Here is a 72,089-nt window from a genome sequence, read left to right as displayed (position 1 = left end):
AGAAAATGAGATCTCTGCCATAGGCCCACAATTCAGCTAGGGATACACCACCAGGAAGCAAGTCCCCACCCTGTCCCCCTACACCTGGGCCATGGCTGCAGAAAGCAAGCCAACACAGGGTTGCTTGGTTTGGGATTTCCAGCTGTGAAACACACTTCAAAGACACCAACTTTTTTTTTTCCGGTGAGCTTTCTAAGGTTTATAGTGTGACTGCTGATTTGGGAGATACAGAAAGCTGCTCCACTTCCAAAAGGAACTGTGGGACGCCAGGCTGGAAACGGGTGGATATACAGTAATGCAATAGACAATGACAGTAATCACATATTGATTGCTTCTGTGCATCGTGCATTGATTGCTGGGGCCTTCTGAGGCTGCAGAGGGAGGTTTCACAAGCAGCAGGGGGACACGCTTTGCATTTGAGAGGTCTCTGCTTTATGGAGGAACAAATCTAGAGATCCAGCTACACACTCAGAGCAACTGTAATGGCACAAAGCAGACAGTTAAGCTGGGTCTCGGGGCTATATTGAATTCCCGGAAAGCTGCGCAGCAATCAGAGCACACAGGGGACTCTGGCCACTATTATTTTATGCCAGTGTTTCCCTGACTGATGTGCTCATTGCTTTTCGTAGAACCTTTCCTTGCTTAAAATCAGTAAGACAGCAAGATGTACTCAGAACAGCAGTTACATAAATGTAGAGATGTATGCATACATAGATACATAAACTATATACGTAGGTATATAATCTATTTCTTTCCTTACAGAGGAATACAAGAAGAGGCCAGGGATTTTAAAAAAACATTGATTAAAATGTGGAAAAACTCCATTTCTGTGTATGACATGGAGAGATTTGTAGCTTCACTAATGAGAACTGTGAGAAGAAAGTATGTTCTCAGTTCTGTACCTGCTTGACTACAAAGACACAGTGGTGCCAGCAGCCTGAGGATCTCACTGTCACAGCACAGCAATGTGTTCATAGGCTGGGTCAGATTGATGTGCACTATTTGGAGCCACGGGGTATTCTCTAGAATTAGTTGTTGCTGCTTCAAATTAGCACACTTCTCACTTTAATGGAGAGCTGTTGCCATCAGCTGAGGTTTGAGCTGCAAAGGTTCCTGTGGGCATAGTAACACCAGGACTAACAGGCTCTGGTTTCACAACACAAAGCCACCAGTAGCAATACTGGCTCAGGCAATTAACACAGTCCTCCCTTCTCATCCTCTGTGCCATTCCCTTGCACTACATAGCACCACAGTCTGAAGGGCTCAGTTTTGAACTGGCTTAGGCAACGGACTCAGCAGATAAATAATTAGAAAGACATGACACCTTTGGGTTTGATCCAGCTGAGGTGTCCCGCCTACCTGACAGCACTGGCCAAAAGTAGATGTGCAGCACAATGGAGGGAAAGTGAGCCCCAGCACAAAGTAGAGACTGAGAGCTGAGGGCATCAATTGCTGAAGACACAGCTGTGTGAATGCCCGGCCTTGCTGAGCAACCCTGGACCTACAGGCACAGGGCAACTCTATACGCAACTGCTTCTGCTGCCTGCCCTTCCAGCCCTCAACCACTTGCATTTCAGGGATTTCCTGAGACGCATGTGAGCTCTACAACATTTCTGGTGATGCTTAAGTGGATTTTTCACCACAGACTTGTTCAACTTCCTCCTGGATCTGCATAAGCTTCCTTGCCATCAACAGTACCAAAAGGGAGACGACTGCTCCACTGCAAGGGCATGGGATGGAGGAGAAGCACAGTCAGGGAGCGTGTGCATCCTGGCAGTATGGTATAGAGCGTGTGGGTCAGGCTGGCCCCTTGCATCAGACATAATGGTAGGGGTGAGTTATGGGGCAGGAGGGACACCTTAGTGCCTTGTCTCACCAAAACTTGGGGTAGCAGTGAAGGAAAGTGTGGCAAAGGTGAACAACTCATGCTTCAGAACAGAGATTAGAGTAAACAAGAAGCTGAAGAAGAAGTGTTCCTCATTCTCCTAGAGAAATGTACCTATTCCTTGGATCTTCAGCATTTATCTTGAGCCCACTGGGTGGTATTCACAGCTAGAGAGAGGGTTCTGGCTTAAGGGTTGTCATTTTGTCTGATACAGCTACCTCCTGCTCTGTTTGTACTAAAGTGGAAATGACCTGTCTGCAGAAGATGCCATTCTTGCTGTTTCTTCAGTGCTGATTGAGTGTCTGGATTACCAGTGACGTGAGTTACAGCAGTGTGTCGTGTTGTAGGCTCCCAGAAGGCTCCCAGCATCTTGCACCTGCCACTCAGACACAAGTCCTGGCACTTCACATTTCCACCGGACCAAAGACATCAAATCCTACCACATGACAAAACTGTCAGCATTTCTATATTCACTTTGTTTTGTCTCTCTTTATTTCAAATTGCATCCACACTCTAACGCAGCTGAAACATTGGGTGTACAAATCAATTGAAATTGAGTCACTGGGCTTGACAGAAGCAAACAGACGTCATCATAAAAAGAGCAGAGCCCTGCTTCAAGCCCCTGCCACTCTGTCGAGTTACAAGATCAATAGGAGAAACATATAAAATTGTAATTAATTAAATAACCATTAAACATTTTGCTAATACCCAGAGAAGCCTGTCCAAAAAGAAAAACGATCTAACAGACTAACATTTACATTGTAAAACGTAAATCCACAGTGTTAACTTTCTCCAGAATGAACAAGCAAATATTTTAAGCAAGCAAAAAAAAAAAAAGGTACATACTTTCAGTAAACGTCATCTTCTTACACTGGGGAAATTCTTGTCATGCTTAACCCAAGTTTGACACAATGTCTTGCAGTAGTTATCCATTACTGAAGTTTATCTGGGCTTCCTAATAGCTTGGCATTCCTGGAGCACATACAGGATAGTGCATTTAACCTCATCTAATCTGGACACCACTTATTTAATCCACCCACTGTTTGAGAATGTTCAGCTTCCTGTATGCACAAAATTCCTTCAGCACAAACCAAGGAACACTTGGGTGCTCTGAATGACTTACCTGGGGCTCTGCTCAGTCTTTGGAGAGCTGACAAAGCTATCACTTCAGTCAGATGCCCGAAATGGGAGACTATTTACTAAAGAGCCATCTCAAAAGCTGAGGGCTCCTGATGTTGTTCCAGCAGTGGCAATGGCGAGTGGCTTCCCCTCATCACACCATGTGCCAAAGGCACCCCACAGGGCAGAGTTTATGGGGACACAGAAAGGCAGATGTCTTACTATCCTCTTGCCTCTGCTCATTTTGTTCCCATCCTAATCCCTAGAAAAATGAATATCTATGTATCTTGCTACTGATTCTAACAATCCAATGGTATGTCTGGCCATGAGTTCAAGGTTGCCTCCACAAGCAAAATACTGGCAGACTAGGAACTGAGTTTCATCCATTCAGTAACTATCAACAGAACAGACAAATGAGAAACGTTTCACCCGTTTCTGCCTCAGGTTACAGCTTAGTGGGCCAGTGGGTTTTCTACTGTTGTGGAAAATGGATAACCTCACTCAACACAATTCCTTCTATTGGGAACAGTAGCTAAAAAGCAGCATTTATCCTAAGAACAAAACACAGTTACCAGCACTCAGCTGCAGGAGAACCTGAAGTCTTCGCCTTGAGCCTGGGTTTGCAGTCCAGGAATTTAAAGGTATGGGTGAATGAATCAAACAGACACATGCATGGCAAACAATGAGGAGAAAGGGAATAAAGACAAGCAACCACATTATACTCTTCACTGCCATCAGATCCACATTTTCTAGGCACAGAATGTAATTTTCATGCTGGCTCTAGACATAAGGATAAATGCTCTTTAGGAGCTACTTTGTTAAACAAATATGACATTTGCACATTGTTTTCTCACAGTATTTATTTGATATGTCCTGAACTAATGACCTTAAAAATTGTTCTCTCTGATGGCATTAGTGTGAGACGATTTCCAAAAAGCATGAAATTGCAATAAACTGTCAAGTTTGCACAGGTGCATTAGAGATTAAGAGATCAGCCACAAAGCCATTAAGATCTATGGCAAAATGCCCAGTGGGACCGAGATCAAACTTTGAGAGTAGTTTTTTAAAATGTCATCATCAGTAGAGAGATTCCTTGCGTGGCAATCCCAGGAGCTCAACACAATGCTGGATTTAACCATATCCTTCTGCAGTACTCCTCAGAGATGGCAGCTGCTGGAATTTCTTGTTCATCTCAAAACAGATGAAGCAAATATTAGTTCTGCTGGAGCAAAGATGAGTGTTGGTGTATGCCAGATGTTCTGAACGCTACACCAGCTTTTCCAGTTTTTGAATTCTTTCTACCTTGCAAGAAGAGGCTTTTATCTTTTTACAGGTGCAAGAAGCCCATTTCCACTCTTTGGACAAGGATGTGTTTTTACATACTATGAAAAATTCTAAGGAGCCAGCTGTTGTGAACTTGGGACATCACAAGCTGGCTTTACGAACATTAACTGCATTCTTGGCAGCTACATGAGTTTTGTTCTTACTCCTCCAGCTTTCCATATGGAAGGACTCTGGCCTGGGAAGCTTTGCTAGCACAGATCTACCTGCCTTCACAGAGAAACTGGGGAAGGATATCAGTCAAGTGTTGAAAGTGTCCCACTGATATTTACTTCAAAGGAAGTAAAAGTTCCCTTTTAACTGCTGAGGAAAGAGCACCTCAACCCAAAGAGCCATCAGATATGCTCCAAACATACATGAACAAATGTAGAGATACAGGTACTGCAGGAACACAGGCAGAGATCTGCCTAGGAATGCTCACACATGGGTCTGACTCCATGTACCTAGTGGACAAGGAGTAGAGCATTTACACAGCTGAAAAATAATATCTGAAAAATAATATCATTAACACTGAGGTTATGTTTTGCATCAGACTCCCATTTCTGTCCTTTTGTACTGTTGCTTTTGCTCCATATCATGAGTCTTACTCCACAAAGGCAAAGAAAGAAAAAAAAAAAGAAATCTAATCCAATTTTTTTTCAAACTTGCCACACTGCTTTTCCCAAGAGAAGTACTCAGATGTTCATAGAAACCCATACCCTGTATTATACTGCCAGGCACACACTTTCATTTAGTTCTTTGAATATTTTTGTAAGATAGAAAAGCTGGGAGGGATGAGGGAAATGACTGGATCTGAGGGAATACATGCATAGCGAGCTGTGTCACCCATGAATTCAGCCAGCTGCCCGCAGACAGCTCCTCTGCCACTCCACTACAGATCAGTTCTGGCCTTATGAAGAAAATCTGCTAAACAAAACATAAATGCTGCTAGTTCAGTAACATCTCATTGTACTGATCTTTTCCTCATCTCCTCCCACTGTGGCACAGGCACCGAAGGCCTGATATTGATAGCATTATCTGCATGACAGTGAAGGTGTTTTCTTCATGCCTTTTGCTGTTGTCCCCATCAAACAAGCATCAGGTCTAGCACTGCTGACAACAGATACATTCTAGAGGCTACAGCAGTTTCCAGCTTTCTCTCAATACAAAGGCCTGTATGTTTTTTTAGTGCTTAATCCCTGGAAGGGCAGAACAGAAGAATGTGCCTGTTTTTGTGGAAAGAAGTGAATAGGGTAAAGAATGAAAACAGATCCTCATCTTTAGTCACAGACACCCCAGGAGACCTTTTGCCCTGTCCTTGTTGCGTTTTAGGCCATTCTGATTTCAAGGATAATAACATTTTCAGAGTAACAAACAAACAAACAAAACATCCTTCCCAGGGCAGAGGAAGGAAGGGAATCACAGAGAGTCCTTAGGGAGGGTCAGGGCAAACAGAAAGTCATGGCACCTACCTGCCCACCTTCCTTCCTCTCTGCAGGATATGGCCATGCAGCAGACAGAGGACATCAGCCCGCCCTGGGCAGCTCCTGGTGACATCCTGCAGCACTCCAGATACTGCTGCTGCTGTTTTCCTCTCTGTTCTGCTGTATCCTCTGCAGCAATCCAGGGCTCATTGCAGATGCAGAGAAGCAGAAGTGCCAGGCAGCTTGGTTAAGGCAGGATTCGTAGCCCCACGGGGACAGCCTTGCTGTAGCTAACCTGCCGTCAGCTCATTAGGTACACTGCCCAGAGCCACCAGCAGGCTCTGTGGTGTGGGGAAGCTGCTCTGAGGCCTTCTGAAATGAAGGAAGATATTTCTTTGAAAGCTCACAGGGAGAAGAGAGCTGTTGGGGCCAAGCTGGGCTTGGGAGAAGTCCTGATCCACAGGCAGAACGATGCTATTGATCTGGTTGGCTTCTCTGGGCTTCCACTAGCAGCAGAAACAAGGCATGTGGAATGCATTCCAATGCTCAGGTCACACATTTCCTGATCATATATTTTACTTTCCAAAGAAGCAGAGTCCTTCAGAAATGAATGGTTTAGATATTCAACCCTAGTACCCCCATGGGAGGGAAGGGAGCCAGGCCGGGCCCACGCAGGCCTCTTCGCGGCCTGGCCACCAGCAGCAGGCCGTGCTGCAGCCTGTGCACCACAGATGGTGGCTTCTGCATCTGGAAGGCAATAGGCCTCTTTGCCCTGTGGGCAGGCAGGAGCAGCAAAACCAGGGCTTTATTTCACCAACGATTCCTCTGTAACCTGGCAGGAGCAACATCTGGCTGGAAAGGACTCTGAGGAACAGAGTCAGAGTTCAGCAGAACACTTGAACAGAAACGCTTGGTTTGCGTAACAGTATTTTATTTTCCAGTCTCTTCTGTGCTTCTCTCATGACAGCCTTATCAGTGAGCAGGTTTCCAGTGGGCCACAGCATGCTGTAGACAGCTTGTACAGCAGAAACTATCTATCACTACAGAACACTCCATTATAATTAAAAATTAATGGCCAATGAACTTTCTCCATTTCTTTGTCTTGAGTAATGTGAATCATCCTGGGATAAAAAGCTTCTGGGATATCAAGCCTTTTTCATTATGGGCTCAGTACACGACTCCAAAGATGCTCTTCTGTGGCAACTCACACATCAGTTCCACTGTGCCCTCATGCTCACAATCTGCCCTTAAAGCCTCTTCTCTCCCAGGCCTCTTCTAGCAGCACTATTGTTTTCAGCAGCTCAGCTGACTTCACAATCCCCTGAGGCAGTCTCTAATTCTTCAGACTGCATGCCAGGTTGCCACTGGTGCTCAAGAAATGACTCCTGTGCCTTTCAGTCTCTTCCATAGCCAAGAGGGTGCCTCCATTCCCTTGGCTTCCTCACCCAAAATCTGCCTTCTGCTTGATTAGCTGCCTGGCTACTGGACACATTGGCTGCGCCTGACAAGCAATCTCTGAAGGTTTTCGGGGCAGTATTACATGCTGTCAACACTGTTCGGGCTGAAGAGCTCAGAGGCTGGACAGGGCTGCGCAGGACATCATTGCTAGAGAGGCTTCCTGAAGGGGCTTCCTTACTGGAAGGAGAGGGTGACTCACTGCTTGCTCAGCTGCTCTTGTTCAGAGAGATTAAGTTTCTGCTGCAACAGGGTAGTAATGATGTTCACGAAAATCACTCTACAGGAATAAACTGTTACCGGAATAAAAAGAAGAGAAACTGTATGTTCAGGAAGAGAAGCGATGGCTATCAGTAGCTTCTTGTTGCTGAGCAATTTCCAGGCACATGGAGAGTTCTGTGCATGCATCCACAGCATGAAGCATCCACTGCAGCTTCCAAAGCACAGCTGTGATCAGCCAAGCTGCAAAACGCAAAAAGCATTCACAAGAGTGCGTGTATTTCTGCATATGTTTACTGGAGCAAGCGCTGTGGCATGCCCACACACACACATTGGAGGTAATGTCCGTTAAGTGCAGGCTTGCAGGCAATGAGAGCTCCTCCACGCAGCCCCAGTTCACAATGTATCTGAGTTTAAAATTGTCTCAGTCAAAATGGAGCAAGCTTTTCTGGAGACACTCTTAAGCGAGTTTTAAACAGGCTTCTTGCCTCGTTCCTCACAAGCTGAAGGAAACTTGCTGTGAGGATGATCACAAATGGATGTGCCCTGAGGGATGCAGGCACCAAAGGGGCAAGGGCTGAGCCAGCCTCAAGGGAAGCCAGTTTGCCCCTCCTGTGCTCACCAACATCATCTCATGGAGCAAAGCCAGGTACTGTGAGCAACTCTGCCCGCACACCTCCAGTGGCAGCAAGGTAGCAGACTGCTGGCGGCAAGCTCGGCAGGCAGAGGAGCCTTTTCTCACTGCCCCATCCTTCACACCAGGTTTGTTCATCAGTAAAAGCATCTCGCACAATGGTAGTGCCACTTCCTGGCACCAGTTTGGACCTGGTGCTTTTGGCCATTCTCTCCCTGCAGACAAATCTCATGCAGCTTGAGCTGAGCAGCATGGAGCGCCTGCTCACATGTCTGTCCCTCACCTTGTGCTGCTGCCCTGCCCTGCTTGCAGCTGCTGCCGTCAGAGCCTTCGCTGCCTTTATCACTTGCTCTGGGCCTGCTTCCAAGCAGCAAGTTGCCCTCTTTCCCTTGGCTTTGTATTGCAGCAGGAGTCTCTCTCGCTTTGTGCTGCAGACCTCACTAAGCTCTGCTGGGCCGATTAAGCCTCCTCTTACGATCTTCCGCAGACGTCTGTGCTGCAGAGGCAAGGGATGCTTGGCCTGAAATACTGCAGGCTGCTTGCCCGACTGTTAAGCTGTCCTTTTGATAGAAAGCTGCCCCACTGTTTCCTCCAAGTGCTGTCAACAGCTTCCTGGGACCTTCACAAAAAAACATCTCTTTTGCAACATCTCCTACATCCCCTCTGCCAGACCGATCAAGCCCTGCTGGGAACACTGTCAACAGAACCAGCATTGCCTTACAGTGCCTGCAGTCTCCTGCCACCAGCTTTTCCCTTAGCACCCCAGTGCTTTGCTTCCCTCTTCAGTGTGAAGACCCTTCCTCCGTTTTTGTTCCATAGCTATCATTGTGGTTTCACCCCATAGATATTTCACTTCTAATTAAATGTTCTAGCATACATCTGATCTGGACCTACAGCATCCAGACTCCCATCACAGTGATCTCTTAGTATCTAAAGGAGAGCTCTAGAGAAGGAAAGGGTTAGACTTTTCAGCAGGGTCTGCTGTGACAGGACAAGGGTAAATGGTTTCAAACTAGAAGAGGGAAGATTCAGGCTGGACATGAGAAGTTTCTACTGCTAAGGTGGTGAGGCACTGGCACAGGTTGCCCAGAGAAATGGTGGATGCCCTATCCCTGGAGACATCCAAGATCATGCTGGATGGGGCTCTGAGCAAGCTGATGTAGCTGTAGGTGCCCCTGTTCACTGCAGGGGTGTTGGACCGGATGGCCTTTACACGTCCCTTCCAACTCAAAACGATCATGAGTCCGTGACCCAGAGCTGACAGTCCTTGGTCTTTGAACTCACCACCCCACTCCTCATTTCAGCGGTTCCTGGAAACACACAGGCTGAGCAAACGGAAGAAACTCTCTTGAAGACCTATCCTTGTGCTGCACTAAAGGTCCCAAAGAGCTCCTGCCCCTCTCCAGCCCTCAGCCATTGCTGTCTCTTACAGCTGCAGCCAAACAGCACAGAAAATGAAAAGCACACACATTCAAAGAGATTGAGCACCTGGCATCAGAAGTGCTTTAACTGCAGTCACGCCCATAGTAAAAAGTATAGTCCTATAAATTACATGTGGAACTATAACATGGCCAAGGTCTTTTTGAAGTTTCCGACCTAGCAAGTTATACGTTGTAAAGGTCATCATAAAGCACTGGGGAAGTTAAAATCCCTATGATCTCAAGAGTTTTCTGATGACTTTTACCAGTGGTGTCTTGTAACATAACATGCATAAGAAATCAGCAGTTGCACAAGGTCTTGCATATGTATCAGGAGAATTGCCTATGGAACAACGTACACGTGGCCAGATGCAGCTGCACATTTGATGCTGTGTATGGAAGGAGCGCAGCCCATAGCTGGCAGCATGCAAATGCAGAGGAAATGGAGGTTTCTTACTCCCCAGTTAAACTCCCTTCTCACCTTCAGAATCCTTCCAGACTGAAGCAGCAGAAGAGGGATGATTCATACAGCCTTTGCAAGATTTGTAAAATCTTATCCATTCTGAAGTCCAATTTGTGCTAATCAGGACATATCACAAGTGCAAATGTTAACCCAAAGGAGCAGCTAAATGAGTGGTGCAATGAGATGAAATTTAATCATCTGAAAGTTCACTGGTGGCCATATGAACAAATCACCACCCTCTTCCATTTGTCCTACCGCTTACTTCCCACTCTTAAGCAATCGTAACAAGATGATGTGACTTGAACCCTAATCCACCACCTGTGTCATAAACACCTGTGAGCAGGCCAATGTCAGCATGCAACCACACACCCATTTCCCTTAGGAACTGGGCAGTTAGCTGCCATTCTCATCCAAGATCACAGTCCCCCCTTGAGAGATACCGGGACACTTGTACAATCACATCTGCCATTCAGCACAGGGCACAGAGTCTCAGGGAAAGCCAGAGATCTGCTTTCAGATTGGTTCTCACTTTCTTCTACTGAGGATTTCCAGCTCCTTTTCAGCCCCACTGAAAAGCTACCTAAAAACCTCCACAAACCTCCTAAAAACCTCCACAGCCGAATTTCTGAAGTTGCAGGCAGTGTGTTTAGGGGATCCTCATCTATTTCTCCTTTGCGTCAATCATCAGCATCAAATATGAAAAGTGAGCATTTCCCAGGAGTGCCAGTGAACTGACGCAATTACAGCTTTGTACGCAGTATATGAAACTCAAAGGAGTAAAGTTCAATTTTAATTGTGCAGCTGATATCGTGCAGTAAACAGGCGTTTTCTTCTAAAGACTTTTAAAACAGATTTTTAATCTTTTGGGACAGCTTAGTGTAAGAGCCAAATTCTACTTTCAGCTATAAATCTATAACTCGCTATAAATCTAGAGTAACTCTGATAGTCTTCTCAATCCAACTCCAAACTCACATTTTCTTCTTCGCTGAAACTGAGGTTGTGCAATGGAGGAAATGCTCGATGGAATAACTCCAGACTTTGAACAGGGCTACAGACACTGCTGCTTTGACTGTCTGAATTGCCTTTTCTCCTGCAAACTGGTATTAAGCCTGATTAGTTAATATTCAGAAGAATCCCATTTTTTTTTTCTTTCAGTTGGATGCAGAAAAAGCAACATTCTAAAACAACCATTTCCAAATCATACACTGAACTCCGGTTTTAAACCAGTAAAACTTACTGGTCTCTCAGTTTCAGGTTGAAACTTTACAGCAAAATAGAACCTGAGATGTATAATGCTTATGTTAACCAGTCTTGGACCATACCAGTGTCATACTGCGCTCCATGTTCAACTTGGAAATGTTCCACAGATGGGGTGAATCTTTCTCATTCATCCATTTTGCATAAAATCCTCAGGACAGAAAAAAAAAGGACTTTCTAAGGGTAGGTGGATCACTGATGGCTTGATTCTGAAGAAACAGTCCTGGTGAGCTGTGCCTGAAAAACAATCAAAAACTTGTCATCAGATCTGAGCAGCCTGCTGGGCAGAACTGTAGTGCCTATTTTAACTTGGATATTAAGAGGTGAGCACAGCTGAGGTTTTCAGTGAACACACAACTAATGAACAGTCCTGCTCATTTTATTTTCTTGTTTTCATAGGGAAATGAGGTGCAACTGCATTGCCAGTCTCTCCTAACTTTTAAATATGTCAGTCATCTCCTAGCAAACCTGATAGAGATGACTTCTCAAAGAAGCTCCTCGAACTCCATGAAGTTAGGGTAACAGCAGTAGAGACTTCCATAAAAACTTCCTGAGGGCAAAGCCAGCAGATACAGGTCCATCCACCTGGGCAGCAGCCTGACAGCCCATTGCCACAGGTTACTAACCTGACCACCTGCATCCATGTCACCCTCACCTAGTACACTCCATGCAGCCCCTTGGGGGAATGTGGTTTCATACTGGAAGGGCTGGAAAGGGCAGGAAAGTGTTCAAGAAAAGTCTCAAATCTGCAGAACACAAGGCTTCACCAGTTCTGCTCACTGAGCAGGTTTTCTTCTTTTTAATGTTATTAACTGGCTTCCAAAAGTTTGATGAAAGAGTTACATGAACAGATACCCATTAAAAGTGGACGCCCCTTAGTGTTTCTTAAAACCGAACACTTTGATGAATTGATATTCCGGGAATTTACAAGTTATCACTCTGACACTTTTAGGATTAAACTCCAGGAGATACAGCTAGGATACCAAGATAAGAAAACAAATCCAAAGAAAGCACACTTTAAAGAAGACTTAAAGTCTTCCAAAAATTGGCCCCTGGTTAAGTTCAATGTATTCTTGAATCAGACACTGCAGAACCCCATGCAACCCTCATGCATGAGATCTGTATCTTTGTGTGACAGACTCAAATCAGACAGCTACTATACCTGAGCCATTTATTTCCAGTAATTTTAAACTGATATATGACATTTCTAACTGTGAACATTTATCATTCTGCAAAAAGCCTAATGGGAAATGCTTTCACACCTATACTTAGGCAGTATTTAAATCCAATATGTTTTCTGTACAGTTGGATTAAAAGATGCCCACTCTGTGTTTTGTTGGTATGTCAGATCCACAAGCTGAGTGCCATAACTTCAGTATGGAAAATTTTGCTACCACAGCTCTGCATTTCTCATTTGCTACTCCTTCAAGATTGCTTCACCTAACTGCCTGTGTTTTTAATCTTCAAAGAAATGGACAATATCTTTTACTAAAATACCCGTGCAGATTCTACTAGTACAAAGCACACCAATGTCTATATGTACCACTGAGGTAAGCAAGTGATACAAAGCAGCTCTAACAGCAAACGCAGTTTTGAGAGAATGCAATGCTGCTCATGACAGAGAAGCTGTTAATTCATCTTCTGCACACTGGGTGCCACAAACAACAGTAATTAATTTCCTCTTTGCAGTGCTTTTGAAAAAAAAAAAACAATGGCTCAATTTCTAGTATGCTTGGCAGCCACAAAACAGGTTGACTTGCAGCTCCAGTGAGTCCGAATGCAAATCTTGAGAACAGAATCCATTACGTGATAAAGAAATTGAGATTTATTTTATTAAAATGCAAAAAGAGAGCAGAAATAACAATAAAACCAGAATTTAGGATGCATTCTGACACAGAACTACAAAAAGCAACGAAGTTTTCCTCCAGTACAATAATTCCCAAGGATGGACCAAAATGATTACTCACTACTCCAATAAAAACATGTGTTGTCGATGGATGAAGTGACCACTTTACTCCCTGTATGTGATAAATAGACAACGTAACCTGTATCACCTTGGAAATTCATCAACAAAACTCTGCTCCAAGAAATGAACTCCTTCCCACCTCTACTAGATTGCCTATTTGGACAGTTATAACCCAACCTGTTTTCCTCAGCATTACTGTACCAGGATTACCTAATTTCAAAAAGAAATTTTGTCAGAGAAACTTAGGTAGAGAAATTTTCAGTCAAGACAATTTCTAATAACTCCAGCAGCAGAGAAATATAGGAAAGACACAAGCAGCTGGTGTCATAGAGCTCTCCTATGCTTCATACTCAAGTATTTTAAGATCTTCAAGTAGTTCTTTTGCAAGTGCTTGCAGTTCCACATTGTGGCTCTTTGACAGCGTAATGATGCGTTGAAATGGCAAAGTATCACGCATCTCACAGGCTGACTTGGCTAATACTTCTGGCTCCAGAATCACAGACTGGAGGAGCCGCAGAACGTGAAGACAAACTTCTGTATCCGGGTCTAGAAGTGGGAGAGAAAATAATGCAGTGCTTATTAGAAGTGAGTCCAAAAAAATAGTATACTGCCATTTCTCACGACTCACCACACAGGCAGGGAATAACCACATGTCATAACTGCAGATGCCATTTGGCTCTGCCATGTTGGCTCCAGAAAGAACCTGAAACAACAACTCTGCCCTCCTCAGCAGCTTTTATTCAGTAGAGTTTGGGAAGAACAGACAACCAGAAGCCTCTCTTACCTTTCAGATGTCAAAAAGGCTGCAACAAATAAGGGAATTTATCAGCTCAAATCTACTCAGTCAGTAGTTAAGAAATACTTTTGGATGCAATCCAATTTAAGAGCACAACAAGCTTTAGTCCATGACAAACCAGACTTAAAAAAACAAACAGATTAACAAGGCTTTCCTTTATGTTTTTACATAAGCCTTCAGATTCTTTCAAAGCTCAATAAAACATTAATCTTTACAAAACTTTCTTGGTAATGACACATCAACTTTTCAGTTTCAATCAGTCTACACAAAAGTGTAATGGGTACTGAACATCGGCACTGTTGCATCAGAGAAATTTACCCAGGAAGACCTTTGAATGGCTTAAGCTAAGAAGACATAATTCTACCGTTGAGAACACAAGATGCATTTTTAATTATTCAAACATCAGGAGCATCATATTTTCATTGTTCACAACAGTGCATTTGCACTTAGTTGCCTATAACTTTACCAAAGGCACCTCTCCTAGAAAGCACCATATTTGCAATCCTCTATCCTGCATATTCCAAATGAAAGCGTAGAATATAGTTTTATGGCTGAAGAAGTTACTTGTTCCATTTGCCATACATCATTTATGTGCTCGTTGCTAGCATGCCCAATCTTCAGCCTGTCTTCAATAAAGCCACGTGCCAGAATTTGGGGAAAAATAAGTTCAGATCACATTGCACATGAAATGACCACAGAGATCAAATTCTCACTGGAGGAGCAAAAATATGGTGCAGCAACAAATCGTGCTGTGTTGAGTCAGAAGTAAAAAACATTTGGTGGGATGAGACAAATTCTTTCATTTGCTGGCTTATAATGACATCTATAACCCAGAAGAGGGGTAAGGACCAAAAGCTTTTTCCTTTCTATCTTCATCTTCGTGGTTGCCAGTCTTTTTTTTTTTTTAATTCTTAATGTTATTTATGTATTTATTGCCAGGTATAAACTGCAATCATCATCTGCCCCCTTTATTTGTACTTAAATTATTCTGCATTTCTCCACTGCAAATAGCAGTAATAAAACACACCCAAATGGGCTGAAAGAAGCTTTTGGGTCTGAAATCTATGTAGCTCATTACAATCTTCCTCTGTGTGAGATTATCCCTCCATGTAATAAAGACATTAATACTTGTAGTGACTTGCGATACTGCTGGAAAGCTTCACGTATGTAAGAGCTTATAAACCCCAGGATAAATAGTGCTTCATTATTAGTGCTGCTACATGCATCTACTTTACTATTATCTGCAAGAGTCTAAAAGCTGTACAGAGTAAAGAATTAAGAAACAAGGGATAGATCCTGATTTTATCACCTCCCCAGCTATAGGAGATTGGGAAATGATCTCCAGCTTGACTAGCAACAGCATTTTCCAATAGGAGCAAGGAGGTTCTAGGAAGAATCTTCAACAGCAGCCAGAGCAGCCCGGCCGCTTGACTCACTCTAACAAGGAAGGAAATGATTCTGCACCAGATGATGACATAATAAGCATTTAACCTCCAATTTCCATTGTTATGCATGTGTCCTGAGTTGCCTTGAATTAAATAAATACATATGCCTTAGAATATACTTCCTTAAGATTACACATGATTTTGAGAATAGTACTTACTACAGACAACCACGTTCTCTAAGAGGATTTTTTAAAACAACCCTAGAAATCTTACTCTTCCCTCTTCAACATCTTTGGAGTTTTTTTCCCTAAACTCCCATCCAGAGAATAGTTACAAGAAATGTGAGGAATCTTCATTATTCAGCACTGTGTGTTTCAATAGCATCCAGATTTAGTCATTTCTGCACTAGCTGAGTAACATCTTGTTTGTACAAGATAAAAAAAAAATAAAAAACCTTCAGCTGCAATCAAATCCCTGCATCATATCCTCCCAGCAACTAGCACACACATCTCCTGCTCTGAAACTTCAAAACTACAGTCATTACTTCTGGGCAATAGGGTAAGAAATCAAGCTGCTTGCCTCAGTCGGGGATCACACGTGGAGCGTAAGCCTACCGCCATCGCAAAGCGCTGATGCAATTTTAACAAGGTATTGAAGCTGCTGGAGTTTGCTGACGTTCTGTGAGCTGCCAGCACCACTGTTTGATGTCACTGGCTTTCAGTCACTGACAAAAGCAACTGATAACGTGGACAGACTTTAGTCACATCTGTCATTAGCACCATGCTCTCAGATGAACCGTTCCCTACAGCGGGATTTAAGTAATTGCATTACATCAATGCTAAACAGCTTATCTACAATTGGCTCTGAGCTGCATGAGCTCCATTTACACATGCCCGTACCATTCCCCGGCCACCTGAGTGTAAGATTTATTACCAGCAAGCAGTTTACAGCTATGCCTTTGTACGAGAGCAATATTTCAAAAGCTTCCCATTACTGCTGCTAATGCAATTCAATTCAATCACTGTCTGATTGTAGCATAAAGGGACAACCTCTCTCTTTTCTTTTATGAACCTGTCACACAGACTGTGTTCACAGTGGGTCTAATAGAGAGAGATAGGGCCACAGCTAGTCCCATGTAAGCTCTTTCCACAGTGCTAATGCTGGTGGAGCAGAGCCAATATCTGCAGCAGTGCAGAGTTTTCCGGACACTTTCATAATGCTGATCAGTCTGAGAGCCAAGAGGTGTTGCAACACAGACACGAGGAAGGAGCAGGGCAAACACCACGGCAGTAAAAAGACCGGCTCTGCTGTTGCAACTCCTATGGAGTATATATGCAAATGTGTTTTCTTTCTGCAACACCTTCCCCTCCAACTCCTGCAGAACAGCTGGATTTGTTTCAGTCTGCTCCCTGGACAAACAACTGCTCTCACGGTTACACATGGTGTTCAGCTCAGCAGAATTTCCTAGTCCCCTACGAACGCATGCTTGTCATACTTTTACCAGGGAAATCCTCGAGGGAGACTCCCAGAGTCAGACCTTAGCAGTAAATGCAGTCCCAGTTTACCAGTATGTTCCATAAGGAGCTGAGTGTGAAAAGGAGCTCACACAGATGCGGCCCTGCAGCTGACAGGCTCCTCAGTGAGCTGTTAGGTGCGTTCCCCAGCTCCAATCAATCCTAATTTGGGCATCTGAGAACTCCCAAAATAGCTACTGAACAACAGGAGACCAAACTAATGCTTTACAGTGACAGATGCAGTCACCAGAGTTAAGGTTCCTTATGTATATTCACAAAAGGAAAAACACTGCTAGTCAGGAAAATACCAATTTGAACAACTCTGATATTAAGAAGAAGGAGGATCTAGTCAAGAAACTCCTCCTCAGATGGTAAGGACGGCCTCTTGGGGCTTAGCCAGAGCTCCATTTAGACAAACAGCATCTGCTGCTTAAAGAAGAGCAGGGGAAAAGGGCAAGCATTCAATGAGACCTCCTCTAGCCACTCTCCCAGCCTCTCATCTAGCAGTCGTTCAGAGACTTTCTGTGTCAGAGCTGACATCTTTCCACTTAAGAAAATGGATGTGTTCTTTAAGGACAAGAAAGGTAATCCTCTTATTAAGACAGCTCAAAGAGTATGAAACTGCTGAGAGCTTGAAAACCTGGTAACTGAGGTTTTGATATACGAACCAAAATTTGTTTTAATACAGACACCGATCCATAAATAGCAGAGTTCTGTTTGTCCAGATGTCTTTTAAATAACATGCTGCCATGCATTTAACCTGAATTTCCAAAATTCTGACAGCTATAACCAATCCAAAAAGAAAAGAAAGGCTTTAAAAGCCTTCAGGGTTAGTCATGAAAAGCAAATATTGAAGGTTGCAAGCAGCAAAATGAGAGTATGCTTCATGCAGACATTTATAACAGAGACCATCATTTGCAAAGAATTTGGATAAACAAGGTTAGATTTCCATATGGAACTGTGGTGAAGGAAACTGAAGGGAGAGATCTAAGATTAGTCATACATCTCTTGTCTTTTGTTTAATGAAGTACCTGGAGTAATTTCCCACTATGGGTGGGAAATGTCATTGACATAGTCTCTCCGAATTCCACCTTTCTCATGTGCCCAACAAGAACAAGAACTGCAACGAACAGAAAATAATAAATGAGATTGATTTTAAACTAATTTTCTTCAGCACTCATTTGTTTGTAGATGCTCCATGTGATTAAAAATGAAAAACAAACCTAGACTTTACCCAGTAACACCTGAGCTGACTTCAGCTTCTTCAAAAGATCCTAAAGCAGGGAGAAGTCTCAGTCTACCTCTTCGAAAATTGCAGACTGAAAGTCTTATTGCATCCACAGAAGTAAAGCACCAGCAAAAAATACTGCCAAATCTCTAGAGGATTTCTATCCCAGTTATATAACTTCTATTTCTACTGCTGAGGACAGAGCTTCCTGAAATCTGAAAGTTACATAAAACCTTTAGCCAAGATATCAACACAGGGACAGCAGATGGAGATGGAGAAAACTAAAGCTGCCTATATCCTCCAAGACAGTAACAGCTGCTCTACACATAAATGGTGCTCCACAAGAAGAGAACCTGACTACTTCCACAAGCTGCTTCACAGACAGAAATGTGAGACATCATCCACATACCCCACACTGGCACCAGGTCGGGAAGACATAGGTAGGAATAGGTGATAGCTACGCAAGAATACAACAGCTACATAGCTATGGGACTATTTTCTTCAAATATCACTGTTGCTTATTAAAGGATGTCCCACCTTTGAAGCAGTACTTAAAAAGGCAGGGGAGGGGTGGAAAGAGGAAAAGAATAGCCTATGTCATACAACGCTAAGGCCACACAATTCTGCACTACCTTCAAAAAGCGTGTCAAGCATTTGCTTTTCTCCTGTTCTCAGTATAGCCTCCAGCAGAAGGTGCTATTAAGAATTTTAGTGCATGTGAAGATGTACTGCACCATCCAAACTTTTTGAAGACAGTAGAATAGACAAAACCCCTTTGTTGTTAACAATAGGAATCATTATCAGGTTTGCCTCCTTTCTCTTACCATCCATGTGCCCAATGTCATGACGTATTTAAAAAAAGTCTACCAGACAATCTGAATCAAACCACTCTTTGCTTTAGATATAGCAAGAGAGAATAAAGAGAATGAAGTTATCATGTGTGTTTGCCCTCTTTTTCACTTAATGAGAAGGACATTTTTCCTTGGGAGACAGGAAGATTGGGAAGTGGTTGAAAATTCTGAGAAAGGACTTGAGGGATTTATCAGCTCTATACAAACAAATGGAAGAAAAATGGCCTTGATGTATAGTCTGAGATCATGGACACTTGTAGTTTGGTGACAGAAAACAGGATGATTCTCTGAAAATTAAAAAAAAAAGTCAGAGGATGCTTTCAGAGGACTCTCTTAGTGAGAGTACTGATAAAAACCTAGAGAACTGTGGAAAGCTGAATCATCTCTCAGGCCTTAGCCAAAACAATCTTTGAAGAAGCTTCCTGTAGGACAGCAGCATATATGGGACACCCTGACACCAGACTGTATTTGTTCAATTCTCTTGCATGGAAAAAAATTGACTTGATGATGCAGCAACTCCAGATGTTTATAATCCAATCAAGGACAGCAGAAGGTGAAAATCCTGGCTGCAGAAACAGTAGAGAAGCAAGTGTGTGAGAAAGCTTCTGACTTCTGGAAACATTCAAATGATTGAATGGGAAGAAGACGACAGAGATCTCATACAAAATGACTAGAATAAGACTGGATCTTGGATCCAACCTCTCACCCGATATACAAACTAGTCAGCCACCTCCCTTGACAGTAAGCAGACTTCCTCTGAAGTAAAAAATCTGAACCAGCAAATGTGGGTTATCAGAGCATCTTCCTCCTTTGCTGTAGCTGGAGAAATTTATTATCAAAACAAAGGAATTATTCATGCCCATCTTTTCCATCCACAACCCAGCCACACAAGACTAACACTTTCAAAATGTAAAGTAGCCTTTCCATTTCTTATTGCCACTACTCGTAACTGTGCCCTGTTTCATCCTCTTGCATCACCTAGGAGCCTCCTTCAAACAAAAGACCACATCAAACAAGATTAGCTTCTTTCTCTTATCACGACAGTTAGAAAGGCACACTAGGGAACTCACAATTAGACAAGGCTTTTGAGGGTTTTGGTTGGTTTCTTTTTTGTTGTTTGCTTGTTTTACTAGAGCAAAGCTTATGTGTATTAGCCAAACATGAAGAAAATGAAAATCTAAACTAGCATCTGTTCAACTTCTACATACAGCAGAACGAAGGATGATATGCACTGAGTACTCTCTGAGAACATAATTTTTCTCAAGTGACATTAAAAACCTGTAAAATCAGGCAGGTGTTTTTCAACAGCATTACAAGGATTGCTTCATTTTCTGAGATCACAGAGGAGCCTACGGAAGCGAAAAGCTTTAAGTTCCTCAGTGAAAAGCACGACTACCTAAATTTCCCTTAAAATAGTTGAGGGAACTCTGGGAAATGCAATAGATTTCCAGTTTACAAGCCGATGTCAAAGCTTTTCAAAAACTTTAGTGTGAATTTAGTTCCTTGAAAAAGCAGATGCAACCTCTGCCACTTCAGCCACCTTTTGTATTTACTTCTTGTATTGCAGCAGGGTTTTGCACAGCAGTGCAGAGTGCCAAGACAACTAACCTCCCTGATACTATGACATGAACACCAGCATGTTCGCACGGACAAGCCACAATAACCTCAGAAACCCAAGACAGAGCAAACTCCAGCAGCAGTTCATATGCAGGACAGTGTCATGGCTCTGTAGTTATTGCAGTCCTTACTGTCCCTTACAAGCAGTGCTCACAGCTGCAAGCCAAGTTCCAATGTAACATCAGTCTCAGCTGGCTCCTACGCAGGGATCTGAGGCCCCTCAAAGAGCATTTCTCTCAAATGTCTCAGAACACTGTTACATCTTCTCTTGTTATATTTCAGTGATCTTAGTTTCACTCAGGTTTTAAAGCTGGTATATAAAAATACAGGTGGCTTTTCTAATGCACTTCACAACATTTCACCATTCTTTGTTTTTAATATCACCTGTAAATTTTTGTATTCATGGAGTATTACATGCAGTACCAGAAATGTTGTGGGAAATGCATACCTCCTCCCTTTACTTGTCTTTGTTGTTTACTTTTAATCTGACAAAAGCTTTACACAATCAGGTTATGCATATACTTGTCTATTTTGTATTTGTAATATTCCCAATCTACAGTTCCCAAAGCCACAATTTACAAGGTTCTTTGAGCAACTTACCATTCAAGAGCCACCAAAGCAAAGGAATAAAACCTGGACTTTCACTGATGTACTTCAAGCCTTTCAAGTTGATACTCACATTGTAAAGTGACATTAGCATTAGCCTAAAATTGAAAGAAAAATAAGTGATATTGTGATAACAAGTCTTATGAGGAGCGGCTGAGGGAGCTGGGATTGTTTAGTCTGGAGAAGAGGAGGCTCAGAGGAGACCTTATTGCACTCTACCACTTCCTGAAGGGGGGTTGTGGTGAGGAGGGGGTAGGCCTCTTCTCCCTGATAAGTAATGACAGGACGAGAGGGAATGGCCACAAGTTGCGCCAGGGAAGATTTAGATTAGACCTCAGGAAGCATTTCTTTTCTGAAAGAGTGGTCAGGCACTGGAATGGCCTGCCTAGGGAGGTGGTTGAGGCACCATCCCTAGCGCTGTTCAAGAAGCGTTTAGATGAGGTGCTAAAGGACTTAATTTAGTAGTTGGGTAGAGATAGTGATAGGAGGATGGTTGGACTAGATGATCTTATAGGTCCTTTCCAACCTTATGAACTTATGAACTTATGAACTTATGAACTTATGATTTTTTTTAAATTTCTTTTGCATCTTTTGTTATCTCTTGCTACTTAGGCTTGTTACGTATTGATGCTAAAGCATCACCTCATCATTTATACTTTGATAACAAAAACAAGTGTCAAATGCTATATAAACAGTGCAGTTCAAAACCTTGTTTCTACAGTAGGATCACATATTTCACTCCTGTAGAAATATACATAGAAAAATGAACCTTTCAGAAGGCTCATCAAACTCCACGAGATGCCTTATATGAAACACACAAAAGCAAGATCTGGCTTTACACACTCATATAACCATACAATAGGTTTATAGTGACAATCTGCGCTGGGCACAACATAATTTGAGATCAGCTGCTTGCTCTGACAAGTAAAAGGGCCATCAGGAAACAGAAAAAAGAAGGGCCATAGGCTGAGTACTAGAAACAACGTCAAAGGATGTGCTCCACTGGTTGTGCAACGCAGGCCTTGTGTACACTGATCCTTCAGCCAGCTGAAACACAGACACACAGCTCATGCCATCCTCTTTGAAGTATCCTATTTCTACAGAAGATGAGAACAGATGCAATACATGGCTAATGCACAGTAAGAACCAATGCATTCTCTCTCCTTTTATTGGGAAGTGACTACACCTACAGAAGCACTTACAAAAAGGGAAGGATAAGTAGTCACAACGCAGCTTAGCATGCTTCCTCCCAGGCTGGACTGCTGCCTTCTGCCACAGGTAAAGGGCAGCGTGATCACACACAGAATCACAGAACAGCTTGGGTTGGAAAGGACTCCAAAGATCATCCAACCTCCCCCCTGCTGTAGACAGGGTTACCAACCACTAGATCAGGTAGCACAAGGCCTCATCCAACCGGATGTTGCTGGCCTGAAAATGGAGACCCTGCTGTGAAAAAACAAGACTGCTCATCTCTTAAAATGTCATCACAGGCTTTTCTATTTATTCTGCCTTCAGTAATCCTGATTGATTAGGTCCAATTCACCAGTGGAAAGACATCTGGCTTCTTTTTTTTGTTTGTTTGCTTTAAGTCAACAGCATCAGACTTCAATTTGGCCATAAACTGTGCTCTTAGCATAAATCAACACAGGAAAGCAGAGACCAAATGCTACTCTCACCCACACCTCTTCAAAACTTGTTCCAAATGACATTTGGACAACCTCAAAGCCTTTTTTCCTTTATCCTAGAAGGTGATTTCTTTTCGTCTTTTATTATGGTCATTCAGGTTGACAAAGGACAGAACCCATATACTGTCTTCTGTGTAACAAAGACCGCCTACAGTCTTGCAGCTAAAAGGAATTTACTTAATTGGGAACTGAAAAACATCTAACGTGACACCTGGCAAACTGAAACCAAGACTGCTGTTCTTCACAGTCACACTGCACTTCAGTGTGTAAACCACATAATAAAAATACACACCGTTCATTTCAGCTATGTTTTCAGAAGGTTCTAAAAACTGTTTTTATTTATCAGTTCCCTAATTAATGATGTACACTAGTCATCTTTTGGGGCTGCATAGAAAACGAGTTGCACATTAAACTACTCTCAACTTCTCTACGGAGAAAACCAAATTTGTCAGACCAAATCTCTGTATGTGAAAAGGATGACTCCAGCCTGCTGATCCCATAAGTTTCTCTCAAGATGGCTCCCAGTTAAGTTACTGCAAACATGAGAAGCTTCAGTATGATCAGGAACTTGAAAGATCTGAAAATCATCAGGAAAGGTGAGACTGACTACAGGTACCCACCACCCCAGCCTCAGCTACATCAATGCTGATGTGATGCTGTAAGACACAGAACACCCCCCCTGCCATGGACAGGGACACCATGCACCAGCTCAGGCTGCCCAGGGCCCCATCCAACCTGGCCTTGAGTGCCTCCAGGGATGGGGCACCACAGCTTCCCCAGGCAGCTGTGCCAGTGCATCACTGCCTTCTCAGTGAAGAATAATGCTCAGCCACTTTCAAAATCAGACCACTGCTGAACTACTGTCTTCCAGACAAAATGACCCTGATGTGCCTGTAAAAACTCTGTAGTCAGAAGTTGTTTTACATATCCTTTCACCCTTCCAGCAATGTTCTTCTATCCTATCTTTTGTGCACAACATCTTAAAAGCTGCGCAGTGACTGGAGTGCACTTTTAGACATGTTATGGTGGATACTATTAATTCCTATTTATTTTTCAAAGATGACAACATGTAAGCCAATGTTCTGGACAATGAAAAGAGAAGATGAATGAACACAGCTCCTGTAACATTTACAGAACACATCACAATACCCACACTCAGAACATCATACTGAGTTTCACATAAAACAATTACAGAGAAACAGCAGCAGGTTGGAATTCTCTGCTCCATTCTGGGGTCAGCTTGGCTGCTGCTATCTCTCATGACTGTGACAAAGCTTCCTGTTATCCTACTGGCACCATTCCCAAATAAGAGGGAAATAACGTTACTCCTAACAGCCTTCACATCTCACATCCCATTCTTAAAAGAACATGGCTTAAGTTAGTCTGCCATCATCAGAATTTCCTACAGTCTCCATGCACATCTTCATATAGCAGGAAAGGAAAGCAACATAACTGAGCCTAGTCTGCAAAGAAGAGGTGTAAGCTACATTAACTGCTGCACTGCTATGAGTTTGATCGCTTAGGTGCTTAAGTAATTAGAAACAAGAGCAATAGATTATTAAATCTACTGCATCACTGGTCATCGGTAAGCACTGAGAGGTGCTGTGGAATTGAATTTGCAGCTGTAAAGCCCACATGCTCCTTTTCATATGGCTCCTGCAGCTCTTAATGCATTCCAGAATCCAAGCCCCGACACAGGATCACAGTCCTAATTACACATAATCAGCCAGAATTAAAATGATCAAAAAACAATACCTTACAATGGAAAGTGCTAATACGTCTTGACAATTTCTTTTCATCATTAATCTCTTTGACATTTACAGTTGGTATCTCTTCACGTCAATTTGTTTCTGCTATCTTTGTATTTTTCTTTTACTTGTTTGCTATGTGCAGACAAAAGAGACTGAGTGGTGGTGGTGATCCAGGAAAGTATTGTGGTTTGCAGTGTCACAACAGGACCTAGCCCATCCCACAAACCAGTGGTAAAGGCCTAATCCCATAGCAGCATATTATGACTAATTAAACATACTCACATGAGCACAACACAAACTTTTCCAGACCCTTCATACCAGTTTCATCACTAGTACTCGCTCATTCTAGTAAGTACTTTTTGTAATCCGTATTCTTATTGAAGGAAACCTGACACACAGCATGACATTATAGACAGTATTTTCTGCTTTTTGACAGTGTGAAAAGTTTTTTTTGTTTTTTTTTTTTTTTACATATGCACCTTATAGGCAATTCCAAGATAATTAACATTGTGTATTACTATTGTGTCTGTCAGTGCTTTAAAATCTACAGCTAAAAGCACTGCTAAAGTCCCTTTCCTTTTGCTTAAGGTGGGATTAGTACATAAAGTGAAGTACCATTAGAGGCTGCTTTCAAGTGCTACATGAGCAAAGCTGAAGATTACTAACAATTTACTCATAGCAATAAACAATTGTGTAAACGTTTACTGACAATTTTACTATAATTTACTATGTTAATTGACAATTTTAAAATGATAAGTTTACACCTAATAATCACTAATGTTGATCGAAGTCAATAGGAATGTCATCTAAAATCTTTCACACCACTGCTATTTCAGAAAGGCAAAGAAGGTCATGAGATTTTAGTCCCAGGGCTCACACAGAAGTTTTAGTTCTACAGACAGGGTAGTATTGCCAGAATAATTGTAAACTTCTCCTGTAAATGTTTTATTTATATGTTGCTACTCACAGGAAACTAAAAGAGAGAGAGAAAAGAACTCCTCCATCCAGTTTACTTAGCATTCAGTACTGCTGCGTGCAGAATTAAGACACAGACTCCCTTGATTTGTCCCACAGTAAAGAAAAATATTTTTGAAAACAAAAGCTAAAGAGATGAATGTTAAAGCAACAAAACTGAGCAAAGGACAAACACACCCTTGAAAACACGAAGCCACATTTTGGTTTTTATTGCCTAAACGTTAAGTCGATTATTTCTTTCCATGTAATATAGTGTGACATTTTGAGAGAAATACACTGCCTTTCCAAAGTGATGGACATTTTCATTTATGAGATAGAGCTGAAAAAAGTCTGTATGTCTATATAGAGTGTGTGTGTATTAATGTAATTTATGACGATTCCATAGTTTGCCTATACATAACTTTTGAAATTCACAATGATTTTTGTTAATATATCTATCTCATGACTGCATTTCATTTTGTACTGCCTTCTGTTCCTTATGACAGGGAGTTCTTCCAACTGTCTGCCTGAGAAAATGTTGATTATCTGAGATGAGGAAATCTTACACGCAGAGAACAATTTAAAAATGGAGACGACCTCCAAAACTTTAACAACAGAGAGACAACCTCCAAAAATAATTTCTTTGCCAGGCTGAGAGAGTAGAAAATCCCCAGAAGGGAGGATGAAGAGGTCAAGTTTAAGGAACTGAACACCAATAAGACACGGAGGGGCGTTGCAGACAAAAAGGAAACCTGACCAGGGATGCTGAACCCTAACATGGAGAAACACTTTGTACTACAACATTTGAGCATATTAGGATCCCTCAACTCCATAAGGCCATAAGAAAAATCTCATTTCTGGCATTTGCTCTAATATCATAATACTGCATTCATTTATTTATTTAATCAAGAGAAATAAGTATTGCTAGCTCTGTAGAACATCAACAATCATAGCATCAGACTCAAACTAACATGACATATTCTTAAAATTTCTCTTTAAATTGTAGAACTGTAAAATCACCATGGTTGGAAAAGACCTCCAAGATCACCCAGTCCAATCATCCACCTACCACCACCATTTCCCCACTAGACTATGTCCCTCAGCACATCTAAATGTTTCTTTGCAAGCTCTTTTTTAGGCTTCACTCTATTTATTATCCCAAGAGGCTGTCCCTATTGAACCCCTAACTGCTTCGTGGGATTGATTACTTGCATTTTATTTGTATTTCATGTGTATTGTATTTGTACTGCTGTATGGCCACTATGTTCACAGCATCACATGCAATTCTTCTGGCAGACTTTGAAATATAATTAAGACAAAACATCATTTTGAAAGGAGGGCCTTCAAATCCAATTGCATTACCAAACTACATTAATACAACCTGAAATGTACAAAAATCACATCTTGCACCATAGCTGCTCATTTGCTTAAAATCTTGAGTATGTTTAGGAACACTTTCCCTCCTCCCCATAAAAGAAAATCCTTTATTTTTTCAACTGCTGAGGTCCTCTCTTAGTATCTTTTTCCCTAAATACACAAAGGCACAAACTACGTTTTCTTTCTTATGTTGAATCTTTTAGTTGGAGCCTTACAGAAAAACAGTGCTGCAAGTGCTAACTAGCTTGTTTTGTGGCTGACCTTCAAAGCCAATGCTTGGGAAACACAGGAAATAACTGACCCCTAAGTATCTAACTACTACATACAGCACAGGCTGTTCAGCTTGCTCTTCACTACCCTGCAGGTAAAGGCAAGCATCCTCAGAGGGCAGCTCATTCTCTCCCATCACAGGCTGAATCTTAGAGCCCTGTCTCTTTCCATTGAAGGTGGGAAGAAGCACAGAAAGCCACCAGATACTTGACCACCAGGCTTCAGATAGCTGAGGTTAAGCAAGATAAAACCTATCCAAATTTAAGACCAAGCCTGATTTCATACTCATAATGTACAAGCTGCTTAAGTGCGTGCATAGAAATACAATCAGGTTATTGTGGCTGACAAGGTTGCTGTTTGTGAGCTGAGCTGTGATAGCTAACTTGTGTGTCATGCACTCCCTATCCAGCCAGAAAAACAAAACCACACACATTAGCTTAAACCATCTTAAAGAAAAAACTAACCAGATGTATCAGGCTACTACCCACTGCATAGTAAAAGAATAAGTACATGATAAACCACGGCAATTTGCTTGCTAAGGTCATATATTCCCAGCTTGTAAAAGGTGTGAGAAAGACAGCTAACAACTTCTTTAGTTTCTCCACCACCTGATAAGTACAACTTTTCCTATGGCTGAAGGGTGTAACATGGGCTTTTCTTTCAAGTCTTTGTCATGAAATTCCTTTTACAATTCCTATTACAAGCACAATTGCACAGTGCCTCTGGCTACTAAGGTGGCATTAAATAATCTAAGTTTTGCTCTTAGCAGAGCACTTTTTTCACTTAAGCATGTAATACTTTGCAGAAGGTGTTCTTCACAGTGGAAGAGAAAAAAATGTGAATCCATAAATCCATACTTCCCACTCTTACCTCTATTTTAAAGCTTGGCCTCACACCTTCCTTATCTGACCCTCAAACCATGAGCCCCTCCTCAGGTAGATGAGCAGTATTACAATGCTTAAGAGACTTTAAAAGGACACAAAACCTGGATAAAGCCAGCCTTGCAGCCAAGCCTAGTCTATCTGCAAGGAACACTTCTGTGAAAAGTCTTCCAACCCTTGCCTTGCCTCCAGAAAAGGAGTGGCACGCTGCTGTAATCACTGATCTACATTGAAATGTAATGTACTTCATGTGAAAGAAAAAAAAAAGTCATCATACACTTTAAACTTTGTACAGAGTCCGGGCTTCATCTCTCCCAGGAGGTGCATCATTGTGTCCAATAAGTCACGACTTGAACTAACCAAGAACTCACGGCCACATGCCAGTGCAGCCACATCTGTGAGAAAACACAAAATATCACCATAAAATTCACATTTCAAGCAAAAGTTTTTGTTAATTACGAGTATGAGTAAACAAAAATGTCAGCTGTGATGAATGAACTATTGAATTGTAAACTGAAAACTATATCCATCTACAGATAAAATACTGAAGCAGCAAATGATACTGATTGAACTCCCTCACAATTCTACTTCGATAATTCCAGTGTTTATTGAGAGTGGCCCACATCCTAGGAGTAACACAATCATGAAACAAAAGGTTGGATTCAAGCACCTCTAACCTGACATCTGCAAGTAACATGGGAATGAATCAAAGCCGATCATCACAGGTTCTGATTTGCACTAACAGGATTGCAGATTGTTTTACAGACACTCACTCCAATACGCCTGGCACATTACACAGCTGAAATACACATAAAAGTCTACTCGAAGTTCCGTTCCTAGTTCTCTGCAGGCACTGCATTATTCATGCACAAACCAAATGGCAAAAACATTTCCAATGACTACTGCTCTAAAACAGATTTTCCTCAAATATTTTCCCTTATGCTAGTCTCAGGAAATCCTTATGTGCAAGACATCTACCAGCAACCTGGACTTTCAAGCCCCCTCCGTATGAGTGACGTACCATGAGTGTAATGAGTGGCAGAACTCAGATCCCTGGCCTCCCACTCAAGGCAAATTTTGGGACGTGCTGCATGACAAAGTTCCTCCATGTACCTTCAGTTTCCCTCTGCCATGAATGTCCGTTTTATTCAATTTAAAAGACCTTTAAAGCTCAGAATTAAGCAGATGTTCAATGGACATGGCACATAATTAAGGATTGCTACCACAATGTGTAGTCATGCCAAGCTGGGTTAAGACTGCACTGAGAACTTCTGTTGTTCTCTGACATCTGAATACTTAGCACTTTGTGATCCAGCTATCCTTCTGCAATGTAGTACTAGAAGGATTACACTTGTACCTTCTACATCGTTTGTATGTCTGCATCCTTTGTTATACTCAATGTTTCAGCAGCCCCTTTCCTAAATTATGAAGTCAAAAATCTTGGCATTACTTAATTCACTGGAAAAGATCAGCTTCAGTGAGGTAAGATTCCATTCCACCATGCTGATTCCTCTGCAGGCAGAACACTGTCATCCTCCCCCACATAGGCCATTAAACACTTTATTTCTTCTGACTTCACTTTTGCTATGCTTCTAGAATTTGATCCCACCTTTAGTTGGTACAGCGGTACAACGTGCCACATACACTTCTTATTTCTTTAATGGCACACCATCACCTAAAATCACACGTTCAGAGAAGCCACTAATGTAAGATTCACTTACTGTACAAACAGCCATTGTTTCAGCTGCTTTGCATCACATCATTGTGACACTGACAGCCATTTTGACAGCTGCACTGCTTCAGTTGACATATCTTCATTTCTAATAGCCTTCCAAGTCAAGGGCAGCCATACTGTGGCTCCCTTCAGTTCTGTGACTTCTACCTATTCTCTACCTCTAAAAATAAATATTTAGTGTGGAAGTAATGTTTATTAACTTCTCTTAGGACCATGGAATTGGGGATCTAGCAGATGGCAAAGACAGAATCCATCTAATAACAAAATTCTTACACAACTTCAAAATGCTGAACACGTACCTTAAGATGGTTGCATCATCTGCAGCTAGAACATCTCAAAGACATGAGCATTATCTGTGATTCAGACAGTACACTGCTTGACATTTACAAAGCAAAGTGAATGCAGATGACCAGTAAAAAGAGTACTTGCTTTACTTCAAATTGACCAGAAGTATTAAGAAATCTCAGAACGGAATGGATTTTACACATCACTTACTTAACTGTGTTACACAGAAAGTTCAATTCCTCACAGAGTTGACAATTAAAAAAAACCTGCTAGAACTTTATAAGATTAGAAGTCACCCAAGATACCAACACTGACTAAATACTTGACTTCAAAAAGCTGCAACTGTGGCAGTACATACAGGGCAATAAAGAAATTCCCAATAAATGTGGAATGCTATTTTAAGAGATAACATTAACTTACTTGTTACAATTCCTGCCAACGCTAACACAAACTGATTTTCATCAGAATCCAAATCCTGCTGTTTCACATCTTCACTTAATGACTTCACAAAGCTCTCCATAGTCTGTGCAGTGATAGCAAAAAATCTTGCTGCTTTTCTCTGCAAGCGTGAAGGAAAAAAAAAAAGATTATCCACACTAAAGCAATTATGATTATTAGATGCTACAATAGAACTGGACAAACTGCAAACTTATTAAAGCATCCAGTCACCTCATAAAACAGCCTAAAGTAACAGGTAAACACTAAGCAGTAATTCTCTAACATTTTGAACCGTCATCGCAGGAGAACACAGGTAATGACTCAATACTACATTTATAAAACTATTATTGTATAATTACCTCCTAAAATCTAAATAATATGTATCAAGCAATATGCTTATTCTCAAAACTGAGGTCATTATCTCTTTGCTTTGCAGCAGCTGCAAGGCATTTCATATTCACCTCAACTACAGCCACTTTTGCCAAAAAAGTGACGACAGCTGCCTATCTTAGTGACTTGACATGAATTTCCTAAGAAAATCAAAGAAATGCTCACAGAGAAGTAGGATCTGATTGGATACTAATAAAAGGATTAATGTACTGCTCAGTATAAGATGAAGGACAACTTGCTGGGTAGCTCTTTAGAAAAGGAAATAAAGGTCTCCTGTGGGTCACAGGTCGAATTTAAGCCAATGTCACATAGGAAAGACAATCACTCCAGAATGAGCAAACAGGAGCACAGCTCATAATCATGTTATGCAATTTCCTCTATGCAGCACAAGATCTCAGCTGGAATACCACTCCATTTTGGGGGTGTCTCAGTTGAAGAACAAACCATCCAGTACAAAGCTCAGAGCAGATCAAAGAGCATGGTCAGAGGTGCAGGCAGAACCCACAGAGAGCAACTGAAAGAACGGTTTCTTCTTATTAATAAATGCTGACCTGTAAAACATTGCTGAAGCACTATTTCCCATGGAGGATTCTGTTCTTTCGATCAAAATAGCATAACAGAAAGTGCAGGTTTCCTGGTGTGCTTAATAATTCTACAAGTCATTTCATGAGAACTGAAACCTTGTTGCTTCCTGCAGCAACTCAGTAAAAAAGCCAAACAGTTCAAGAAAGCGCCTACAACTCCCATGGCTTTGTGAAATTGCTCAACTTTGACTCATTTTGCAAAGTGACTGAAAAATTCAGTATTTTATCAAAACTACTGTCCTCACAATACTTAAGATCTACCAATATCATTCATTCCTTTCTCCGCTGCTGCACATGGACCACATCAAAGATGCATTTTGTGAGGAATGCAGCACAGTTCCTGTGGGATGACTCTAACAGTGAAGTTTAGAAGACAGGGTAAGCAAGTGCTCTCTTTCTTCACAAACGAAACTGCAGTCCCAGAATAACAGAAATGAAGGTGTTATGGGGAAAGAGAAGGGGAAAAAAGTACACTCCCTGCTTGCACTGCATGTCCCTTATATACTTGTATGGACAATGTTTCTCAGAGATGGTCATTTTAACATAAGCAGTGACTATAGCTTAAGCAACAAAGGATACAAGAGAAAATGAAGGAAGAAAACTTATTATTGCAGACTAGTGTAAGCTAGTATAAAAGAGCGTATTCATACAAGAACATTATGGAAGAGTAGTAGTAAAAGAGCACTGAGGAAATCAGAAACCAGGCATAATAATTTGCCAGTCCCTTGAGGTGCCACTGGTGTCCTCAGTGCTGAGCCTTCTTTCTCAACACTACTTCACTAGTGGCGAGGTCCCAGATGAGGAAGCAGAGATCAGTCAGGTTTATAAATAGGGAGCGTGATATACTCTGCACAGCCTCTAATTAGCTTGACAGTGTTTTTACAGAACTGAAGAATCTCTCACCCACAGACACTGAGATAAGGACAGGTCTGAGAGCAGCCATTAACGTGCTTGAGCTCAAATGGTGCAGGAAGGTCTTTGCATTCCATGTAACCTCTCAATGAGAAGTTCATCAGTTAACACACAGAAGTGCTGCCATAAAATACAACGCCATTTTTCACCCCTGCAGATAACTGGAGTAGCAGATGACTTTGTGGCATCCAAAATTTCTTACATTGAAGTAAACCTTGATGTTATTCTGAAAGTAAACGTTATGTTTCTGTTTCCACATTAAAGCCCTGTGCTGCAAATATCCATCTGAAGCTTTTTGAAAGACATCTCAAACAACCTCAAGGAAGTTAATTTACTTTGTCCTTGGCACATGCAGGTAGGTGTACTTGAACACTGTCTCCCATGCTGCTGCTCTGGATGTTTCTTTAGGTTCTTTCTGGGAACATTAAGCATCAGCAGAAACACAAGGCATTTCTCCCCCACCACCATGCAAGCTATTCATATTTCACTTGAATTTTGCTGCTCGAGTCTTGACTTGCCCAACCCGCATCAACATGAGTGCTTTATTAGTCACAAATATCATATCAGTCAATCTACATTACAGAGCTGTATAAAAGAGCTCCTTCTATATCTGTGCAGTGATTGAAAAAGCTGAGCATTGTTCCCTAAGGCATGAAGTTATTTTGAATTGATGCCACCCTTCCCCACACACTTAAATATGAGCAATAGTTTGAAAGTGCTCTTCATGTTCTTATACATTTTTGTAGTTCATAGCATCCTCCCCTGAGAAGGTGCTACGAGCAGCACAGCTTGTCCAAAAATAACCCAAACCAACAACTCTGTATGACAATTCTCCATCGTCTTTTAATTACCTGACTCACTGCCAGTTGTAATCTGTGGTTGATACAATGCCATGCAATCTATTCATGTATTTCACAGTAATCTTACTGCAAATCCAGTCACCTTTCTTATCGTTTTACATGCACCACTTAAAGAAAATTATGCTCAAACATGTTCCTTTGACCCTCACCAGAAATGCAGCAGTTCAGTGGGCTCTAATGACTGCTAGGAATTACTACAGCAGAAATACTCTGAATTTCAAATAAACTTAGAAATAAAAGTATGGTATCCTCATAGTTAGGCTTTTGACACAAATTGTCAGTGTATCAATTTAGCTTTTACTTAATGTCATTTAATTTTTATAATGAAGACTGTTTTCAACAAAGCTTCTACTAATTCTACTCTCACTTTCTAGAAAAAGGTCATATACAGCACTGCTAGTGTTTTGTTTGTGGGAAGTGTGCCCTTTCAATACCACTTCACAAGCCAAATGACAATGGTTAGTCACTGAATGATTATCACCTCATACAGTTATAAACTGTCCTGAAAATATAGAATGTGGTTTTATAGGTAAACGGGTACTACAAAGCTCACCCGTAGCTATCAGTTTTTTGTATCTTGAATCTTAAATGCTCAAAAGGTGTCACTCCAAGATACCACGTTGCTGAAAAATCAAGTCAGAAGAAACTGTGACATCAGTTTACTCACCTTCAGTACACCTCTCTCTCATATTGGCTTTGAGAGGACCAAAATTATATTTTATCAGGCTAGTTCTTCTGATTCCTCCTAATTCCATTGGGTGCAGTGAAATTATCTTAGTTTTAATATTAACACTGTCTACAGTTGATGGGTTTTTGTGTGGTTTTTGTTGTTGTTTGTTTTCTTTCTGTTGTTTTCAGTAAGCTACTTGTTCATCTTTAACACTGAAGATTTACTAAGATTCACTAAACTTGAAACAGCTAAGCTCTCTGAACTTCCAGGACTTATGCAAATATCAAGTCAGCACAAGGACTGTATTGAGGTGAAGATTCAAAGGAGTAATGAATCGATGAACGTGTCCTCCTCCCATGGAAACAGCTCCTCCAAGCCTTCTGCTGGCATGAGAATTGCTGCTTGTTTGCTGTATTGTTTTTTTCCTTCTGATATTCAAAGATATTCACATTATGCTAGCTGTAGCCTTGCTTCCAGTTTAACTGTGTGTTGCAGACAACAGGTAACCCTTACGTGCTAACATAAAATGTAATTACTGCATAGCACTTAATATCTCCTGCTCTTCTTACAAGAATATGAATGTTTCCTAAAGAAGATCTGAATCAGGAAACATCTTTGTTGTCCAATTAATCTTTGAAATACATTCCTATGTTAAAATGTGTAACAAAGCGAGGTACTAATTTCAAACATCTACCAACATTACCACCTGTAAGTATTCACCTGCCATACTTACTCCTCTTAGAATGGCTTTAACAGCTTCCTCATTGTTAGATACACCCCACAACAAGGTACATACAGCTGCACCCATTTCTGTGCAATACTCTGCTTGCTGCAGGAGCTGCTGCTTGGCCTCACGCAGGTGTTGCTGGAGATCTAGCTTCTCCTGAAATGACATGAAGAAATTTGGGTTGCACTTCACATCAGCCCAAATATTTCTAGGCTACAGGACAGAGAAAGAAACATCACAGTCATACATATGGAATGGTGTGTGGGGGGGTTGCAAATTCACAGCACTGAGTATAAACTCTGTCTCCTGAGCTATATCCAAGTAGTAAGCATATCACTTAGGCTGACAGTAACCAGAAGCCACTCCACAGGGGCAGGCCAAGTGACCCACTGAGACTGAGCGGCACCTAGAGAAGTCTGATAGGGAAGTCTACTCATCCTAAGGAAATAGCTGTGTATCTCAGAGAGGGAAGAGATTTCTGCATCAGAAGACAGCCTTTCCAGCCACTTTACAAAAGATAAAGGGAAACATCTTACAGAAAGGGAGGGTTCTTTTTTTTTTTTTTTTTCAAACCTTGCTGCCTCCACTAATGTGGTAGTTGCTGCCTACCCCTGTTGGTTCTTCCAAGTTAATTCAATTGGCATAATCCTGAAAAGCAGTGGCAAAAAAAGAGCCCCTAGAAAAACAAGCCTGAAGTTTGGGAGTGTCTTTCCTACTTAGGTCCAGAAAAGCCCATACTCCATTGTGTATCCAACAGCTGAGTGAGGTGCTCAGTGGTCCTTGCCATGGAGTTGAAGAAAGAACAGAGCAATTCAACACAAGCAGGACTCAGTTTCAAACTGTCAGTACTTCTTTCCAGTAAGACAGGAAGCTGGCCAAAAGATGTAACAAGATTACGTATGATTCTACGTCTCACTGGCTTCCCACAAACTGCCACAGGTATAGCAAAACTGCTGCATTTCTCAACCTTGAGCTAGTGCTGGCAGTGAGATGGAGATTGGGATCCCACAGTATGTCAGCTGGGTGGGAACTCTGGTAATGCTGAAGGGTGGTATTAGTGCTGCAGGAAAAGATAAAGGCCTGTCAAGAAAACTAATATTAACTCAGATTAAGAGAGAACCACACATCACATGATGACAAAATAACGGAAGGATCTCACTCTGTCCATTTGGGGGGCATGTGATTTTCAGATTCAGCATGGAAATTATTCTCCTCAGCCCACTCTTCCCTTTTTATCTGGTTATCAGGATGAAGTGGGGGAATGAGAAGGTATCTTTTCTATGTCAATTTGCAAAGTAAGTAAACACAGCACAACCTTCAATTATGCACTCCCATCAAGACTTTAAAGTACATATCTTGCCATTTTAGAGGCTTTCAGTTTGGAAAGAAAAGTCGACTGAAAATACATAACGTAGAATCAACCAGTACAAGGTTGTTTGTCTGCTTATCATCAATCACCTGTCTAGCCCCCTGTATCATATATGACAGTCAGAACTGAATTGCTTTATCATGCTGCAAATGGAACACACAGAGAACTATTTAGAACGTTCAAATGAAATGTATCAAGCAGACTGAAGCACATATTTTCTTTCCATAGTTTCCCTCACCTTATGGCTTAATACATGCAAAAGACTGAACCTTGCTGCTGATTCCCTAGGCATAAAGCATCAGGAAAATTGTCTCCTTTCTTAATTCTTTGATCAGTTTCAGGTGAGTTCGACAAATTTTATCTTTTACATAACTCACTGCTGGAATTCTCAACTACTCTGCCACCACGTGCATCAACAAAATGTCTACAAGCATCTTCCTGTCCATCTCCTATATTATCCCTATCTTTCTTTCCCCTGTACTGTCCATAGATAAATGTATATTTTAATGATTTTATTGGCATTTTGCATGGGGATGCTAACGCTAAATAGCAAGACAAAGCTCTGCCATTACCACATAGCTAGATTCCCCAACAAGGATGCAAAGCCACAACAGGGAACACCACAGTTGTGCATAGATCAAAAACAATATCAGAACAAAGGTATGAAGCAAGTATAACAAAACAGAACATTCAGGAGCCAGGAAGATAAATGGAGCCTGCAAAAGCAAACAACCTGAGAGATACTCCTGAGAGTTCACATCATGAAACAATCACTGTGCTATGCAACACCACCACCTTCAGGAAATGGTCAAGACACAAGAATACAGCAGCGCTTAAGCAACTAACTACAAAAAGACAGACAAAGGAGGCATTAGCCAAGAACAACACGTGCACTTCAAGTTTTGTGCAGGTTCAGGAAGCAGTACAATTCCCTCATCAGCAATGCAGCATTGCAAAGCAGCTTTGGAAAACAGAATGTTTATTTGTGGTCCCCTCAGAAAAGGGCACCGCCAGAATAAGGCACTTTTAACATTCATTTCAGTGAATCATTTCCTTTTCCTTCAGAAAATATATATGTAAAAATAATTCTGGAACTATACACAAGGATACATAGAACAGCAAGCAAATTTAAAGCACCATGCAAAGTTATTAGTGTGATAAAATATCACACATACGTACACCATCTTCTTTCATCCCCAAAGAGCTAATGGATTTCATAATATACATAAACACTGTCCACTCAAATATAATTCTGTAACGAGCAACAGGAGCCATTTAGACAACTGGTATATATTGCACAACAGCAAAGATATGAAGAGCTTTGATCAGGAACACCAAAACATCCATAACTCTTAGTTAAGTACCCATGCTTCAACTAGAAGTTTCAACCAAAAGAAATCACTGACCTAAGTCACTTTCCATTCATTATTTTTTAACATTAATGTGTACAAAAGGTGGGTCCCTCCTTTTATCCGAAGCAGCAACACTATTAAATCCTATTGAGATTTCAACCTGGATGCCTAAACAACTCAGCACAGCAAAACTGCAATAGCTATCCCAGCAGATAGAAAAGTACCCAAACAGACAGCTATCCCACCGTGTGAGCTTTCATCCAGACAGCTACTACATTCATACCAAACCTCACACCAGAATGACTTGTCCACACAGACTTGTCTCAACTTTTCACTTATTTCTAACTTCTGTAGACTTGTCTGTCTTTGTCCAGCTCTCCACCTGGCAGATCCTAATTGCAGAAACCCAACAAAACAAGCTTCTGCTAAATTCACAGTTCCAAGGAAATGAGTTTTTAAAGCAAATAACCACCACTGCTTCACAACTCCCTCTCAAAAATTAACCACCAATCTACGTAATCTTCTGTGAAGTCTTCTGGACTCTAATACCTGCAGTCTGAGAGACCATGGTCTTTGTTATTCCTCCACAGTTAAGAATTTCCCTCTTATAATCACTAAATACAGCATTGACATAGCAAAAGAAGCCCTGTAATTCCATCTCAACTCACAGCTGCGTTTGGCAATTGGATCAATAGGTGCTTTGTGAAAGATCTTAAAGCTAAACACAGATACACAGCTTAAAAAAAAAATAAATGAGAAGCCAGCATCATCATTGCTCACACTCTCCTGTTTTCCTCTCTGAAAATATATTACAGTTGCATTGAATTGTAAAGAGTGGATTTTGTAAAACACTTTTTCAATGCCAGTTACACCACAATCCTGCCCAACACCCAATGCTTCAGCATGTTACTATGTATTTATAAAGAGCTAGTGGGTAATTTTAAACATTACAAAGACCAGAAAGAGCCTCATCAAAATGCCCCATACAACTGCAACTCACACAACAAGGAAGCTAGAGAGATCCACACATCTACGTAAGAGTTATGTATGTACATAGGAGACTGTTAGCTGTCCACTTATTGGTATCAAATACTGCTTGGGTATCATGTTGAATTATATTTTATCTAGTTACAACATTAACCTTTTTGATCTAGAAACACCAAAGCCTCAGAAAAAAAAAAATCAAACTTTAAGTAAGTGATTTACATATCACCTGACCACACAAATAGAAACCCCAGCCTGCTTTCCATGCTGATGATGTTTTTTTGTGACACGAACATGGAAAACCACTTGCTCCCACTTTTGTTCTCAAAACTTAAGCCATACAGATATCACTGCACTGACAGCAGGTATACCTTCTTCTCCCTCATGCAATCTGCCTGGGCTGCTTCCAGGCGGGCTCTGAAGTGCTCACAATCCATTTTCAGCTGCTCTATTTCCTCCTCCTTTTTCTCCATGCCTGTGACAGAATAAATTAGATAAATGAAATAATAAGTTACAGCCAACTGGCTTGCACTGAAGAAAAACAAATCCACTAAGTGATGTGTTTGAGAGATGCTATACATCTGCTTGTGTTAGACCACCTCCTAGTGGCTGAATTCGTATTTAGCATCTTGCCACGTGTTAACAGGTCTTAAGAAACAGCCCTACACGTATGAGGCTTCCGATTTAAAACAGGGAAATACAGGAAATAAGTAAAAATCTAAGAAAAAGAACACCAAGGTCATTCAAAAGTGATTGTTTCAATGTAGAATGCACAAATCGTGTGGATAATAGGAATGCTATGCCACTACCTCAAATATTTTAAATTAACATTTATAAAGCATTAGAAGCCATTTGCCAGTGACAACCCAGTTTACCAACCACTCCTGTGAAATTGAATCTGACTTGTCACACTGCATACTATATGTGCATTTCACACTGCAATTCAGCTGCAGGTCAGAAATCAAGTTTCAAATATTACGCTATTTTCTACTTCACTTCAATAATGTATTCAATGATAATTAAATAATATAAAAAATACCAAGAATTAAACAGCAATTACATTCTTATATTGCAAATATTACAAGATACTCATGTCTGTTTAAGAAAAAAAAACTTTGAAGCATTTTTTGAACAATTATTGCATTTATATATATTGAATATATTTTACTTCAAAAAAACACGGTTCCAACAATTCAGTTTCATCATGGAAAAAGAGGAAATACATTTATGCAGTTTCAGAAAGTAACATCCAAACATTATCTATGCTAAATTTTGCAAGCTTAAAAATAAGCTATGACCACTTGAAGCACCACATCCTTGATCAGGAATGTTGTTTATAGCTTAGCACACTTATTTCTTTTCAATTCTTTTCAACCTACAGCTCAAAGGAAACTAATAAAGATGAACTGGGGGATGGATTAATTAAGCTCTTGAGGAACTATTCAAGTTAGTTATATGAAATGTTCCCTCCCTCCACAGAGTCCAGTCCCACATATCTCTTACTTTGTGAATGTGGATCTTAAGCATCTGCCAGAGTTCAAGAAGAGACAGTGCTTTCAGACATACGGTCTGATTTTTGAGTGCTCCCGTGTGGAGCCAGGAGCTCAACTTGATGATCCTTACTGGTCCCTTCCAACTCAGAATGTTCTATGATTCCATGACATAAAGACATATCAAGTCTGACATGGGCATACTCTGCCTATCAGTGGCAGACCAAGAACCTCCTCATCCTTGCCAGGTAGGCACACCCAGTGAAACCAACTCCAAGCTCTCTATCTGAGTATATATTGGCAGTGACAGGAGACACAGGAAAATGCTGCACACCTCACTGTTATTCTTCCTGCAACCAAGACCGAGGCAGGAGAAAAGGAATGGTATTAACTATTGTCTGTAAATAAAGCACTACATGCTGTCTTTTGAGGACCTCCAGATTGAAGGTGAAGTATTAACCTCTAAGGTATTGTGATGGCTTATGTCAAAGGAAACTAACATTAGGCCCATCCTATAAGGGAAGGAAAAAAAAAAAAAGGTAGTACTGTAAGTTGATGAAAACAGACCTACTTCCAGCTATGTCTCATTCCTGGAATCTCCACTCGTTGCATCCAGTCAAATCTTCCAGGTGTAGTCTGAAGTGAATTCAAGTTGGATGTACTAGTCCCAACACTTGACATTTCCTCCACATATAGCAGTTGAATGAGCACTAGATATTTTTCTGACATTAAACACCACAGCTGTTCTGCTCAATCCCTGCAAACTGCAGTCCTGAACACACAGAGGAAACCTGACAGATTCTTCCACTGTCTGCAAGTCCCAAATCCTTGATAAGAAAGCTCCTTCCATCCTGGGACTAAAATCCTGAGGTTCAGACTGTCTACCTTGAACAATGAAGAAGTAGTACTCACTATCAACCTGGATGAGCAAAAAATACAAAATGAGTCCCTATACAAACAGAGAATAGATAACACTATCACTGTAACAGTAAATATGATGCTGGGAAGAAGTGACATTTTTCCCTGAGAGCAACAGCATACTCAGAAGCAGAAGGAGGCACTGGGTATGACAAAAGAAAAGGCATACAATTCTAGTGGGCTCATTCTCCTCCTTGCTATAGGTCACACTAGGCTATTTTCTGGAAGAGAAGTCTACACTCAAAGCTCTCGAAAGCAGAGAACTGAATACAATTACAATGAATGCCAACAAGTGATGGGATTTCAATTCTACTGATCCAAACACTAGATCAGTGTTAAATACAGTGGGCTAAATCTCACTGAATAGGTGTATAATAATTCAGAAACCTTGCTGAATCTGTTTTTCTTAAGTTCCCGGAGCCAAACGCTCTTTCTGAATAGGGCAGTAAGAAGAAAATGGACCTTTCTTTTGAAACAAAAATTATGCCAGCAAAAGCCTTAGTGAAAACTACAACAGCAGCACAAATGTAGTGTCAGTTGCACTGTTGCTAGTTCAGATCTCGGATACCACCAGTGGGATACTCCCATAGCAAATAGGTATCCTATTGACCTAGTTATTCAAGTAATACAGCAATTTCAGAGCTTCTTGAAGCTATTCGAGACATCAGTCTCACAACTGAACAACAAGAGGTGTTTAAAGTTTCTGACTAAAGCCCAGATTATAAACCAATTTATGTTTACACTAGCTAGAAAACTGTGGTAGATGCTGAAAGCCTAGAGATGTACAAATCAGCCACAGGCCTCTGTGACAGTCACGTGGAAAATCACCTCAAGCAGCTGCCAGGAGAGTCCTTGAAGTTTTACACACCAACATCCATAGATCTTACTTAGAGACCAGCACCAGACAGCTCACTATTTTAAGACTGAGGACTGCCAACAGCTGCAATGGGGTTCTTGTGACATCTCATTTTTTGTGAGCTACATGTTCGACAGCTTCCTTTCAGTGTACCTTATTCCATGTTGCTGTCACTACAGATGTGAGAGCAGAATAGAGTAGTAAAAATCACCACCACTTAACACGTCCAGCTGCAGAGGAAAACAGTAGCAGAAGCCTGCAAGTAATCAAGCCACAACATTAACTGGAAGAAAAGTGTACATCTCCACAAAGGAGACAAGATAATTTACAGATTTATTTCAGGGATTCCTCCAAAGTGCCTACAGAGTAATGGCAAGCCAGCAAAACATCTGGAAGAAAGTCTTGATATCAATGCATCAATAACACAAAACTGCAGCTAGAATGCTCTGATAGGTCTCCCTGATGCCTGGCACAAGGAGCATAAGAGAGATTCTGCAGCTGACCACCGATAAAATTACATAAAAGAAGGATGTGACAGGGTGAGAATGCTGAATGTTTAAGGCAACAGTCCAGGATACAAGGGACTCTCGCCAACAGGAGATCCTTCCCCAGTGGTGGTCAGCCCTTAAATGGGGTCTGGGAGAGGTGGAGTCAGACTGCACCCCTTCCGGTCACACAGTGCATTGCCTTCACCTGTGCTCCTGCGGCTGACTCAGTGCTCACCTCAGCTGATCCAGCAGTGCTTCAGGCCCTGATTCAACAGTTCCCATACAGTGGGCAAAACAGCTCGATCTGAGTAGTTGGCAGAAACTATCTCAGTTTACAACATGACACCACTCACTTGATTCAATAGCATCCACTTGCTGGATCATCCACACAATATCACCATCAAGTATCTTGGGTAAGAAATCCTGCAATTGCATAACCTCAGTTGTCAGCCTTTCCAAATCCCTCCTTCTTACTTGGACAAAGTCCTCATTGATTTCATCCTTCTGAAATGGAAAACAAACAACAAAAGAAAACAACCACCAACATAAGAACAAACAAGAATCCCACAAAACAACACTGTTACTGCTTTGAAGTACTCTTCTGCTTGCGTCCTTCCTCTCAACAATGTTGTTCTGCACTACATCAATTCAGAAATTCATAACTTTATTTTAAGAGAACTATCGAGTAATAATTTAAAACGAGTCACTGGGACAGAAAGTCTATGAGTGTAATCTAATTTTTGCCACTCTGGCCTAAAGTAAATCATATCATCTCTTCACATCTGTTTTTTCACCTAAAATGTGTGCAGTGTATTTCAGAATACTGTAAGAATTAACATTTGCATGTCTGAAAATGTGAACAACTATATATATGCAAAGCTACTGTTTAGAAACTGTTGTAAAACATACACGTAATTCCATTTTTTAATTAACTCAAATATTTGCAAGATCCTTGGTCATCTAAATAAATTTGTTTGTTTTCAGAATAATTCACTTTTTGTGAGAAGCAAAAACTATTTGTAATCCAATCCCACATAAAAGTAATTCAATCCCAAATCAACACAAGAAAAAGGGGTGGATGCCCCATCTCTTGAGATGCTCAAGGTCAGTCTAGATCAGACTCTGAGCAACCTGAAGTAGATGTGGGCGCCCCTGTTCATTGCAGGGGAGCTTGACTAGATGACCTTTAAAGTTCCCTTCTAACTAAAATGATTCTATGAAATATATTCACTCATTCCTTCTGGTGCCAAGCTACTGCTAAGAAATAACTTCAATTCCACAGTCCAAAAGAATGTGTATTGATCCTAAAATGATACCAAGATTTACTGAATAATAAACTATCAAACTCCAGTTTCTGATGTATTTTGGTATGCACATTGCTGCATCTTAAAGATGCTACACACTGACACAGAAGGCTTAGCTTGCTTTTTGTAAATCATTAATGATCTAGTATACTTTCACAAAGCAAAAATGACATTTCCAAGCAGTTTAAATTGTAGGGAATGATGCAGATCTCAGAAATTGAGACACTTTATATACTGTATCACCTTCTTTCAGACAGATAAGTGTACTAGAGAATAAAAGAAAACAGTGCCTAAAGGCACAAAGCCATCCCGACAGCCATCTCAAGTCCAGTCACGAGATAAACTGAGGTCATTATGGAATCACAGATTCATTAAGGTTGGAAAAGTCCACTAAGATCACCTACTCCAACCATAAATCCATCATTACCATGCTTGCTAACCATGGCCCTCAATACCGCAAATACCCTTTCCTTGAACATCTTCAGGGACAGTGACTGCACCACCTCCCTAGGCAGCCTGTGCTACTGCCTCACTGCTCTTTCTGAGAAGAAATTGCTCCTAATATCCAACCTGAACCTCTCCTGGCACAAGTTTGAAGCCATTCCCCCTTGTCCTGTCACTATTATCTGGGAGAAGAGCCCCATCTCACCACATCCTCCTTTCAGGTGGCTGTAGAGAGCAGTAAGATCTCCCTTGAGCCTCCTCCAGACTGAATAATCCTAATTCCCACAGCCACTCCCCATCAGACTTGTGCTCCAGACCACTCACAGCTTCATTGCCCTTCTCTGGGCACGTACCAGGGCTTCAATGTTTTTCCTGTAGCTGAGGGTCCCAAAACTGAATACAGTACTTAAGTTATGACCTCACCAGAGCTGGGTACAGGGGGGTCATCACCTCCCTGCTCCTTCTGGCTGCACTATTTCTGATACAATTTAGGATGCCACTGGTCTTCTTGGCCACCTGGGCACACAGCAGGCTCATGTTCAGGTGGCTGTCAAGTAACATTCCCAGATCTTTTTCCTGAGAAGTCTTCCAGCCACTCTGCCCAACACTGCAGTATTGCTTGAGGTTATTGTGGCCAAAGTGCAGGACCCAGCAGTTGGCCTTGTTGAGCCTCATCCCACTGATCCAGCCTGTCCACGTTACTCCATAGGGTCTTCCTACCCTCTAGCAGATCCACATTCCCTCCCAGCTTGGTAGCATCTGCAAACTTATTGAGGATGCACTGAATTCCCTCATCCAGATCATCAGTAAAGATAGGAAATGGGGCTGGCCACAGCACTGACTCCTGAGGAACTCTGCTAGCTACCAGCAACTGGAATTAACTCTACTAACTGTCAATAAAAAGATGGAGGAAGGTTCTTAACTTGCAGTTGCATTTAGGAAGCCTTTATGGGAAAGTTAGCATGATCAAGCCCCTCCACAATACAGTACACAGAAAAGCAACTCCTTTTAGTATCAAAAGCATTCACAGAGGAGCACCAGATAAACGCTTCCAGTCAGACAGGAAAGCCAGAAACACAGTTCACTAACGTCCAAAATTACAAAGCAAAGCACGGCACAGCCGTAAAAAACCACACAGTTTGCTCCCAGAGGCCAAACCCACACAAAACCCACCACCGAGCTTTGAAACGCGGGGCCGTACCTCCCTGCAAACCACAGACCCTCGCGCTACCTCCACACAAAAACCAGATTTTATTTTTTCACCCATCACCTCCCCAAGCACCGCAGCCTTCAGCTGCAACTTTCCACGGGCAGAGATAAGCCCTCAGGCGGGAAGGGGATGGGAGGGCGGAGGGCGGGAAGGAGGGCGGGAAAGTGACTACGCCACTGCCCTGAGGGAGGGGCTGCGGTAGGGGAGGGCGTTTTGTCATTTACGGCGAATAAAAACGCCTTTAGGCACTGTGAAACATGTAAAGGTGATTCGTGTCAAAGATAAAAAGTCAAAGCTGCTGACACAATACCTTCAGACTGGCATTAATTCCAATTGGTATACAAAGTTACTTAAAGGAGTAAAATGTCCTTGTGAGACGTGGAAGGATAGAACTTTATCTACATTTCAAACACCAGTCTTGTGTAACAAAAAGCGTATTCCTCACACCAAGGGGTGAAACTAACACAGACCTTGGAAGATTAGCCTGGAATGCACCAAGAGATGGGGCCAGTGGCCCTTTTCGGGGTACTTAGCTTGGGGAAGCTAATCCCTGGAAAAGGACCACATGGCGCCAAAGGTGCTCCTCCCTTACTGATTTATCTGTTGGACCAGCTGTGTTAAGCTTATCGCTACCCCTCCTAACAAAATACCAGTGAGGGGCTCTTCCCCTTCAAGGTTTGAAGATTTACATCAAAATCAACCCTTAAGTGTAATCCTCTCTATAAATCAGAGTTTGGAATGTGATGAATATGTATGAACTATACTTTTAAATAGGTATTCTTTCTTTGCGGTGTGTCGTTGGTGGAGCGAGACTCCCCGGCACACCCAGCGCTGCTTGCTTATTGCTTTTCACCTTTTGATTATAATAAAATATTCTAAAAACTCAGATTGGACTCTGAGCGTTTATGACAGGCACGGAAGTGGTCTGTTTATTGTTAATTATGATTACTGCTATTGTTATTACTATTATTATTAATGAGACAGTCTGTATCAAAGCAGTGCGCAGCACCTTCCCCACCCTCACCCGAGATGACGTCAGAGAAAGGCGACGGCGCTGCCGGTGACGTCATCACTGCGCGGCCGAGTGTCGGTGTGACGGCGCGGTGCGGCGCGGTGCGGCGCGATGGCTCCCGCCGCTGTGCAGGCTCCTGAGATCCAGTTCGCGCAGCGGCTAGCCGCCAACGAGAAGCGAATCCGGGACCGCGCTGTGAAGAAGCTGCGGGGTTACATCAGCCTCCGCACCCAGAGGCAGGATGGTACGAGGCAGCGGGACACGTGTGGGGAGGGCCTGCGCTGAGGCCTCTCTGTGGGGATCCGGGCTTGATTCCTTCTCTCTTTTCCTTTTCTTGTTTTAATTTACCCACCTATTTTGCAGTACGTGAGCGTTGAAACGTGTAGTTTTATGCTCTGTTCTGCTGCCTGCTGAGGCGGTGGTCTCAGCTCTCTAAAACTTTCCTCATTAGGAGGATGCACCGGGCCCCTAACAATCACCAGGGCAGAGCAGAGCAGGGAGGGGTAAATCACCTCCATGAACCTGCTCTTTTTAACGTACCCCAGGGCACCACTGGCTTTCTTTTTGGAAATTGCCCTAAATAGATCGAGGGCATGCTTAGGGATTAGTAAGAGCACGTGCTACCCCTCCCAGATACAGCTCATTTTAGTTTTGGAGATTTTCTAAGCTGGATTTGGCATTTTTATATTCAGTATTTCTTATGTCTTTATATTCGGACTCACTGCAAAATGCAGGTTCCTCCAACTTTGTGGAAACAGCCTGCCAGGGGGAGAGGAGTGTCCTAGCAGGGATAAGGGGTTGCATATTGAATTACTCCCTTAAAATATTATATATATATATATATATATATATATATATATATATATATATATATATATATATATAGGGAAACTGTCAGTTTGAGCGAGAACCTTTTGGATGTGAAAATCAACCCTATCATGAAATGCAAATGAGCAGAAAAACAAAGTGACTGATTTCCTTACTTATCAGTAAGCAGGTATGTATCTGTCCAGTGCTTTGCCAGAGATGAGATTCGCACATCAGGTAAGCAAGGTAGAGTCCTTCACTTGAACAAGAAAGAACTTAACTTTTGAATGAGGTACTGGAGTTCCTGCTGACTTAATCTCAGTCACGTTGTCCATATGTAGGCAGAACACAGGCCAGGGACTGTTCTGTATGATCTGTGCTAGAGCTGACTTACCAGCCATGCTGGGGAACCTTTCTGAAGAGCTAGAGCTCACTTGATTTTAGATAAGTTGAATTTCAGAGTAAGTATAGAACTGCTTGATCTCTGAAGTCATTAGAGGTACATGGATGAACTTGGATGTGTATATTATTTTTCAAAAGTGGTCCTTTTGTTTTTCTTATCAGTCCGTTCTTAAAATCTTTGCGTATGGCAAAAGAAGGCAGTGAATGGGATACAGGCACTATAAAGCAATAGCAGGTAGTGAAGAAGGAAAATTGGCTCACCTCTTCTGACAATCACTGACAGCTTGAAAGGAATGCAATGTCTATCTTCTTGTATCTTGCATAAAGACACTGGTAAAAAAACAAACACTATGTCAGTTATATTCAAGGTTTTGCATGTGACATCTCTTTCAAAATTAGATACGATGCCCTCATCTTGGACTTCATGTTAGCAATATGCTGGAGGGAACACTGCTGAGGTGGCAGATAGATATATCAGATTTTCCTTGGCATTTGTCTCTCATCTCTGTGATTGCTTTGAAGTCTTTGTTACTTTGGCACACGATAAAATCTTAAAGGAATGAAATAATTGAACTAATCATTGAACTACCCCAAGTGGCTTTCCCTGTCTCCTTACACTAAGGATCAAAATTTGCTCAAAAGAATATGACAAAAAGAAAGAAAGAAAAGAAGAAACATAGAGGGAATCAGGGAAGAAAGAGAACTGCTTAAAAACATTTTGGTAGAAGAGTGGGGTGTTTCATTTTCATTCACATTTATTCTGTCCCATAGGTGGCTTCAGCCAGGAAGAACTGCTAAAAATATGGAAGGGACTGTTCTATTGTATGTGGATGCAGGATAAACCCTTGCTACAGGTATAGTAACTGTTTTTTTATTTGTCTGAGTGGATCTCTTCTAAAATGTGCTATGAGGACATACTACTTTAGAACAGTGAAAATTACTTCAGTGAGTCTTGCTTGCTTTTCTGTCTTACCCTGACAGTGGCACATTCAGTAGAGATGACAAACTCAGTGATCCTCACCACATGTTTGCAATCACCCTTTCAAAGACAGATGTAACTGTTTACCTTCCAGATGAAGTGGATACTGTTATGAAGTGCATTGATTTGATGGAACTACAGCAGTAACAGCAGGTTGCCCTAACCTGCAACTTCAATATACATTCAACCTTTGGTTCACTGAGTTTGAAAGTTCTTTGATAGTATAAGGAGTTTGGTGGTTTTCCTTTATTACTAACTTTTGCTCCCTCCTCCAATCTACCTGTTGGATTTTTTTTTTTTCATTCAGAGGGTGGTGATGCACTGGAACAGGTTGCCCAGAGGGGTTGTGGATGCCCCATCCCTGGAAGCATTCAAGGCAAGGCTGGATGTAGCTTTGGGCTGCCTGCTCTAGTGCTTGGTGCCCCTGCCCACAACAGGGGAGTTGAAACTAGATGATCTTTGAGCTCCTTTTCAACTCAGGCTATTCTTTTAGTCTGTGATAGGATTTTCAAAAGTTGCCAGTTTTGGAGGAAAAATCTTAGTCACCTCACTTAATTAGGTTTCAAATGACTTGTCTGTTCGCTTGAATATTTGTTTCGTAAATATTATGGAGATATACTTACATTTAAGCTACAAGAGAAGAGTACCCTTAAGAATTTACATCGTGTGTTAGTTCAGATGTGTTGGATTATTCTTCTCCTAATTCAGTCTTGCTGTCAAATGGATGATCTGTGCAGGGCACTGGTGAAACAGGGTTTCATAGCCTTGAATTTTTCCCTTGTAACTAACCTAATCCCAGTGAAAGAATGGCTACAGTACTAAAGCAGTTGTTAAGAGAATATTTTTTTTCTTTATCTTTCTGGCTGTTTTCTCCTTGAATGTGTAGTGAGGAGACCAAGCTCTGAAATATGCTATACTGTGTCTTTTTACTTTTAGGAGGAACTTGCAAATAACATTTCACAACTTATCCATGTGATTCAGAATACAGAGGCTCGTAAGTATTATTTAATCATCTGTCTCTTCTCAAAACGTTCGGTGATTTTTGAACTTCCTTTCACAGTCCATGGGTAGAGACAGCCAGATATGGATCATAACTTTGTGTTTTCTTTTGCTGGTGGTCCAGCTGGTATACATGATTGCATTAAGGGAGGGATCTAGACCTTGGATCGGATACAGTTTATTTCTGGTTGTTGCAGGGGATGGGTTATCCCTCCAGTGTGAGAAAGGTGATGCTTTTGCAAGGTGGGTGGCAAAGAAAACCCCTTACCTTGCTGTTCAGTGTATCTCCTATTCAAACCCAGCCTTGTTTCATGAGCCTTTAAGCACAAAATGCACAAAATCCACTTGAAATGCTGTGCTTGGTCAGTGCCTGAGCTAGCATGAGTGGAAATGAGTGCAGTATTGGTGTTTTGCTCTAACTTGTGCATATATACCAGAAAATGTATGGATACAAAGCTCAGTCTCAGTAACTTTGTTATTTCAACTGTCACTGTAATTGCACTTGTCTTTAGAAGTAGCTGTGTGCCACTTCTTGCCTTGTTCTGAAGTCCAGTGGACTTGTACCTGTCCCAAGGAGATCTGCCTCAGTCCCTGGGCAAATCCCTAGGGAAATGCAGTTCTCCCTCACCTTGAGGTGATTTATTGAGATTTTAGGTTAGCAGAGGAAGCCTTTTTGCCAGACATTCAGCTACAAATCTTTTTCTTTATTATTATTCTTTTACAGAGCACTTGTTCATTCGAACATTTTGGCAAACTATGAGCCGTGAATGGAATGGAATAGACAATCTGCGTCTCGATAAGTACTATATGGTAATATTAACTATATTGTAGCTATTTTTTTTTTTTGCACATGTAAAAGGTGGTGATGTGCTGAAAGGCAGCCTCCAGCACGTGCATTTATGTATGTATTAAGAGAAGATGAGTGACTGTCTTCCTTATTCACTGCAAGACATATTTCATTCAAAGGCTTTTGCTCACCATCACAAATTTAAAAGTCATTCCAGTCTATGTCATGCTGAGAGTTATTTTTTGCTTGCCTTCCTTTCTATCACAGTGATGTTTCTCATAGATTTCCATTGAGAGAACTTCTTGGGAAGAAAGCTGATTTCATGCATAAGTGCTCTCACTGCATATTAATACCGTCTCAGCAGACGCTGCATCAACATCAGTGATTTAGAGCAGGCTGTTGAAAGACTTTTTAATGACTCCATTTAACAAAGCAGTTGTCACTAGAATGCCAACTTTCCAGTACTAAAGCATCCACTGTAATACATTCAGCTATCAGAATTCTTCCTGTGGGGAATGCTATATTGCCACAGATCGTAAAATCACTGAAAGGTCACTCTTAAAGGATCTGCCTTTGCAAAGAACAAAATTAATCGTTTTGTTTCAAATAACGTAATTGCAGGCAGTAATTGTAGGCACATTTATTGTTGTTTTTTGTTTCTCAATGTTAGCAGAAAGAGGGTGTTTCAGTGTTTGAATTGGGTTAATGTGTTTATTTTACACATGTCTATCTTAGGGAAAGGTTCCAGTCAGTTGAATGATTATTGTTATACTCAGTCTTTGTTTCTGTCTCCAGCTTGTTCAAGTTGTAGGGGTTTTTAGATTTTCCATCATTTAATGAAGCAGTCAGGGTGCTGGAGAAAGCTGTACAGTAGAGGTGATCATTGATTTTGCTGGGCTTAAGATATGAAAATATTGTCATTTGAATCTCACTGAATGTTGCTTGACATGATAGACAAATCTGTCAAAATGTTCAGGGGAGGAAGCTTTCCATCTTGTGCTGTGAAGAGCCTTACTAAGAATTCTATTCCTTTTACTGTCACACTAACTCTTATCTGTCTTCCTGAACACCTATAACAGATCTTGTACTTTGCAGCTAATCCGTATGATTCTGAGGCAGTCTTTTGAAGTGCTGAAAAGAAATGACTGGGATGAAAGGTAAGCAGGTATCTGAATGTAATTGCATTTTAGGGAAGTACCCAATTTAGTTCTGTAAAATATATTTTTATTTAATAGATTCTTTTTCTCCACAGGTAGCTTTGTCATGAAGTCTCAGCCCTAAGATTTATTTGCTTTCTATATCAGTTACAATATGTAGTTTAGAAAGGAGGCTTGAAATATGAGACCTCCAAATAAATAATGTAGCTTGCTAGATCTTACTCATCCAGTCAGGAGAACTAGCAGTGAATTATCTTCTGTGGAGAGGTTAGCCTGTGAGTTGGCATCACAGAAAACACAGAAAAGGAATTTTTGTATCTTACCATAACATGTTTCTCATTGGCTGTGTCTTTTTTATTATTATTATTTTTGTTTTCCTCTGTTTAATCATGATGACTTGCCTTTTTGTAAGACAGATCTGGAAGTTACCCATGTTGTATGCAACAGGGAAGCCTGTTTACATCCATAGTTTTGTTTGTTTCTCCCATATGTCATAAAATGCAAGTAACTGCAGTTATCTTGCTCTATGTAAAGCTCTTCTGTCACCTGTAAGCTTGTTCTGCATTTAAGCTGTTGATGATCTTTGATGTCTTGATTTAAAGTGTTAGATAGCCTAGTGTTATGTTAATACTTTCACTCTCTTACCTTCTGGAGTGTAGCTCCATGCAGGAAATGCATGGAAACAGGAAATGGGAATATAAAGAAAATAGGAATGTACCTGTCAGCCCCTCTGTTTTACCTTAAGTTTGCATTTGGTAAATGCCCGTGTGTCATTGTTTTGCTCTAAGAGATGATGAGTAGTATGCTTTAATAAAGACAAAGTCTCTGTAAGTTCCACTTGTTGTAGCAAACTGTGCTGAGTGGACTGTATGATGTGACAAAATAATCTAGACTGCAAGAAGTTCTAACTGTAGGTGGATTTTTTGTAATTGTTTTTTAAGATATGAAAATCTATTATAGAATTTGTTTCCTGTGTTGAAGACCCACCTTAAGAACTGATAAACTTTAAGCAACTGGAGTCTCTTTTCAAAGCAAAGAAAACCTGAGTAGTGGATTATTAATGTCTTGCACTTTTTTTTCCCTGTAGCCTACGTGAACTGCTACTGCAGCTACTAATGGAAGAAGTCATGGACCCAGACAGCAATGCTCCTAAAGGGATAAAGTTCCATTTCATTGATATTTATCTGCAAGAATTGGCTAAAGTTGGTGCAAAGGAGGTTAGAAAATGCATTGTATTTCTGATTAATGTCAGTATAGCATGCAGAACCTTAGAAGGAATACATTTTTGTACATTATGTATGTTTAATAGTTTTGGATGTAGCATAGCAATAGTGAAAAAGCATGAAGAAAGTGACTTATTACAATTCATGCTTTTACTTTCTTCATGTCTTAGTTTAGAAAGTGAGAATATAGTAGTTTTTTTAGGTTCTTGAGTACGGTATGTATACTGTTCCCAATTCAGGTTGGAAGTAGCAGTGGAAGAGTTCTACCATTCCGATTTGTTTGTTTCTCATAAAGGACTTAAATTATTTTTCCCTGCACGAACACATTTGGCAATCTTTGCTTTTGCAATAGCTGACATGCAGCCTGCTCTTGGCTGATGGTATAATACACAGAGGAAGAAAGTAAACTGCCAAAGGTACCTGTTATTTTTTTTATTGTTGGCTTCAGACTTGTGCAGTGAGCAAGTTATCCTTTACATTCAGTTGCTTGTTTTGATGACGATATACATCTTTATTTGCCGTGGATTGCTGTCTCTTTCTGAAGTTGTCTTCAATTTTGGTAGATGCTGACCTTCCAAATGGCATTTTTCTAGTTACTCCACTAGGGTGAGCTGCCTGCTGCCCCATCCTTAGCTCTAGGTTTCTGCACATTTTTCTCTGTGTTTCTTTAATCTGATACTTACCATAGCAATGGAAGAAACTGTTAGCAGCTTTCCATTTGTATTCTCTGCAGCCAGTGTTGCATACAGTCCTGCCTGCAACTTCTGTTGTTGCAGATTGTGACATGTGAGAGACAGGTCTGCACTTGGAGCCTAAATAATATTTGTAGCTCCGTAATGACAGAACTCTCATTCTGTGGCTGAGCCCTACTCACAATGATCATGGGGATTTGGTCTTGAAAACTGTTTGAAATGACAGGTGGTGCTTATAAATTGAGTTTAAGGAAGTGGTACTGCAGTACTACTGTATTTTACTAGTACTTTAATAGCATTATGGTGAACTGGTGTTGTATAGGCTGACAAGTTAAAAGAAACCCAGATCTTATTTGTGTTGCAGACATTCTTTGTGAATGAGCACCAAACTACCTAAGGTTTCTCCGTCTCATTTTTCCATTTCTGAAATATGATGCCTCACTCATTATATTTTTCTCCTCAGTAAGTTAAAATTCACAAAGCAGTTAGTGTTTTTACAGTGCTTCCAAAGAATATTTCGAAGTTGGTGGTAGCAGTGGTAGCAAAAAGTCGCTGTATATTCCTGTCAGTGGAACTAGAGAGCATGCTGAGACATTGGCAGAATCACCTTTAAGATGTTGTGTCACACACAAACAAACACCAAATATTCAAGGAATTTGAATGCACATATGTTTACTGTGCTAATTACTTTTTTTCTTTCAAATCATACAGCTCACAGCAGAACAGAATCTCAAGTTCATTGAACCTTTCTGCAATTTTGTTGCCAAATCGAAGGAGTAAGTTTAATGAAAGGATAAATATTTCTTAAAAATTCAAATGTTCTACATTACCTCACCATATCTGAATAAACTGATTAAAGAAGAGCCGTGGTGTAACTTGAGAGTGTAGAGAAAGGAGGATATTTTACTGTGTGCAAAATCACTTGAGGATAACTTATGTTTATAAAATTTATAAGTAGTCTTTGTGGATATATAAAAAAACATGACAACCTCTGTTGGCTGGTTTTGTTTTTAACACAAGTAGAACAGTTGAGTAGGTTGGACTCTGTTTCTGCATTGTAATGTAAAGCAGCATGTAAACATTGTGAAGTTTAAGAAGGGAATGTTAGCATAACACCTACTCAACCATGATTGCTTGGATGTTAAGGACTGCTTTTTAGAAGTTAATAGGGTGTGGAGCTAGTTGCTTTTCCACTTTCTTCCTTATTACCCATTTTCCTTGTGTCCCCCAGATTTCCACAGAAGACAGAATGCTTCTGATTCTCAACTCTCATTCTTGCTCTCTTCTGACACAGTCCTTCTGTGATGCACGCTGTAGCCAGTGGTGTCTTTGAGATCATTGTGGATCAGTCCCCATATGCCATTGAAGACCTAATGAAAGAGCTGGAAAACAGCAGTGATGGGGAAGATGTGTCTGAAGACGATGAGCAGGGAAAGAAAGAGGTGCTTAAAACCAGAGGTGAGGACAAAGTTATGAGAATCCTTAGTAATAGTAAAATTTTAAAATTCTGTTTGTTAAGAATACAATTCTGCCCTGAACCATACAGACCTCCCAGAGAGGTTCTGGGTGCCTCATCCTTGGAGGCATTCAAAGCAAGGCTGGATGTGGCCCTGGGCAGCCTGCTCTAGTGCTTGGTGACTCTACTCATGGCAGGGGGGTTGGAATTAGATGACCTTAGAGATCCTTTTCAACCCAGGCTGTTCTACGATGCTATGTTCAAGTGATGTGAAAGTGATTGTATCTTTCCTCTTTTCCCTTCGGATGTGCTTAAATAAAGTGATTCCACAAGAACATGTGACAGAAATTGGTGGTCTCTGTAAAACCAGACAATACCAGCTTTCTGCAGCAGTGCTAGATAATGCAGCCTGGTCTTTGGCTCTTGGGTATTCAGAACTTTTTTAAAGAAGATGTGGTTTTGGCATTCTGTGGGAGCTTAAAACAAATATGAAAAAAAAAAAAAGTAGAGCAGGATACTTTTTGTTCTAGGTATGTTTGGGTTCTCAAATAATGCCATGGTTATGTATTGCATAACGGTAACCTAAAGTAGTTAAAGCAGGACAGACTCACAAGGTGGTATGAAGAAAAATGCAGCTGATCTTCTGTTATATGAGTGTGGTCTGTGTCTGTTTTTACAAACTAAGCAGTAACATTCAGTGTGTTTTGTTTTTTTTTAATGCAGCAAATAGACATCTGTCAGGAAAATCAGCACAGAGCGCTGAAAAAACAGAGGATGTTTATGAAAACACTGATGATAGTATCGGGCCTGTTCTTCAGGTTTGTGCCTTGCTTCCTTTGGTAGTAGTGCCCCTTCTGTTTTCTTTCTTGTTGTTATTTTTTTTTTTCCAAGATTCACAGAAATAAAAAGTGTGAAATCAGATAAACATGTTACAGAATTTCAGTCTTCTTCCCTGATTCCTTCTTTCTCCTCTACCGTACCTTTCTTTTGTTCTTCCTTTCCTATTTGAAAAGTTCAGAATTGTGTGGTGAAAGCCAAATCACTGTGGATGGTCAAGAAGTCACCGTAAGTTTTATTGACAATAAGAGCAAAAGTAAGAGAGTAACATGTTGCAACTTGTATTTTCTAGGCTTACTTCCAGTGCAGTGTAGTGCTTTTGAAGGATGCACCGATCACGTGCACATTCAGGCAGATAGTCCTCGCGTGTCTGTGGCTTTTAAGCAAGAATTATAACATGGCATACTTTAAATCTGGTACTTCGGGAGTTTTGAAGTTGGCTGACTTTTCCCATCAATAGGAATTAAGGCTAGAAATGTTTCAGGAAATGATACTGAGTTCAACCACCTGTGAAAGTGAGTAGAAATGTGTGAAGAGGGTGTACATTTCAACAGAAAATTACTTTGGATTTAAAGGAAGTCAGTGTTTAAAGGGTGTGTATGGTTCTTGAATTGTTGTTAACATTAATCTCATTGGGTTATCTTGCATGATAAGAGTTTACTAAGAAAAGCCATATTGTGCTTTCCTCCAACAGTTTGATTATAAGGCTGTTGCTGACAAACTCTTTGAATTGGCAAGCAAGAAAAATACACCTGCCCTTAACAGAAAGCGTCTGTACAAGCTGGTCAAAAAGTGAGTTCTGTTGAAATACACCTTTCATGTGCTACTTGGTCCTAAATTACTTCTTCACTTTCCCCTCATCCTTGTTCTTGTGACAGTGTCAAAAAGGAAGGCTTTCCTGGGAAATGCCTGAAGCCTGTGCTGCTGTTCCTCATTGGCAGCTGTGATCTGTATAATGGGTGGCTTTGTCCTGCAGAATGTCACATTAGATAAAACAACACAAATTATTGTTACAGGAGTGTTAAATTCCTCTTTTCTCAAGACTTTTGGTTTTCTCAGATCTCTTATGGAGCAAGCATTTTGTAATTTCCTTTGTAAAATCATTTATATTTCAACAAAGCTGTAAGTACAGTGACACTATGCTACCTGTGCTACAGTTAGTACCAGATCAGTAATACTGATTTGTTTTTCATTCTCTTCCTTCCTTCTTATCTACAGGTTCCAGGATTTAGCAGAAGGTAAGGATTGAGCAGCATACAGAGAGAATTTCTTTCCGTCAAAGGATATATAATGATCCCCATGCAACGTGTACTGTGAATCTTTTTTTTTTATTTTTTCTACTTTATTTTTAAGATGCTTTTCAAGGATAGTGTAGTGTTGTGGGCTTTTTTCCTTTGACTTCATTAAGATAAATGGCATGCTTCTGGTGAGATTGCCAAATCCCCTTCACAATTTCACCAATCCTGTCATTTGTCCTTAAATTAAAGAATATTATTTTTACTCAATCAAGTAGGAATCACTGATCACAGGTAGGATTTTCTTTGGGGTTGAATGGGTAACAATGAGTTGATCTCCTTTCTTTGGAAGTTATGCTGTATATGAACAGCAACATAGAAAACACCAGTGGTTTTCAGATACCCTACCCTTTCCCCTCAACAGGAATCTTCCCCCAAGATTTTCCTGAAGATGTTTCTACAGATGAAGATGACGATACATTCAGCAGAGGAAGGCGAAAGAAAAAAGCTGTCAAACCTTCAGAGAAAAACAGTTTGGAAAAAGTAAAAGGTAAGACAAGATGGACCTTTCTAAGACAGATGATCTATAATCATTTGTCCAATAAGGCAAAGTATCAGATACTGCAATTCTGAAGAAGGCATAAACTGTTGTTTGGAATGCACTGATTTGTATTTCAGTGAAAGTTAAACATGAAACTGAGGTCTGTTTGATAGTGATGGGGATTCTGTTACTCAGCTTTTGAGGTGAAGATTGCCTCAGTTTTGATCAAAAGCAGAACTGAAAGCAGTTGTTTGCATTACTCCATTGAGCAGTTCACTTACTCAGAAACATGTCAGTATCCTTGAAAAAAGGTAACAGAATATAGAGGTTTGGTGGAGCTTCTGGATAGGTGAAGTAAGCTCCTAAGAAGCAGGTGTAAGCATCTGTAGCAGCATGTCTAACACTGACGTGGCCAAAGCTGAATTATACCAAAAATATCTCACTAAATTACTGAACCCAAGTTGCTCTTCTGTTGGGATTAATATATACATAATAACTCTTTCTAACGTTGTTTCTATACAGAATGTTGTTACCACTTAGCTGTTAGCTGTGACAAGGCAAGATCAGCAAAATATTAATTAGGCTAGGAGTTCGATGAATGTGGTATCCTGAGCAGTTCTAATAATAAAACAAGAAAGTGTTCTGTCTATTAGGAGGGAAAAAAAAAGAACTAAATAGAACTTAGTTGTTGTAAGTACCTTTTTGATTCACATCTGTGTTGTGTTGCGTTGCTTTTGGGGTAGGCTCAGGGAAGGATGAACAAGAGACATCAAGTTCAAAGGAAACATCTGTTCCACAGAAGAGGAGGAAAAAAAGGAAGATAAGGGATAGCCCAAATGGTGATGCTGGAACAGCTGATGAAAATTCTGAAGAGGGAGTAGCTGAAACATCCAGATCTATTATATTTAACCAGGGAAAGGTGCCAGAAAATAATAAGATGAAGAAGAAACTGCTAGTAAATGAGACAAATGAGACCAGAAATGTAGTAAGTGAAACCAGAGATAAGCACAGCATCTCTGCACACAGCAGTCAGACTGACACAGAACAGAGTAAGAAGATTCAATCAAAGAAAATGAATCCAGAAGTGCAAAATGTTCTTGTAAAGCTAGAGTGTCAGAATGGTCCAGCTAATGCCAGCAAGGCAGAGGAGGTGTACCCGTCTGTCACACCATTAATTCCCAAGGCTGGGAAAAAGAAACAAAAAGCAGGGTCTGCCTTGTTCAATGGGGAGACCATTTTGCAGCAGACAGACTTGAAGTCCAGCAAGGAGGGCTCACTGTCAAGACATGTGGATTCTGAAGCTGAACCCTTCAGGAAGGTGAAATTGAAGAAAAAGACAAAGCCCGTTGCTTTGGAAGAGATGGAGGTCTCCAACCAGAAAGCAACCTTGAAGAAGAAGAGAAAAGTTAAAGAGGTCCTAAATTCTGTTGAAGCTAATGGAATTGTGGAGACTGCGTGCAAGAAAAGCAGAAAGGAGGTATGTAGGTCTATTTTTCATTTTTTTCCTTCTCTTTTGCCCCCTTCACAAACTTCCAGGCTTGGTTTTTTTTTTGTTTTTTTTTTTTTTTTTACTTCTGGCCTGTACAGTTAGCAAGAGGACCCATTTCCCAAAAATCCTCCCACCTCTGCTACACTCTTACACGGTACACAGTAACATTAGAGCTTGTGCCAGCTACCCCTATGAAAGCAGTGAGGCCATGTCCAAAACTGGCAGTGAGGGCAGACTTCAGCAATTTGAGTGTCCAAAGTATTTTGCACTGTGTATTTCTGGAGGCACTGTTAAGAGAGACTACAAGGGTTCTTCTGTCCCCTGCCACTGAAATCCTTTTGACCATTCATTTTCTGTCTGTACATTCACCCTTAAGCATTTATGGGTTCAACTGTATTATTCGAAGTCTTCATGACATTCCTACTTTAGAGGATAGAAAATTCACAAAACATAAATTTGGTATACAAAACAACTCGGTCTTCCTCTGCTTAACAAGTGCATGTTGCTAGCCTGTTAGCTCACTTCTGTTTGACTTAAATAACTGACCATGTGCTATTTTTTAAACAGACAAGAAGATTTATACATGATATAAACACTCAGACCTCCAAGTCAGGAGAAATACGTTTTGAAACATTACTGAAAATGATGTTAGCGTAGTTTCAGCATTTCCTATTTTTTTATGATAAAAAACTGAGAGGGAAAGAACCAAAACGTTTCTTAACGCAGTAAGTAAACTGTTTTTTTCACTGCAGAGCAGGGTAAAGCTAAAATGTGAACTCATGGAGAAATTAGGCTTTGCCATTATTTTTATTTCATCATTAAAGAAATGTTATTGCCTAATTTTAACTAGGTAAGCAAGGCACAACTAGGTAATGTTGGTCTCTTGCCCAGGAATTACCAAGGGCATATTTTGGATCTTACTTTCACAGGATAGTATACCCACCTGTGGAATGATCTTCAAATATTGAAAGGGAAAAGGAGAAAAAATGAACATGTTCAGTGTTATTCAATGGTTATCTTCAGAACTCAGGAAGCTAGAAGAGTTCTGCTTTGTTTTAAAGCGAATTAACAGAAGCTGTATCGCCATGGATACTTTCCACAGCATGGCTACAAATTGTTCTAGGAGTTTCACATCTGTAGGTTGCTCTAAAGTGCAGATGAGCTTCACAGTAGTCCACAGGCATCTGATGCCTAAGGACAACATGTTGAGAATCTCTGAAGGGAGTGCATTTCATTAGCAGCATTGCTATTAGAGATCCTGATAATTGCCTTGGATTGAAAGAGAGAGCTTTCATAGACCCATAGAATGGCTTGGATTGGGAGAGACCTTAAAGATCATATAATCATTAAGGCTGGAAAAAAACACTAAGATCATCTAATCCAACTGTCCACCTACCACCAATATTGCCTGCTAAACCATGTCACTAAGTACTACATCTACCCTTAAACACCTCCCTGGGCAGCCTGTTCCAATGCCTCTCAACTCTTTCATAAAGGAGTTTTTCCTAATATCCAACATGAACCTCCTCTGGTGCAACTTGAGACCGTTCCCTCTTGTCCTATCACTATTACATGGGTGAAAAGGCAGACCCTCACCTCAACACAATCTCCTTTCAGGTGGTGGTAGGGAGCAATAAGGTCTCCCCTAAGCCTCCTCTTCTCTGGACTGAACAATCCCACTTCCCTCAGCTCCCCATCTTGTGCTCCAGACCCCTCACAGCTTCGTTGTCCTTCTCTGGAAACACTCCAGGCCTTGACATCTTTCTTGTAGTGAGGGGCCCAAAACTGAACACAGTATGAACACAGGTGATTGGTTCATCTAAGTACCAGCTATCTCTCTCAGAGCTTTGGCAACATTTACAGAACTGTGTGTGGTAAGCTCTAAGCACTGATCATTTTACTAGGTGTAGATTAGCTACGGCACTTCTGTACTGAGGACTATTCCGTTCTGTTTTTGTAGGAAAGCAGCACTGCTCTATTGCCATTAAAGAAAAAGAAAGCAAAACAAGGAAATGATTTCATAAAATTTGAAAAATCAACTGTACCAAAGGCATTGCTCTTCAGGAAGGCCAGAAGTACCATCTCTTCCACCAGAGCCTCCATTCAGGTAATGTGATTTCACCAGTGGGAGCTAAATCTTGCCACAGGTCTCTTCCTGAAACACATGCCCAAACCAAGCACATATCTTCACTCGTGCTGTCTTTTCCTGTCTGTGTTCATCTCCTAACACAGGCAAGTAAAACTGGAAATACTATCACATTTCCTTGTGGACAGATCTACAGTTAGCTCCAGAAATTCAGAAAACAAGTTGTAGGCATTTTCAAAGTCTCCTTCGTTCTGCACTGATTTTAAAAATGCCTTTCTCCTGAAAGGATTCCATTCTCATCCTGCTCATTTCACGTTAGAACAAAAGCATTAACTGATTTTCAGTCTTTTAAGGGACTCTGAGCCTCCATTCCTTCCCGCTCGCAGTGGCTGGTAGCAGTACCAGACTTCAAAAGCCTGCCCTCTGTTTAATTCACAAATACCTTTTTGTTTGATGTCAAATTATGTAATGATCTTAGAGCATGTCATTTACTCTACAAATGCAATACTTCTGTTTTTGGCTAGAAAACCAGTGCTGTCTTAGCAGAGATCATTATGTCAGTGCTGGATGAGTGGAGGGGTTCTAAATTAAGTGAGGGAAGTAGGCTGCTTTGCATCAGTTTTAATGGGATGCGGGTAAAAGAACTCATACTATTGCTTCAGAAGTCTTATTTTGTTTTCTGTCTTTATTTTGCTTCATAGTTGAATAAACTGCAATCATCCAGCTCCAAAAAAGTCACCTTTGGTTTGAATAAAAACATGACTGCTGGTGAGTCTGATATATCTGTGTGACATTCACATGTCGCTGAAGAAGGGGGAAGCTGTATACATTTGCACTCCGACACTCTTGTTCTCTCTTTCAAGCAGGATTAGTCTGATCTCTTCTTGTTTCAGTATTTCTTAACAGTTCATTAACTAGTTTATGAGTTCCTAACCAGAGGAGAAGGTGAAGTTGAGGGCGTTCAGCCCGGTGGCTGGACTTGCATGGTTCTGTGGTGCTGCTTTGTTGGCTTGCAGATGGAGCCTTACAGATTGAGAAGTGTGTAGTAGTGGCCATCTCTCCTTCCTGAGCCTCCTGTTACGCAGGGTGCCTTTCGAGGAAGCACGCACTCTTTGTATTCTTCATTGCTGGTTCTGTTTCTCAGGATAAAGGTGTTGATGTTCTGATGAGGTCAGGCTGTGTTACAGCAGAATTTCACTTTTATTTTGCCTACCTATGTTGTATTATAGTAATGAGTAGATAAATACCAGTCCCTCTCTGCATCCCACCTGTAAGCAGACAGTATTTTCCATGTTAAAACTTCTGTGCTTGGAGGAAAGCATTTACCTACTGTGTGTATTCATTTAACTAGATTTGTTACTTTGAGGTATGCTGTAGGCCAAGTTCAAATGGAGAATAGTGGGATTTGATGTATGCATCTATGTTAATGTAACAGCTGCACAAAGAGAGCAAAAATGCTTATCTACTAGCAGAAGTGATAACTGGGAATCTCTAGAGGAATGCTGATTAACAGAGACACTTCTCAGCCATCACAATCTTATAAAAGGAAGCGCAGTGTCGGGATACATAAACACTTGTTTCTGAGGGACAGACTTAGTCTTTGGTGGCCTGTGAAACTGCAGGGAATGGATTCTTCATAGCCTTTCTGGGGGTTGTGACAAACCCCATTCTCAAAGAGAAACAGCTGAGAAATACATTTCACCACCATCTCTGATGGACTTGAGGATCTAAGGCAGATTTCCATGGCTGGACAATTCTACGGTTGATTGATGAGTCCAGGAGTTGCATTTCTTTTAATTCACTTACTTGTTTTTCAACAGAATTTAAAAAGACTGACAAAAGTATCTTGGTGAGCCCAGAAGGACCCTCTCGTGTAGCTTTCAATCCTGCACAGAAACCCCGTCACGGAGTGCTGAAGTCACCTGCAGGTACCCCAGAAGGAGAGCCTAAACCGAAGAAACCACTTACTGCACAAGCTAAGAAGAAAGCAACTGCTGTGAGTTTCTTTTAAACCAATAGCAGAGGCCTACTTTTGTACAGGACATTTTGCTAAAATAGAACATTCTCTGGAGGTATTTTGGACTTCTTTATTTTTTTAAGTTAATATGAATTGTATATACAGGATTCTGATTGTGACCTGAGACATCGCTATTTGAACAGCACGTCAGCTGTATCTTGAAATATTTGTTTTGCTTATTAACCGAAAGGAAATAAAATCCAATCTCTACTCAGGTATAGTGTACAAAAATATGGGCACCGTCCGTGTAATTCCCAATAGACTGTTTTCATTTTAATTAAAGAATGGTGAGGGTTGCATTCTTCTAGGATTTTTCTTTTGAGACAGTTTAAGAAAACTTTCACTTCATGTCATTCAGTTCTTTTTAACAGGTCAGGGCTTCAAAGGAAAAAAACAACAAATTTTAACTCCAGTGGTTATCTGTGTATTTTAAAGCCTTGCCCTGTCATAGGCATCTTGTTTCTTCTTCTTCTGCAACTAACAGTTACCTCATGTTTCTGCTTAATACGAGCTGGACTTGGATAGCTTTACCCAACTAAGAAAGCTTTTCCAGGAATTATAGGTGTGTGGCTGCTCAGCTGATCGCTGATACGATAAACCTTCACAGTGGATTTTCTGCTGAGTTGAGAGTGCTCACTGCATTACTTTTGGTAATATACAAGTGCCAAAGCTGACTTACACTTACCATATGGTAAGCTGACCTCTTCTTTACAGTAATTTGCATGCTCTCACATGGGAGAAATCTTTGATAATTCCAGCTGGTCTCCCAACCCCACTGCTGACTTTCCTGGAGGTCTCACAGGGAGCCTAGATTTCTTCTTTAGCAGCTGATATCACCACATTTTACCAGAACAGATCTCATTCAGTGAATGAACCACTGGTTATAGTAAAGCTAAATCAGTGTCACATGTTGCTGGTTAGGATATGCCTTTCAAATCCTTGGTGCCTCTCAACACAGGGTAAAACCTGACAGTCCACATAGTTTGGTTTTGGCTTCTGATGTAGAACCAGAAGAGTTCTTTCTGCAGTGTTTCTTTGCATTGCTTATACTTGGATTTTTTTTTTTTTTTTTTTTTTTGCTAATGTGCAGGGTAGGTTTGGTTTTTTTTGTTGATGTTTCTTTGGGGTTTTTGTTTGTTTGTTTTTGTATGGAACACCACGTACTTTTGTGAGAGTCTGTTAACAATATTCTGAGGGAGAACTGTGAGGAAAGGGAGAGGAAATGAAAATAAAAACTTTCTTAATGTGATTGAAAGACGTCAAATCTTTATCTTAAAGCTCTGCTTGTGTGAAGAAAACAAAGCATATGCAGCAGATCTCTACATAGGAGTTCAGCTTCAAAGCATAACCTGGTGCCAAAACAAAGCTTTGTGAAACTTCCCACCAGTTCTTTCCAAGATCCCCTACGTTAGAGAAAGTAGGCCTGCCTCAGTACCTTGTGCTATGACAACTAGTAAATGTTGAGCTAATTCTGTGAGAATTAAAGTCTGTGGCATAATGCATTTGCATTGCTAAGTGCTGCTTTCTACCAGTCCTTGGTGCTGGCTGTCCTCTGCCAGAGTGCTCCCTAAATGCAACCAGATTGAAACCAGACTTTCATAGTTCACCTAGGTTTCTTCAAAAGATTTCTGTGCTTGTAGAGTGCTAGTTGGTCTTGGTTATTCAGTTCTAACCGTGCCAGTTCTTTCACTAGGTTTGTGGTATTGCCATCAGGGTGTCAGAAAGTCGTTTTGCTCTTGTCTTTTCTCATTTAAAAAGAAAGACCGACTTTCTTTTCTTTCCCTTTTTCCTCTTTCTTCTTTCCTTTTCTCAGAAAAGAACTCTGGAGTGTACATCTATTAAAACTGATAATATTTGCTGCAATTGAGCAATCAATCTATTTTTTTTAAACCTCATTCTATATATTAGCATAATGCATTTTCTGACAAGACAATAAGTATGTTGTATGTTTATCTTGTACTGTGTCTGAGAAGTCTTTTGTGGGATATGCATAAATGCATTTGTGTGTGCATGGTTGTCGTTGCCTTCTGTTGAAGATGCCATACTCCTCCAAGGATACAGATGCTAACAGTCAGTAGGTGGATCTGGTGTGTTTAGAAAAATCAAGGATTAGGATGCACTGGGGTTTCATTTTGGTTCTAATTTGTTTATTACATATGACCTATTATGGAAATGTATTTAAGTGATAGTCTGGATCTTTTTCAGTTGGCAGTGGATCCTTTGAACCCATTGCAATTATTCTGTTGCTGACATCACGTTTTAATGATGTGATTGTATGTTGTGATTCATGCATATAATGTCTGTGCTATGTCAGCAGTGGAATGTTTTATAGATATGCATATGGAGTGTGTATTGTCTTCAGTGGTGTCTGGAATTTCATTCAGGACAACTTTGCAAAGAAAAAAATCATTATCAATGCAGCTCAATTTGCGTTATGTTAAATAATGTAAATTACCCAAAATATTGGGATAATGAAAATTCCAGTAAACGCTGAATACAGATGTAAATAAAGGAGAAATAAATGTAACATCTGAGATATCCACTGTGCAGACTTAATGCTTCTGTAAGGAAAGATCTCTCTAAAGAGGAAAAAAGGAAAAGAAAAACTGAGCTACCTGCATGATGTGTCTTCATAGATTTTTCTCATAGTGTTTTTCCATCTCTGCAGCTGCCAGTCACACCCTTGTGTTAAAATTTAAGTCTGTGGCACATCTTTTAAAGGACGGTATTTTTTAATAGTTATCTGTACATTTCTGTTACAAACCTTACCAACTTTATACTTTTCAAGCTCTAACAGTTTATAATCCTTTGTAGCTTCAAGAGGATTCAAAAGCACAATATCCAGTAACGTAAAATGTTGAAACTATATTTAAATCATTGGGCATGTAAGATCTTTTATATTCTATCAAAGCTTTGTGACTTGGAAGGCATCAGATGACCTTTTTTGTATTTCCTGTGCTTAGACTAATTACAGGCAGGAAAAAAAATTCCACTGTCATTTATGTACCTCTGCAACAACATTATTAATGGAAATATTGTGTCTAAGCATTAGATCGTTTAATCAACTTCAATAAACCATCTTTTTTTGTGGACATTGTATTTGGGGTAAATTTGTAGATGGAAATGGGAGGGTTGCGTCTTGGAACTTGCTTGGAAGTACAAAGTTGTTCTTCTTGCATGTGCAATGCTTTCTCTCTTCTCATATAAGCAACCAATTCTGATGAAGACTGACACATACTAGAAGTGAGCGGGGCTGTGATAAGGTATGCCTGTTCATACACCTTGAACTACTGACCTTTGGAATTGTGTCATAGAGTAGATAGGAGTAGCTGAGAAATCGCTTAGCAGAAACAAAATAGATCAAACAGTAATTCCTCAACAATTAAAATTGGTAATTGAAGCAATAATAGGGTGCAGTGTGTACTTTAGAGGTACAATTGTCCAGATGCCAAAGCTCAGGTAGCACATAGGCACTCTATAAGCTGTTTGCATATTTGTTAGACTGAAGTATGGCGTGTTGTACATCACAAATTCCAAAGTACATTATGTCTCTGTCTAGGGAAGTGAGTCGTCCTGTGCTTGAGCAGCAGCAATAACACATGTATGTATTTTTATTTTTACTTGTTTTTTAAGAGGCCTGGAATTTTCAGAAGCTGCACTAGTAAAACTAAAATATAAATAAAACCAGATTTCCTTCAAAATAGAGTCACAGAATCACAGAATTGTAGGGGTTGGAAGGGACCTCCAGAGATCATGGAGTCCAACCCCCTGCCAAAGCAGCTCCCTAGCCCAGGTTGCACAGGTAGGCGTCCAGGCGGGTCTGGAACGTCTCCAGAGAAGGAGACTCCACCACCTCTCTGTGCAGCTGTGCCACTGCTCCGTCACTGCACTGGGAAGGAGTTCCCATGCACATTTGTGCAGAACTTCTTATGCTTCAGTTTGTGACCATTTCCCCTCGTCCTATCCCCATACTCTGCTGAGAAAAGTCCAGCCTCGTCCCTTTGCCTCCTGCTCCTTAGATATTTATAGATGTGGATCAGATCCCCTTTGAGTCTTCTTTTCTCAAGGCTGAACAGACCCAGGTCACTCAGCCTCTCCTCATCAGGGAGGTGTTCCACACCCTTTAGCATCTTTGTAGCCCTCTGCTGGACTCTTTCCAGGAGATCCCTTTGAAGTCCTGTGAAAGTAATGTTATTGCTGCATGTTTAATGAAGTTTACACATTTTTTTAGGAATATGTAAGTTTTTAGATGGTAGCACGTTTTGATGGCAGCGAAGGTCATTGTGACAGCTGTTAATCATAACTTTAAATTAACCGTTGTGTGCACTTTTATTTTACGTGGTGTCAGGTGGAAATCCTCATCTGTAGTTTAGCTATGGGGCCAAGATGCCACTTAACATAGTACCTTATGCAGCCTTCCTGTGGCATAGGGTCTTAGTCATTTTGGGATGCTGTACAGGGAAATTTGTGCTCTCTTCCTTGAACATACTAAACGGGATCATTGCAGGATTCAGTGCCCCTGATGGCTCTTTATGTGACCTATGCAAGCAGGTTGGACCTGGGTTGGCTTTTCAGTGATCCATACTGTCTGATGTTTCCAAGAAGGTGGGAAAAGACATGGCAACATTCTGCAAAGCAACACGAACATATTTTGCGTTTGATTCTCACCATGCAAATCCAGAAGAAATACAGGGAGACATTCAAAATCATAGACATTCAAAATCGTTAATATAGTTCGTTTCAGAACTAGAACCACAGAAACAACCCTTCCTGGGGGAAAACTTATTTTAAAAAAAGATAAAGTTTAAGAAAGCCCAACATTTTCAAATCTTTCCTATAAGTCAGTTGTGGCCGGTCTCCTTTTAAAGAGTTAAATGGGGAAGAGTCGTTAGTGGGGCCACCATTCTTTTAGGAATGTATGCAGTTCTTTTGAAATACCACAGTGTCTCAACTCAGCAACAGCAGATAGCCAATTTCAGGGTTGCATTTAAAAAAAAAGTCTCCAGTGGCTTAATCATTGGCATTTTACAATGTCCCACACGGAACATGTAACGTGCTGTAACAGGCCCTAGGCTAAATTGTGCTTGTTCGTATTTCTCCTTCAGATGCTTGTCTTGCAGAATAGAAGTAAAGCCCTGGGAGGTTTGAATTCTGCTCGCTGGACATTTTTGGCAGCATGTAAAAGTTCTGCAATCTTGAAATCTTCTGCCTCCTGTTAGCATTCCTGCAGTGTTTGTTACTGAGAAGCTGATAGTGTTTTTCCCTCTGGCTGACTTTCCATAAAGAGGAATGGGTCTAAGCAGACGCTGAATGTCATACTCAATACAAAAATATGCATACAGGGTCAGAAAAATAATAATAATTCTTTAAAAAGTGGGGGAAAGACTGAAACCACTGTTCAAGATCTTAATATCAAAAGAAACAATGCTTCCCAAAGCCCAGTAAGATTTCTGAGCACACAGTTTCTTAGTGTTTCTTTCTTCTTTTGAAAGTCTTAGCTTAATTAAGGCTTGGTTGGGCTCCCATCTTAAACGTGCTCTGTGATCCTGCTTAGAAAACAATATGATCCTAAAATAGCTCTCACTCAGGCAGTTTTGTTCTTTACAAACTAATGTGTACTTAAACAGAATCCTGGATTAAATGCTACCTCTTTGGTCCAGATCTGTGATAAGAAGTGTAAGTGCCAAGAGCTGGGCTCTTCAGGGAGTCGAATCCCACGGTCTATTAATTTAGGGAGCAATCTCATTCCAGTCTGGAGTCACACTTTAGTAGGCCTTGGCACTGTGGTAAACATCTGGGAGATATTTGCTGTAAAATGAAGGCTGAAATTCTAAATGCCTGTACAATCCGATATGTGTATTTGTCTCTGCAGACTTCTGCCATGGAGTAATTTCTGAAATGAAAACCCTCAAGTCTTTCAGTCATTAATCCCTTTGAAAGGAAGAACAAGAATTATTCATGAGGTTTGCACTGGCTCCAGAAAGACTGACAGAAAGGAGAGGTTGCCCAATGTTTGTTCCTTAGCAATCCACTCAGAAGCCCTTTATGGAAAGACAGGAAGAAAATGTTTGATGTTCACAGGCTGCAAAACTGGCTTTTGAGGGCCTGAACTCCACTACTGTCACTTTGCCAAGAGAAGGAAGTTCCCTATTGCTCCCTGCACGCACTCACTTCAGGGCACAGTGAATGAGCTCCTTGGGGGGAAGAGATGAATTTCTATTTTAAGTGAATACAGTACAGTTCTGAAAAAAATACAAATGGCAGGTGCAGAAATTTGCAGTTGACCACTGGCATGTTTAGGGCTTGCATATGATACAGCAGTTTTTGCTGATAATTTCTATCCAGCCATGGACAATGATGTCGGTTTGCTGCTGCTGCTGAGGCAGCTTACATTCTGTACAATGGCAATTTACAGTCTTCTCCCATTTATCTCACTCAATCTTCAATCTTTATTATATCAATTTAGCATAAGAGAGGTGTTCCACACCCTTTATCATTTTTGTAGCCCTCCGCTGGACTCTTTCAAGGAGATCCCAGTCTGTCTTTACTGGGGAGCCCAGAACTGGACACAGTACTCCAGGTGAGGCCTCACCAGGGCAGAGTAGAGGGGGAGAATCACTTCCCTCGACCTGCTGGCCACACTCTTTAATGCAACCCAGGATCCCATTGGCCTTCTTGGCTACCAGGGCACACTGCCGGCTCATGGCCAGCCTGTTGTCCACAGGTTCAACCCTCTCTCACCACCACCTTGCTAGCAAACCGACGCTGGCTGGTAGTTCAAACCAGGTAGTTTGACTGCAAACTGACTGGGATTCATTCAGATTTTTAAAGGTTAAATTAAGGTAGAAAACCTTTTGTAATAGCTGAAGGAAAAGAACGAAGTGAAATTACTATTACCCAGGTAACAGGACTAAAAACAGTCACAGTATTAGTCAACATCCCATATAATCCCTTCTCTGCAGCTTGAACTGAAACACAGATCGGTTCTGCTTAGAGCACAGTGGTGGCCTGGCTTCCCACTGCTGTATGTATGTGCACATTTCCCCCAGGGAAGAAATACTGCTCCCCAGGATGCTCCCCCTGAGCAGTGAGATCTGAAGCAAGTGACTCACAACTGCACAAGGACAGCACATGATGCAAGACGCACACAAGACAAGCTGCTGTGAGAGACAGTTCATGATTGCCAAGCTTATTCCTGCTGCCAGGAAAGGCCCTGTTCTTTCCAGCTGTTGCCATGTTTTATAAAACAAATTTACATAGGTTATCAGCTTCAGGTTAAATATTAAAAAAACAGGTACTGAAATGCCTGTGAAATCAAACCATTCAAAACAATGGAGTAACACCTTTTTCTTCCTTTTGTTTTTGGATTAAAAGCAAAATGAAAAAACATTTGTGTGCACTGCTATAATGCTATTATCATGACCACGTTGTACTGTATTGCGCCATAGCTGCTTGCTTGTCCTACTCACTGCTTGCCAAAGCAGGGCTTTGTCTGCTGCTGCAAATATGCTAGTTGGTGAAGATATACATGCATTTACTCTGCTACACCTTTAACCCTGGTGAATGAGGAGGTTGTAGTGAGGTGGGCGTCAGCCTCTTCCCCCAGGTAACAGTAGTGGGACAAGAGGTAATGGCTTCAAGTTGTATCGGGGAAGGTTCAGGTCGGATATTAGGAAACATTTCTTCTCAGAAAGAGCAGTGAGGCAGTGGCACAGGCTGCCCAGGGGGGTGGTGCAGTCACTGTCCCTGGAGGTGTTCAGGAGCCGTGTGGATGTGGCACTGAGGGATGTGGGCAGTGGGCATGGAGGGGATGGGCTGATGGTTGGACTCGATGATCTTAGAGGTCTTTTCCAACCTTAGTTATTCTGCAATTCTGTGAATGATTACACAACCACTAAAATGAAGTAACTGGGAGTAAGCACCCAATAATGAGAGTTATTTTTCACCAACTTCAAGTAGCTAGTGGTAAGCACATTTGGACTGGATCTTGAAGGCATAAGCATGAGCATTCAGGATAAAACTGCAAGCTGACTCTCGGCACTGCAGCTCTCCCAGCAAACCAAAGGAGGCCTTCTGCTTCCCCTTGATTAACTTCACAGTGATGTCACATCAACACTAGAAACAAAATACGTGGGCAATAGCTCCTATGGAAATATTCATGTCCATTTTCAGCTAAGAATTTCACAGCAAAGTGGTCTTGATTTGTTTCTTAAAAAAGAAGTATTTTCAGCCTTATCCTTCTGAAGGAGGGGAGGTTAAGGATCAAGGATCCCACACTACACAGTCCTGAACTTAGTCTATCTTGTGACAGTGATTAGCATTTTAAAGAAAACTGCTTGCTGTCCCATCTCTCATGGTGACACTTGGTCACTGGTGTGTTATTCAACTCACTTTGATACACCAGTTTACATGAGGACTGCAAGACTGGACCTGGCATCTGGAGCTCACATTTCATGTTCTCCTCCCTCGTACCCCATTGGGATGACATTTTTGTGAAAAGAAACAAAATATGCTGAGTTTCCACAAGTCAGTGATAAAGAACAAATTCAAATTGCAGGTGGAAGAGAACAGATACTCCAATGCACTTCTCTGATGATCTCTTAATACATAAAATGATACATATTTTTTTAATCATTACAAAGCCAGCCTGCTCAAAATTACAAAAGCAATAGGAGAAGGCTACAGTTTCCAGGACTGGATCTGGAGCACAGAATGATATGTACCACTTTTCTTACTTACTGCTTGCTATGCTGTTCCCCTCAATCTTATTTAAAGAAGTTAAAATGTAGTCCCATGATTTTTCTGCAGGCTGTTATTGAACCAAAGATGAAAGCATATCAACCCTGCTAGTTTGCAGGCTTAATGTCATGTGGAAGTGTCTGCAAAGCAGCGCTTGCAGCTGCTCTTTTTGTACTAGAGATGGGGGCTCTGTGAAATACTTCGGCATGGCCATGCTGATATCACCAAGCAGAACAGGTGCGATGGCAAAATCAATTTTCAATCATCTGCTTTTTTTTTGCTGAGAAAATGGCTTCCCTGCCATTATTGACATTTTCTGGCTACATTAATCATTTCCATGCAAGGCCAAGTGAAAACTTGGTCTGAAACAAGAATAGCTTCACTCTTCTATGGCAAATGCTGCTAATATCTTATTATTACTATTATAATCATAGAATCAGAATAATTAAGGATTGAAAAGATCACCTCTAAGATCACCTCGTCCAACCATCAGACTGTCCCACCATGCCACTGACTACGTCCCTCAGTGCCACATCCACA

General features: G+C 41.0%; 2 protein-coding genes across 3 annotated transcripts; one reads left to right on the top strand and one right to left on the bottom strand.

Annotated features, from left to right (window-relative positions):
* Positions 1-13,001: 13,001 nt before the first annotated feature.
* Positions 13,002-45,215, bottom strand: HSF2BP (heat shock transcription factor 2 binding protein). Of its 2 annotated transcripts, none has more exons than XM_065744018.1 (8): positions 45,083-45,215; positions 42,487-42,637; positions 38,753-38,856; positions 34,683-34,832; positions 30,516-30,654; positions 28,353-28,470; positions 21,152-21,255; positions 13,002-13,706 (listed from the first exon to the last, which is right to left on the bottom strand). In XM_065744018.1, exons 1-8 carry the CDS (start codon positions 45,146-45,148, stop codon positions 13,498-13,500), a joined length of 1,041 nt encoding a protein of 346 aa, XP_065600090.1. In that variant the 5' UTR covers positions 45,149-45,215; the 3' UTR covers positions 13,002-13,497. The 2 variants fall into 2 exon arrangements, with proteins under 2 accessions (XP_065600090.1, XP_065600091.1); XM_065744019.1 differs by having other exon boundaries at positions 42,487-42,634.
* A 978-nt stretch (positions 45,216-46,193) lies between these two features.
* On the top strand, positions 46,194-63,109 carry RRP1B (ribosomal RNA processing 1B). The gene is made up of 16 exons (XM_065741636.1): positions 46,194-46,347; positions 48,084-48,166; positions 49,228-49,285; positions 50,015-50,100; positions 51,173-51,234; positions 52,322-52,451; positions 53,861-53,925; positions 54,444-54,607; positions 55,329-55,423; positions 56,137-56,234; positions 56,661-56,680; positions 57,102-57,227; positions 57,962-58,695; positions 60,668-60,814; positions 61,495-61,561; positions 62,614-63,109. Exons 1-16 carry the CDS (start codon positions 46,215-46,217, stop codon positions 62,802-62,804), a joined length of 2,259 nt encoding a protein of 752 aa, XP_065597708.1. The 5' UTR covers positions 46,194-46,214; the 3' UTR covers positions 62,805-63,109.
* The last annotated feature ends 8,980 nt before the right edge of the window (positions 63,110-72,089 follow it).

This window comes from Cyrtonyx montezumae, unplaced genomic scaffold (assembly GCF_038088225.1).
Source record: "Cyrtonyx montezumae isolate F1298 unplaced genomic scaffold, pur_monq_1.0 scaffold_3, whole genome shotgun sequence".
In the NCBI taxonomy this organism is placed as follows: domain Eukaryota; kingdom Metazoa; phylum Chordata; class Aves; order Galliformes; family Odontophoridae; genus Cyrtonyx; species Cyrtonyx montezumae.
This window is presented reverse-complemented; position numbering and strand designations above follow the sequence as displayed.

Bases quoted from the DNA above. Each gene is read 5' to 3' on its own strand.
- HSF2BP (XM_065744018.1), bottom strand. From the start codon at position 45,148: ATGGGTGAAAAAATAAAATCTGGTTTTTGTGTGGAGGTAGCGCGAGGG. The intron at 34,833-38,752 runs GTATACCTGCTG...ATGTCATTTCAG, and splicing joins ATTGCATGAGGGAGAAGAAG to GAGAAGCTAGATCTCCAGCA. The intron at 28,471-30,515 runs GTAAGTTAATGT...GTTTTCTCACAG, and splicing joins GTTGGCAGGAATTGTAACAA to ATGTGGCTGCACTGGCATGT.
- RRP1B (XM_065741636.1), top strand. From the start codon at position 46,215: ATGGCTCCCGCCGCTGTGCAGGCTCCTGAGATCCAGTTCGCGCAGCGG. The intron at 53,926-54,443 runs GTAAGTTTAATG...CTTCTGACACAG, and splicing joins TTTGTTGCCAAATCGAAGGA to TCCTTCTGTGATGCACGCTG. The intron at 61,562-62,613 runs GTGAGTCTGATA...GTTTTTCAACAG, and splicing joins GAATAAAAACATGACTGCTG to AATTTAAAAAGACTGACAAA.